Genomic DNA, 72089 nt, shown 5'->3' with positions numbered 1-72089 from the left:
CTAAATCAATACTACAATTCCTTCTTGCCCGATAATATTCTCCTCTTGGAATGTTGTTAATTGTGCTTCGTTGGTGGCTACTGGTGTTAAGTAATACAGAATTTACCTCCGTTGGTTTGCGAAAAGTGGTTGTATGTATTGAACCGTCTTTGAAGAAAATATGTAAGTCCGAAAAATCAATCTCCAAAGGACTTGCATGGCCTGGTAAGGTAATGCAATATGCATTAGTATTGACACGTTGTATGAAAGTGTCAGATGAATCGAGTGTGCCTTTCCATATGATTATAATGTCTTCAATATATCTTTTCCATTGTGTTAAGTTGTTCTGGAACCGTACTTGTTGGTAAATGTGTTTGTCCTCATATAGTGACATAAACAGATTGGCTATGGGTGGAGCAAATTTAGCCCCCATAGCTACACCTCTTGCTTGTAAGAAATACTGCTCATTGAAAAGACATACATTGTTTTATAGAGTAAAAACCAAAAATTCCTTTTGATTTTCACGTCATCAAAATGATGCGGAATGTGGTGAGAGCGAAACTAAAGTTAGCGTATGCTGAAAAAGAGGTTGATTTATGTTTAGCACGCATTACAGAATTGTAAGTGTAGGATCACCATTGGAATTATTTCTTCTGAGAAAAGAAAAATGTTATTCTTGCTGGCAACCTACCGTAATTCCGCATTGACATGAGTATATGTTATGGGCGTCATTGCACGATGATGTTACGCGCAAAAAAATGCGCATGACATCCTGAAGTAAACACAAATAATTCACGCAATGACAACATTGTGTGGTGCAGCGAATGCAAAACTTTGGTTATTATGTAAACGTGTACAGATATGAAGGTTAATTTATTTAGTATACACTTTATGTAATTGGAAATACTGAAATACTATTGAGTTGTTTCACTTTGTAAAAGGGGGAAGAAGCAGGATCTATTTTTAGCTTGCTGGCGTCCGACCATAATTCTGCATTAGCATCAATATATGTCAAAAGCAATGGTGTGTTGGTAATTATTAAGTAGTATAATGGAATGTATTTCGAATACCTGGTAATTAAGTGCTGTCACTTAAAACACATAATTACTTGAGGAAAAATCCGGGTTGGATGAGAATTACGTTCCCACCAGGTGTGTGAAGGTTAAGTATTAAAAAGTATAATGTATATGATATATTTATGCCTTATAGTTCTGCTCATTATCACTCCTGGAAATCCAGTACTCTCCTTGAGATACATAATTTGATTGAATGAAAGACAGGGTTGAAACAGAATTGCGTTCCCCCTGGAGGCAGAATTGACAACTACTGTCATGTGAACCATAGCACATATCTTGTTCAGACATGATTTTATATATAATTATATTTACAAAAACACGTACATTTCATGATCTGTATTGAGGCCAAATCCTGTGGCCCATAAAAAACAAATGAGTTTAGATTCCTTTTGGCATAATTTCAGCTGTGCATTGCCTCCCCTTTTGCTATTTTTCACTTTCATCAGACCCACAAAACGCAGATCATCATAGTTGTTCATCTAATGGACTAATTGCCAATGTTTGGCTAGTGGTAACTTCGGATCACAGTTTTTCAAACTGGCTATATGTTCACAACTGCGTATCCTTAGTTGCCTGATAGTACTGCCAATGTAAGTTTTCCCACAAACACATATAATCGCATATATTACAAAACTTGATTTGCAATTGATGAATTTTGATTTGTTTACCAATGAAATCTGTAAAAATCCTGCAATTGTCAAGCGCGTATTTGCATCGGTTGCAGTTGCCACATTTGTGGAAACCACTGCTTGTCTGTAGCCATTTTGTGCCCATATTCAGTGCTGGTAATTTCAAGAAGGAAGGACATAATTTCTGTTTAATTGTTGGAGCTCTAGTAAAAGTGAGTTTCAGTTTTTGACAAGGCGGTGGAAAGGAAGGAAGATCAGAGCCAGGACAAGACCTCTAGCAAGAAGCCAATCAGACCTTGGGGGATGAGGTCATAATGGCGAGAGACTACAACCTGGGAGACCTTGGGGGATGAGGTCATAATAGAGGGAGGCTACAACCTGGGAGAGACAGACAATTGGACCAATGGATAATGCTCTAGAACAAGAAAGATTCCAAGGATGTCATACTGATACAGGTCTCTGGTTTTGTCTTTTGAGTTAGAGAGAAGAGTTGGAGGAGGGCCCGGGGCCTGAGGAGCAGGTGGCCTATGAGTGGGCCTATTGACGTCCGACCATAAGGAAACAGTAGTCCAAGTTGCACCTGTTGTGCCCTATCCTGTTATAACCCGTTAATAGAGACTTACTAAGACATTTATTCCCAAAGAAGAAGTTAGCCGTGAGAGAGTTGCTGCTGACGGCCCTAACGGCACTTGAGACCCAGCTGGAGGCCTCTGTCATCCGGAAACAAAGGTGAGTGTCGAGTGAATGAGAGGAAGACTGAATGAACAGAGAGGCAGAGGACCATGCTAACAGTTGTCCAGGAAGCCTTCCCAACAAGGGGATGGGCTGGGCCAAGGAGGCTGGGGTACAACCAACACCAGTGAGGGTGTGAGCTGGAGACCTCATCTCTGGAGAACTATAGAGAAATGAATAGGGAGGCTTGAGAGACAATACAAGACTTTAAGGAATTGATGATGAATGATCCCTAGGAAAACAGTGTCCAGAGAATAAAAGGCAATAGAGTCTCATCCCCTGGAGAAGACTCCCGAAGACTGTTAGCCTCAACAGAATGATTTATGAACAGTTTCTTCACCTTTTTGAGAAAGAAAAGCAAACGGCATGCTGTCCCCCATTTTCCCCAGAATTAAAGAAGCTTGTTGTTTCTGCAAATAAAAGTCAGTAGGTCTAAAGTGTTGAAGGCAGGTCTTCTCATTTCCAAGTACCTACATTTGGTGGCAGCGGTGGGATCAAGAAACACGATGGAAGAGCTGATAAAGTCACTAACCGAGGGACAACAACTGCTGCAACAAGCCCTTCAGATACAGAGCCAGCAAGCCCAGGCTGACCGGCAAGCTTTCCAGCAAGCTATTCAAATGCAACAGGCTCTGCTGCTAGAAGCTACCGCAGTTAGAACCCAGCCACAAGTACCTGCATCAGTGTTGCAGAAATACTCCCCAGGGGAATATCCTGCCCATTTTTTTGTTAACTTTGAAAGGGTAGCCCGAATTGTTCAATGGCCAGTCGAGAGGTGGACGCACTATATTGCTCCCCTTATGATGGGGGAAATACCAGAGCGCATACCAGGCCGCTAACACCATAGGAGACACTACATATCCTGAGATGAAATGGGCCGTCCTAGAGAGAATGGGCCACGATGAAGAAGCCTACAGGATCAAGTTCAGAGATACAAAGCTGTTGCCAGAGGAAACCCCCCGACAGTTGTTTTACAGAATCAAGGAACTTGGGGACAAGTGGTTGCAAACCACTTCTGCTACTGTGCATGAGATGGCAGAGAAGGTGGTCCTCGAGCAATTTGTGGAGGCCCTATCTCCTCCAATGCAGAGATGGGTGCGACAACACCATAAACCCATCCTACTCGAAGCAGTGGACATAGCTTCCACCTACCAGAAAGCGGGACAGGGGAGATTGGCCTCCTATCCTCCTCAAGTTAGGGCTGTCGGAGTCCCTAATAACATAGGCTCTAGACAGGCCAACAATCCACGCTGGCCAAATTTGATGTTCCGCAGAACAGACTGGGACCCGTCAAGACCCCGACCTAACCATGAAACTCCTGGATCAACCTTCCCTTCCCGAACCCCAAGCGCCCCGCTGCGGGGCCCCCAGTGTTTTGAATGTGGAGAATGGGGGCACTTGGCGAGGTTATGTCCAAAGAAAATCAAGTCAGAGCCAATGGACATCGGACGTTTTGAAAGAGCTGGGGGAAAGGAGGTAGATCCATGCAGTTCAACCCCAAGTCACAAGATCACCTATCCATTTGATTGTGAGGCTGAAGTGGAAGGTCGGCCAACCACAGCCTTGTTGGACTCTGGAAGTCTACAGACAGCAGTCCAACCGGAACTGGTAAGAGAGGTGAGAAGTTCAAATGATGGGGGAAATACCAGAGCGCATACCAGGCCGCTAACCCCATAGGAGACACTACATATCCTGAGATGAAATGGGCCGTCCTAGAGAGAATGGGCCACGATGAAGAAGCCTACAGGATCAAGTTCAGAGATACCAAGCTGTTGCCCAAGGAAACCCGCGACAGTTGTTTTACAGAATCAAGGAACTTGGGGACAAGTGGTTGCAAACCACTTCTGCTATTGTGCATGAGATGGCAGAGAAGGTGGTCCTCGAGCAATTCGTGGAGGCCCTTCCTCCTCCAATGCAGAGATGGGTGCGACAACACCATAAACCCATCCTACTGCGGCCTGGTATGCGCTCTGGTATTTCCCCCATCATAAGGGGAGCAATATAGTGCGTCCACCTCTCGACTGGCCATTGAGCATTTCGGGCTACCCTTTCAAAGTTAACAAAAAAATGGGCAGGATCTTCCCCTGGGGAGTATGTCTGCAACACTGATGCAGGTACTTGTGGCTGGGTTCTAACTGCAGTAGCTTCTAGCAGCAGAGCCTGTTGCATTTTATCACGGGGATGTTAAAATATACCCACTTAAGAAAATCAAGATACAGTTAGCAGGTGAGCAAATGGCTGTAAAAGCTGCTGTGATGCCAACGTTGCCTGAATCGCTTTTGATTGGCTCCGATGTCCCAGATCTTCCCCGCCTTATCCACAAATTGGAAAACCACTGGCTGAAAGAAGCCCCCTTTTATGACCAAGACATAAACGCCAGAAAGCCTAAGTTGAAGAAGAGTAAGTCTACCAAGAGGCTAGAAAAATGGGGCTGGATAGAGAAAAATATGTGTCCAGTGGCGATAGATTGGAGGATTGATGAACAGGGGGACAGCTTTCGCATGGCACAAGAGCTAGACCCAATCCCGAAACACGCAAGAGCCTCAGTGGTCGACAAACCGGATGGAAGAATGCCATGCTTTGTGAAAGAGAACGGCTTATATTATCGCCTTACAGAATCTACAGAAAATGCAACCACACGACAACTTCTGGTCCCTAGCAAATACTATCAGACTGTATTAGAAGTGGCTCATCTTCAAGTGGGAGAGGGACACCCTGGGGCGGAGAAGAGCACTCAGAAGATCTTGGCGAGATTCTACTGGCCAGGGATTTATGGTCAGGTGGTACGCTTTTGCCAGCGTTGTCCTGAGTGCCAAAAGAAGAACAATCCCAAAATGTTAAAGGCACCCCTCCAAACAATGCTGTTGATATTGGAACCCTTTCAATGTATCGGGATGGACATAGTCGGACCTCTGGACCCTTCAAGTCGGGACCACAAATACTTATTAGTAATAGTAGATTATGCCACCAGGTACCCAGAGGCCTTTCCCTTGCGTTCTGCGAATACTCAACAAATATGCAACGTCTTGGTTCCTTTCATGGCCAGAGTGGGGATCCCCGAAGAAATAATCACGGATCGAGGCACTAACTTTATGTCCAGTATATTAAAGCAAGTATGCAACACCCTATGTATCAAGCAAATCAGGACGGCAGTATATCATCCCGAGACGGATGGACTCGTCGAAAGATACAACCAGACGATAAAGCAAATGCTGCGGAAAACCATCCTGCCAGAAGAGAGGAATTGGGACCGACTAATACCATGGATCTTGATGAGGCTGAGAAATACCCCCCAATCATCTATGGGCTTCGCTCCTTTCGAGTTGCTATTTGGCATACCAGTAAGGACTCTCCTGGATATCCTAAAGGGGAGTTGGGAGGAGCAGCCAAGTACAGAAGTGTCGTTGACCGAATATGCAGCTCAGCTGAAGTCCAGAGTGGAGAAATTGCAGGAGGTGGCACCGTCACATCTACAACAGGCTCAGGTCAAACAAGAGCATTATTACAACCAAAGAACGAAGTTACGTACCTTCCAGGTGGGGGACCAAGTCCTCGTGCTACTCAATACTACAGAAAATAAGATGCTAGCATCTTGGGAGGGTCCATACCAGATAAAAAGAAGTTTTGGGCCCTGTTACTTACTGAGTCCATCAACCTGGGAATAGAATTTCCTTTCAAACATACCACATTAATCTTTTAAAGGAATGGAAGGAGCCGGTAGCCACAATAAGGGGCGTTCAAGACCGAAGAGATCCCATCAAGGCAGCTACTAAAGCTAGGGGGTCACGCCGTTAAGGAAACCTCGGATATTAATACTGAGTATGACCAAATAGCTCCAGAATATCTACCTTCAGCGGAAGACCACATAGGAAAAGAAGCCCTGAATGTCAACCCAGACCTTGGCCCACGTCAAAAGAAAGAACTGTGTGACCTAATCAATCGTTACACAGGGATTTTTCTTCAGTCCCAGTTAGAACATCATTGACATGTCACCACATACAAACATCCCCAGGTACAAAGATGAGGCTGAGACCATATAGGATCCCAGAAGCCAGGCTACAAGTGGTTAATAAAGAAATAGAAGAGATGCTACGCCTGAAGGTAATAGAACCATCTCACAGTGAGTGGTGTTCACCATTAGTAATGGTCCCTAAACCAGATGGGAGCACTCGCTTCTGTATGGATTTTAGAAGGTTAAATGAAGTTTCGAAATTCGATGCATTGCCTATGCCCAGAATTGACGATCTGTTAGAAAAGCTGGGCAAAGCGGAGTACCTGTCGACAATTGACCTAACAAAGGGGTATTCGCACATACCACAGTTCCATGCTGACCGCGAGAAAACAGCTTTCGCATCCCCGGCCGGATTGTTCCAGTTTACTGTGTTACCCTTCGGGCTACATGGTGCCCCAGCCACATTCCAGAGGCTAATGAACTATTTGATAAAGGGCCATGAAGAATACATCGGAGCATATCTAGACGACATAGTGGTATACGGTCAAAGTTGGCCGGATCACTTAAAACATTTAAAGGCGATATTCCAAACCTTAAAGGAAGCCAGCTTACATGTCAATCCCAAAAAGACCCATTTGGCTAACACATATACCAAATACCTTGGTTACTATGTCGGTCGAGGAGAAATCCATCCTCAACAAGAGAAAGTAGAGGCCATCAGTAAGCTACAGTTCCCTGTAACAACTGGACAGGTCAGAGCCTTTCTGGGCTTTGTAGGATACTACAGGCGATTCATCCCACACTTCTCGACAATCGCTGCCCCCCTGACAAACCTTCTGAAAGCCAATGCACCACGTAAGAGAGAATGGAGGAATACAGAAACCGAAGAGGCGTTTGTGGCCCTTAAGAGTGCCCTATTGGATAAGGCCATTCTAAGGTGTTCGGATTTTGGGAAACCTTTTTACCTACATACAGATGCCTCTGGTTCAGGATTAGGCGCTGTACTCTTCCAGAGTAAGGGAGAAGAAGAAAGGCCTGTCTTGTTCATCAGCAGAAAGCTCTTACCTCATGAAATTAATTATGCAACCATCGAAAAAGACAGTGAAATGGGTCGTAGAAACTCTAAAGTACTATCTATTTGGAAGAACATTTACTCTGGTTACGGATCACGCTCCCTTGGTCTGGCTGTCCAGGAATAAGGATACAAATCCCGTTTCTTAAGATGGTTTCTCTCGCTACAACCAATCTCTTTCCACACCATCCATCAGCCGGGCAGGAAAATGGCTCAAGCTGATTACTTATCCAGATTGCATGCACTTCCCGATCGTAAAGGCTTAAGGGGAAGGATTTGTGACAAGGCGGTGGAAAGGAAGGAAGATCAGAGCCAGGACAAGACCTCTAGCAAGAACCCAATCAGACCTTGGGGGATGAGGTCATAATGGAGGGAGGCTAGAACCTGGGAGATCTCGGGGGATGAGGTCATAATGGAGGGAGGCTAGAACCTGGGAGAGACAGACAATTGGACCAATTGTAATGCTCTAGAACAAGAAAGATTCCAAGGATGTCATACTGATACAGGTCTCTGGTTTTGTCTTTTGAGTTAGAGAGAAGAGTTGGAGGAGGGCCTGGGGCCTGAGGAGGAGGTGGCCTATGAGTCGGCCTATTGATGTCCGACCATAAGGAAACAGTAGTCCAAGTTGCACCCGTTGTGCCCTATCCTGTTATAACCCGTTTATAGAGACTTACTAAGATATTTATCCCCGAAAAAGAAGTTAGCAGTGAGAGAGTTGCTGCTGACAGTCCTAACGGCACTTGGGACCCAGCTGGAGGCCTCTGTCATCCGGAAAACAAAGGTGAGCGTCGAGTGAATGAGAGGAAGACTGAATGAACAGAGAGGCAGAGGACTGTGCTAACAGTTGTCCAGGAAGCCTTCCTAACAAGGGGAGGGGCTGGGCCAAGGAGGCTGGAGTACAACCACCACCAGTGAGGGTGTGAGCTGGAGACCTCATCTCTGGAGAACTATAGAGAAATGAATAGGGAGGCTTGAGAGACAATACAAGACTTTAAGGAATTGATGATGAATGATCCCTAAGAAAACAGTTTCCAGAGAATAAAAGGCAATAGAGTCTCATCTCCTGGAGAAGACTCCCGAACACTGTTATCTTCAACAGAATGATTTGTGAACAGTATCTTCACCTTTTTGAGAAAGAAAAGCAAACGGCATGTTGTCCCCCATTTTCCCCAGAATTAAAGAAGCTTGTTGTTTCTGCAAATAAAAGTCAGTAGGTATAAAGTGTTGAAGGCTGGTCTTCTCATTTCCAAGTACCTACATTGATGGTCAGTCAAAAAAGGTATCAAATCTTTATCTAATTTGAGAATGTGCCAATGTCTAGCTACGAGTTTGTAAAGTAAGCTTGAGTCAGAAGAATACCGAGTGATAATAGCTAATGGTTGTGGCTTTGGTATGGCCTTCTGTTTGTCCAATAATAGCTCAGATTGTTTGACATGTACGAATTTGTCAGATCCTTTTTTGATGGTTTTCATGTGATAGCCCCTATTCAAAAACCGCTCGGTCAATAGTTTACACTCATTTACAAAGCCCAAATCCATACTACAATTCCTTCTAGCCCGATAATATTCTCCCCTTGGAATGTTGTTAATTGTGCTTCGTTGGTGGCTACTGGTGGCATGTAATGCAGAGTTTACCTCTGTCGGTTTGCGAAAAGTGGTTGTATGCATTGAACCGTCTTTGATGAAAATATGTAAGTCCAAAAAATCAATCTCTAAAGAACTTGCATGGCCCATTAAGGTAATGCCATATGCATTAGTATTCACATGTTGTTTGAAAGTGTCAAATGATTCGAGTGTGCCTTTTGATATGATTATTATGTCTTCAATATATCTTTTCCATTGTATTAAGTGTTGTGACATAAACAGATTTGTTATGGATGGAGCAAATTTAGCCCCCATAGCTACACCTCTTGCTTGTAAGAAATAATGCTCATTGAAAAGACATACATTGTTTTGTAGAGTAAAAACCAAAAATTCCTTTAACATTTCCACATGCTTCCAATATGAGGCTGATACATTTCGAAAAGTATATTCTAAAGCACTAACTGCAAGATCATAGTCAATACTTGAATATAATCCCATAACAGCTAAAGTTGCAAGTAGGACATCTGGTTACCATATCACAGACTTGAGGAATTGTAGTATTTGAGTGCTATCCCTGGTGTATGATTTCATAGTCACCACATATGGTTGGAGTGCTTCATAAAGGTACTGCGAAAGGCCCTCTGTTGCCCATCCAATTCCACTCATTATGGGCCTAACTTCAGGCAAATGTTGGTACGCTATGTGAATTTTTGGCAGGAAATATACTGTAGGCATGGTAGGTTCAGTTGTTAGTAAGAATATCTTTCCCTTATCTGTTAGATAACCTAAATTACAACATTTAACTATAAGATCTTGCAATTCTGACACTATCGTCTTCGTGGGATTGCCTTTCAGAAGTTTGTAACAAAGAGGGGTGTTAAGATGATTCCTGCCCATTAGTATGTAATCTGAAGTGTTTAATACCACAACATTCCCACCCTTGTCTGCCTCCTTTATAGTTATCAATGGGTCTTGTGATACATTTTGCAAAGCACAGTGTTCCTCATGACTGAGATTGGATCTGACATTGAACATTCTACTCAATTTATCTAAATGTGCATGAATATCTTTGATCATGGCTTTATGGAATATTTCTATCACACTGCCTGATGCCGTCTGCCGTGTGAACTTTGAATGTGGTTTAAATTCCTTAATAATCAACTGTCTCGGATTGATGTCCAAATCCACACAAATATTGTCTTTCTCTGTATTTGTGTCTTGGTATAGTCATGTGAGAGTCTCAATATTGTGCAAATCTGCTAAGTGAAAGAGCTTGGAGGATTTAATACCGGTTGCGGAACAAAAGAACGTACTTCGGTTGCAAAAAACATTTTCAATTTCAGTTTGCGAGCAAATTTGAATAAGTCAATTTGAAAATCTACAACATTAGTTCCAACATTTGGTGCAAAGGAAATACCCTTATTAATTACTGATATCTCAGAAATGGTTAGGTTCAGATCAGACAAATTGACAACTAGATTTGTTGGTATTGTGCTAGGCGTTTCTTTGTATTGGATCTGGTCAGTATCGCTGGACAAACAGTATCCTCGTCTGAACTGCAACTTCCGCTTCCGTTGCCCCCCTCACCTGCCCCTTGTGTGGTAGTTGCTGTTGGTATAAGGACAGTGGGTGTGTTTTGGAATCTGACTTGTTTGAGATTGTATGTTCTCTGATCTCTCTTCCTGCGTCTGCGAATTTCTTCTAAAAAACAAATTCCTCTGCTATTTTCAGTCTCGATGTTGTCCTCATTTGTAATATTATTTTCATTAGGTTCTTCTGATTCCAGATTTGAACTTGCTGGAGTAGTATGTGAAGAGCTGGGTTTGGATCTGGGGCCTACATTGTCGTATTTGGATTGAAAAGTATATATTCTGTCTAGCCTGTAATCCTTGTCATCACAAAAATATTTTCTAAATTTCCTCATTTTGATCTCATCTTGATATTCTTTAAAGATGTCATTCATTTTCTCAAAATGTTTCTGTTGGTAGTTTCTGCATTAGTCATCATTTTGATTTCCTCTTTCACAATTTATGTTTGTTATATTACTCTCTTATGTTCTCTTGTCGCATGCAAAATTAACAGTTCTAACATATTCGAGGAACTAGAACTTAGGTTGTATTCCCATTTCTCAGCCAAATCAGCATCTTTGTCTTTATCAAAATTAGGGAACATTAGAATTCTTAATCCTCGGGGAATGATGTCATTCTCCAAGTAATTGGTCAAGGAGGCTTGCTCCCAATACTTGATTATTTCTCATTTGGAGAACCTCTCTAATTTGATAAACTTCTGTCTCAGAGTTTCTACAGAAGTGTAATTACTTTTGAAAGGGTTTGCTGTACTGCCTCTAGGGGCAAATAAGGCAGCCCTGTCCTCATCCGGTTACACATATAGTCTGACATTTCAAGAAATGGAATTCAGCAGGCACAATAAGTAAAAAATAACGAACAAAAGTAATCTAAGGAACATGGGTTAGATACTATAGTACTGTGCGCTATTCTCCATTGTCCAAAGTGATTGAAACTCGGCAGCAAAAAATCTCAAAACAAGGAACCTACCCAAAGGCTCATATGATATAAATGTAGCAGAATGAGCATTAAGAGATAATATTCGCACTCAGAAGACTTGATTCATTCAAAAAAATATAATAATTTTTTGTGTACATTCATGAAATGCAAATAAATCAAATATTATCACATATGATTTCTTGGCCTTCAAAGTCAAAGTCTTGTTTATTCTGCATTGTTTCAAGCAACAAAAAACAGCCGACACGTGTTTCGACCAATTTGGTCGTTCTCAAGGCTGATTAATTAGTAGGAAGTCAACAATTTTACAGAAAAATAGATTTAACAAAACAAAAGCAAATTGTTGACATAAAAAGCACAAATAAATAAGAATAAATCAAAGGAACATTTGAGAATAAAATATGATTTTTTTCACATACCACATAAGATGTCATATGCGGAGGGGACCCACATTGTGGAAAAAGAAGAACTCAAAATGGTTGAAAGAGAATTACATGCATTTAGAATACTGTGCTTATATTTTGTCAAATAGCAAAGATAACAGTTTACTTTTGCAATCATGCCTCAAAGATATCTCACATTGGATGCTATTATGTGTTAGTTACACCAGTATTAGTTTATTGGTTTCTACACACCAGTGGTTCATGGAAATCAGTCCAACCCTGTATTTGGTTAGGTGCCATGGAGAAATATATTTTTTGACCCACAGTCAAATAGTGCCTAACGTGAGTTGACCATGCAGTAGGATTAGTACTATGGATGGGTGTTGTCTGAAGTAGTGAAAAAGCCCACCAAAGTTGACTCAAACGCTTACCCCAAAATTCAGATAACTTTTTGTAAAGTCTGTAAATCAAATAAATAGGATTATGTTGGTTCTTCTGTTACTTTTTTGGTTGATTAATAGACTCATAGATAAACATGCCGCCAAAATATACCTTACAGCGGATCTTCATTAATTCCCGCTGGGTTTAGAATCATTTCCTGCACAATTTTAAAGGATCTGTCTTCCGAAATAATCTGGCGTCCTGTAAATGTAATTCGAAGAACATACTAAGTAGTATTCTCCGTGTATGCATCTCACCTAATATGGTTGACCCGAACCTGAGTATATCGACTTGTCAACTTACAAAAGAGTACGTGTAGCTTGTCTTGTCTGGCAATCCTTTCTTCCTGGGTTAAATCCCACCAACGGGTTCTGCCTTCAATGGCGCGCTAGATTAGAGAACGCTCCAGTTACTATATAAACCGTATCCTATAGTGTGCCCAAAGCGTCGTTACGCGATGGCGTCACATGCAAGGAAAATGCATGACGTAATTGTGTAAATAAAAACAATTCATGTCATAAATATGTTGCGGAATGTGCCGAGAGCGAAACTAAAGTTAGCGTATACTGAAAAAGAGGTTGATTTATGTTTAGCACGCATTACAGAATTGCAAGTGTAGGATCACTATTGGAATTATTTATTCTGAGAAAAGAAAATGTTATTCTTGCTGGCGCCCTACCCTAATTCCGCATTGACATGAGTATATATTATGGGCGTCATTGTGCGAGGATGTCATGCACAAAAAAATGCAAATGACGTCATTAAGATAACACAAATAATTCTCGTAATTACAACATTGCGGGGGACAGCAAATGCAAAACTTTGGTTATTATGTAAAAGTATACAGTTATGAAGGTTGCTTTATTTAGCATTCACTTTATGTAATTGGAAATACTGAAATACTATTGAGATGTTTCACTCTGAAAAAGAGGGAAGAAGCAGGATATATATTTAGCTCGCTGGCATCCTACCATAGTTCTGCATTAACATCAATATATGTCAAAAGCAACGGTGTGTTGGTAATTATTAAGTATTATAACGGTATGTATTTCGAATACCTGGTAATTAAGTACTGTCACTTAAAATACATAATTATTTGGTGAAAAATCCAGGTTGGATCAGCATTACGTTCCCACCAGTTGTGTGAAGGTTAAATATTAAAAATTATAAGGAATATGATATATTTATGCCATATAGTTCTGCTCATTAGCACTCCTGGAAATCCAGTACTCTCCTTGAGATACATAATTTGATTGAATGAAAGACATGGTTGAAACAGAATTGCCTTCCCACTGAGGTAGAATTGACAATTACTGTCATGTAAACCATAGTACATATCTTGTTCAGACATGATTTTGTATATAATTATATTTACAAAAACACGTACATTTCATGATCTGTATTGAGGCCAAATTCTGTGGCCCGTAACAAGCAAATGAGTTTAGATTCCATTTGGCGTAATTTCAGCTGTGTATTGGCTCGCCTTTTTCACTTTCATCAGACCCACAAAACGCAGATCGTCATGGTTGTTCTTCTGATGGACTAATTGCTAATGTATGGCTAGTGGTAACTTCGGATCAGAGTTTTTCAAACTGGCTATATGTTCACAAATGCGTATCCTTAGTTGCCTGATAGTACTGCCAATGTAAGTTTCCCACAAACACATATAATAGCATATATTACAAAACTTGATTTGCAATTGATGAATTCTGTAATTTGATTTGTTTACCAGTGTAATCGGTAAAAATCCTGCAATTGTCAAGTGCGTATCTGGATTGGTTGCAGTTGCCACATTTCGGGAAACCACTGCTTGTCTGTAGCCATTTTGTGCCCATATTCTGGGCTGGTAAATTCAAGAAGGAAGGACATAATTTCTTTTTAATTGTTGGAGCTCTAGTGAAAGTGAGTGTCGGATGGTCTGTCAAAAAAGGTGCCAAATCTTTATCTAATTTGAGAATGTGCCAATGTCTAGCTACGAGATTGTAAAGTAAGCTTGAGTCAGAAGAATACCGAGTGATAATAGCTAATGGTTGTGGCTTTGTTATGGCCTTCTGTTTGTCCAATAATAGCTCTGTTTGTTTGACATGTAAGAATTTGTCAGATCCTTTGTTGATGATTTTCATGTGATAGCCCCTATTCAAAAACCGTTCGGTCAATAGTTTACACTCATTTACAAAGTCCAAATCCATACTACAATTCCTTCAAGCCTGATAATATTCTCCCCTTGCAATATTGTTAATTGTGCTTCGTTGGTGGCTACTGGTGGCATGTAATACAGAATTTACCTCCGTCGGTTTGCGAAAAGTGGTTGTATGTATTGAACCGTCTTTGATGAAAATATGTAAATCCAAAAAATCAATCTCCAAAGGACTTGCATGGCCCGTTAAGGTAATGCCATATGCATTAGTATTGACATGTTGTATGAAAGAGTCAAATGATTTGAGTGTGCCTTTCCATATGATTATGATGTCATCAATATATCTTTCACATTGTATTAAGTTGTTCTGGAACCGTACTTGTTGGTAAATGTGTTTGTCCTCATATAGTGACATAAACAGATTGGCTATGGGTGGAGCAGATTTAGCCCCCATTGCTACACCTCTTGCTTGGAAGAAATACTGCTCACTGAAAAAAAGACAAACATTGTTTTGTAGAGTAAAAACCAAAAAATCCTTTAACATGTCCTCATCCTTCCAATATGTGGCTGATACATTTCGAAAAGTATATTCTAAAGCACTAACTGCAAGATCATGGTCAAAACTTGTATATAATGCTGTAACATCTAAAGTTGCAAGTAGGACATCTGGTTACCATATCACAGACTTGAGGAATTGTAGTATTTGAGTGCTATCCCTGGTGTATGATTTCATAGTCACCACATATGGTTGGAGTGCTTCATAAAGGTACTGCGAAAGGCCCTCTGTTGCCCATCCAATTCCACTCATTATGGGCCTAACTTCAGGCAAATGTTGGTACGCTATGTGAATTTTTGGCAGGAAATATACTGTAGGCATGGTAGGTTCAGTTGTTAGTAAGAATATCTTTCCCTTATCTGTTAGATAACCTAAATTACAACATTTAACTATAAGATCTTGCAATTCTGACACTATCGTCTTCGTGGGATTGCCTTTCAGAAGTTTGTAACAAAGAGGGGTGGTAAGATGATTCCTGCCCATTAGTATGTAATCTGAAGTGTTTAATACCACAACATTCCCACCCTTGTCTGCCTCCTTTATAGTTATCAATGGGTCTTGTGATACATTTTGCAAAGCACAGTGTTCCTCATGACTGAGATTGGATCTGACATTGAACATTCTACTCAATTTATCTAAATGTGCATGAATATCTTTGATCATGGCTTTATGGAATATTTCTATCACACTGCCTGATGCCGTCTGCCGTGTGAACTTTGAATGTGGTTTAAATTCCTTAATAATCAACTGTCTCGGATTGATGTCCAAATCCACACAAATATTGTCTTTCTCTGTATTTGTGTCTTGGTATAGTCATGTGAGAGTCTCAATATTGTGCAAATCTGCTAAGTGAAAGAGCTTGGAGGATTTAATACCGGTTGCGGAACAAAAGAACGTACTTCGGTTGCAAAAAACATTTTCAATTTCAGTTTGCGAGCAAATTTGAATAAGTCAATTTGAAAGTCTACAACATTAGTTCCAACATTTGGTGCAAAGGAAATACCCTTATTAATTACTGATATCTCAGAAATGGTTAGGTTCAGATCAGACAAATTGACAACTAGATTTGTTGGTATTGTGCTAGGCGTTTCTTTGTATTGGATCTGGTCAGTATCGCTGGACAAACAGTATCCTCGTCTGAACTGCAACTTCCGCTTCCGTTGCCCCCCTCACCTGCCCCTTGTGTGGTAGTTGCTGTTGGTATAAGGACAGTGGGTGTGTTTTGGAATCTGACTTGTTTGAGATTGTATGTTCTCTGATCTCTCTTCCTGCGTCTGCGAATTTCTTCTAAAAAACAAATTCCTCTGCTATTTTCAGTCTCGATGTTGTCCTCATTTGTAATATTATTTTCATTAGGTTCTTCTGATTCCGGATTTGAACTTGCTGGAGTAGTATGTGAAGAGCTGGGTTTGGATCTGGGGCCTACATTGTCGTATTTGGATTGAAAAGTATATATTCTGTCTAGCCTGTAATCCTTGTCATCACAAAAATATTTTCTAAATTTCCTCATTTTGATCTCATCTTGATATTCTTTAAAGATGTCATTCATTTTCTCAAAATGTTTCTGTTGGTAGTTTCTGCATTAGTCATCATTTTGATTTCCTCTTTCACAATTTATGTTTGTTATATTACTCTCTTATGTTCTCTTGTCGCATGCAAAATTAACAGTTCTAACATATTCGAGGAACTAGAACCTAGGTTGTATTCCCATTTCTCAGCCAAATCAGCATCTTTGTCTTTATCAAAATTAGGGAACATTAGAATTCTTAATCCTCGGGGAATGATGTCATTCTCCAAGTAATTGGTCAAGGAGGCTTGCTCCCAATACTTGATTATTTCTCATTTGGAGAACCTCTCTAATTTGATAAACTTCTGTCTCAGAGTTTCTACAGAAGTGTAATTACTTTTGAAAGGGTTTGCTGTACTGCCTCTAGGGGCAAATAAGGCAGCCCTGTCCTCATCCGGTTACACATATAGTCTGACATTTCAAGAAATGGAATTCAGCAGGCACAATAAGTAAAAAATAACGAACAAAAGTAATCTAAGGAACATGGGTTAGATACTATAGTACTGTGCGCTATTCTCCATTGTCCAAAGTGATTGAAACTCGGCAGCAAAAAATCTCAAAACAAGGAACCTACCCAAAGGCTCATATGATATAAATGTAGCAGAATGAGCATTAAGAGATAATATTCGCACTCAGAAGACTTGATTCATTCAAAAAAATATAATAATTTTTTGTGTACATTCATGAAATGCAAATAAATCAAATATTATCACATATGATTTCTTGGCCTTCAAAGTCAAAGTCTTGTTTATTCTGCATTGTTTCAAGCAACAAAAAACAGCCGACACGTGTTTCGACCAATTTGGTCGTTCTCAAGGCTGATTAATTAGTAGGAAGTCAACAATTTTACAGAAAAATAGATTTAACAAAACAAAAGCAAATTGTTGACATAAAAAGCACAAATAAATAAGAATAAATCAAAGGAACATTTGAGAATAAAATATGATTTTTTTCACATACCACATAAGATGTCATATGCGGAGGGGACCCACATTGTGGAAAAAAAAGAACTCAAAATGGTTGAAAGAGAATTACATGCATTTAGAATACTGTGCTTATATTTTGTCAAATAGCAAAGATAACAGTTTACTTTTGCAATCATGCCTCAAAGATATCTCACATTGGATGCTATTATGTGTTAGTTACACCAGTATTAGTTTATTGGTTTCTACACACCAGTGGTTCATGGAAATCAGTCCAACCCAGTATTTGGTTAGGTGCCATGGAGAAATATATTTTTTGACCCACAGTCAAATAGTGCCTAACGTGAGTTGACCATGCAGTAGGATTAGTACTATGGATGGGTGTTGTCTGAAGTAGTGAAAAAGCCCACCAAAGTTGACTCAAACGCTTACCCCAAAATTCAGATAACTTTTTGTAAAGTCTGTAAATCAAATAAATAGGATTATGTTGGTTCTTCTGTTACTTTTTTGGTTGATTAATAGACTCATAGATAAGCATGCCGCCAAAATATACCTTACAGCGGATCTTCATTAATTCCCGCTGGGTTTAGAATCATTTCCTGCACAATTTTAAAGGATCTGTCTTCCGAAATAATCTGGCGTCCTGTAAATGTAATTCGAAGAACATACTAAGTAGTATTCTCCGTGTATGCATCTCACCTAATATGGTTGACCCGAACCTGAGTATATCGACTTGTCAACTTACAAAAGAGTATGTGTAGCTTGTCTTGTCTGGCAATCCTTTCTTCCTGGGTTAAATCCCACCAACGGGTTCTGCCTTCAATGGCGCGCTAGATTAGAGAACGCTCCAGTTACTATATAAACGGTATCCTATAGTGTGCCCAAAGCGTCGTTACGCGATGGCGTCACATGCAAGGAAAATGCATGACGTAATTGTGTAAATAAAAACAATTAATGTCATAAATATGTTGCGGAATGTGCCGAGAGCGAAACTAAAGTTAGCGTATACTGAAAAAGAGGTTGATTTATGTTTAGCACGCATTACAGAATTGCAAGTGTAGGATCACTATTGGAATTATTTATTCTGAGAAAAGAAAATGTTATTCTTGCTGGCGCCCTAACCTAATTCCGCATTGACATGAGTATATATTATGGGCGTCATTGTGCGAGGATGTCATGCACAAAAAAATGCAAATGACGTCATTAAGATAACACAAATAATTCTCGTAATTACAACATTGCGGGGGACAGCAAATGCAAAACTTTGGTTATTATGTAAAAGTATACAGTTATGAAGGTTGCTTTATTTAGCATTCACTTTATGTAATTGGAAATACTGAAATACTATTGAGATGTTTCACTCTGAAAAAGAGGGAAGAAGCAGGATATATATTTAGCTCGCTGGCATCCTACCATAGTTCTGCATTAACATCAATATATGTCAAAAGCAACGGTGTGTTGGTAATTATTAAGTATTATAAATATTTCGAATACCTGGTAATTAAGTACTATCACTTAAAATACATAATTACTTGGTGAAAAATCCAGGTTGGATCAGCATTACGTTCCCACCAGTTGTGTGAAGGTTAAATATTAAAAATTATAAGGAATATGATATATTTATGCCATATAGTTCTGCTCATTAGCACTCCTGGAAATCCAGTACTCTCCTTGAGATACATAATTTGATTGAATGAAAGACATGGTTGAAACAGAATTGCCTTCCCACTGGAGGTAGAATTGACAATTACTGTCATGTGAACCATAGGACATATCTTGTTCAGACATGATTTTGTATATAATTATATTTACAAAAACATGTACATTTCATGATCTGTATTGAGGCCAAATTCTGTGGCCCGTAACAAGCAAATGAGTTTAGATTCCATTTGGCGTAATGTCAGCTGTGTATTGCCTCGCCTTTTGCTCTTTTTCACTTTCATCAGACCCCCAAAACGCAGATCGTCATGGTTTTTCTTCTGATGGACTAATTGCCAATGTATGGCTAGTGGTAACTTCGGATCAGAGTTTTTCAAACTGGCTATATGTTCACAAATGCGTATCCTTAGTTGCCTGATAGTACTGCCAATGTAAGTTTCCCACAAACACATATAATAGCATATATTACAAAACTTGATTTGCAATTGATGAATTCTGTAATTTGATTTGTTTACCAGTGTAATCGGTAAAAATCCTGCAATTGTCAAGTGCGTATCTGCATTGGTTGCAGTTGCCACATTTGTGGAAACCACTGCTTGTCTGTAGCCATTTTGTGCCCATATTCTGGGCTGGTAAATTCAAGAAGGAAGGACATAATTTCTTTTTAATTGTTGGAGCTCTAGTGAAAGTGAGTGTCGGATGGTCTGTCAAAAAAGGTGCCAAATCTTTATCTAATTTGAGAATGTGCCAATGTCTAGCTACGAGTTTGTAAAGTAAGCTTGAGTCAGAAGAATACCGAGTGATAATAGCTAATGGTTGTGGCTTTGTTATGGCCTTCTGTTTGTCCAATAATAGCTCTGTTTGTTTGACATGTAAGAATTTGTCAGATCCTTTGTTGATGATTTTCATGTGATAGCCCCTATTCAAAAACCGTTCGAGCAATAGTTTACACTCATTTACAAAGTCCAAATCCATACTACAATTTGTTCAAGCCTGATAATATTCTCCCCTTGCAATATTGTTAATTGTGCTTCGTTGGTGGCTACTGGTGGCATGTAATACAGAATTTACCTCCGTCGGTTTGCGAAAAGTGGTTGTATGTATTGAACCGTCTTTGATGAAAATATGTAAATCCAAAAAATCAATCTCCAAAGGACTTGCATGGCCCGTTAAGGTAATGCCATATGCATTAGTATTGACATGTTGTATGAAAGGGTCAAATGATTTGAGTGTGCCTTTCCATATGATTATGATGTCATCAATATATCTTTCACATTGTATTAAGTTGTTCTGGAACCGTACTTGTTGGTAAATGTGTTTGTCCTCATATAGTGATATAAACAGATTGGCTATGGGTGGAGCAAATTTAGCCCCCATTGCTACACCTCTTGCTTGGAAGAAATACTGCTCATTAAAAAAAGACAAACATTGTTTTGTAGAGTAAAAACCAAAAAATCCTTTAACATGTCCTCATCCTTCCAATATGTGGCTGATACATTTCGAAAAGTATATTCTAAAGCACTAACTGCAAGATCATGGTGAAAACTTGTATATAATGCTGTAACATCAAAAATTGCAAGTAGGACATCTGGTTACCATATCACAGACTTGAGGAATTGTAGTATTTGAGTGCTATCCCTGGTGTATGATTTCATAGTCACCACATATGGTTGGAGTGCTTCATAAAGGTATTGCGAAAGGCCCTCTGTTGCCCATCCAATTCCACTCATTATGGGCCTAACTTCAGGCAAATGTTGGTACGCTATGTGAATTTTTGGCAGGAAATATACTGTAGGCATGGTAGGTTCAGTTGTTAGTAAGAATCTCTTTCCCTTATCTGTTAAATAACCTAAATTACAACATTTAACTATAAGATCTTGCAATTCTGACACTATCGTCTTCGTGGGATTGCCTTTCAGAAGTTTGTAACAAAGAGGGGTGGTAAGATGATTCCTGCCCATTAGTATGTAATCTGAAGTGTTTAATACCACAACATTCCCACCCTTGTCTGCCTCCTTTATAGTTATCAATGGGTCTTGTGATACATTTTGCAAAGCACAGTGTTCCTCATGACTGAGATTGGATCTGACATTGAACATTCTACTCAATTTATCTAAATGTGCATGAATATCTTTGATCATGGCTTTATGGAATATTTCTATCACACTGCCTGATGCCGTCTGCCGTGTGAACTTTGAATGTGGTTTAAATTCCTTAATAATCAACTGTCTCGGATTGATGTCCAAATCCACACAAATATTGTCTTTCTCTGTATTTGTGTCTTGGTATAGTCATGTGAGAGTCTCAATATTGTGCAAATCTGCTAAGTGAAAGAGCTTGGAGGATTTAATACCGGTTGCGGAACAAAAGAACGTACTTCGGTTGCAAAAAACATTTTCAATTTCAGTTTGCGAGCAAATTTGAATAAGTCAATTTGAAAGTCTACAACATTAGTTCCAATATTTGGTGCAAAGGAAATACCCTTATTAATTACTGATATCTCAGAAATGGTTAGGTTCAGATCAGACAAATTGACAACTAGATTTGTTGGTATTGTGCTAGGCGTTTCTTTGTATTGGATCTGGTCAGTATCGCTGGACAAACAGTATCCTCGTCTGAACTGCAACTTCCGCTTGCGTTGCCCCCCTCACCTGCCCCTTGTGTGGTAGTTGCTGTTGGTATAAGGACAGTAGGTGTGTTTTGGAATCTGACTTGTTTGAGATTGTATGTTCTCTGATCTCCCTTCTTGCGTCTGCGAATTTCTTCTAAAAAACAAATTCCTCTGCTATTTTCAGTCTCGATGTTGTCCTCATTTGTAATATTATTTTCATTAGGTTCTTCTGATTCCGGATTTGAACTTGCTGGAGTAGTATGTGAAGAGCTGGGTTTGGATCTGGGGCCTACATTGTCGTATTTGGATTGAAAAGTATATATTCTGTCTAGCCTGTAATCCTTGTCATCACAAAAATATTTTCTAAATTTCCTCATTTTGATCTCATCTTGATATTCTTTAAAGATGTCATTCATTTTCTCAAAATGTTTCTGTTGGTAGTTTCTGCATTAGTCATCATTTTGATTTCCTCTTTCACAATTTATGTTTGTTATATTACTCTCTTATGTTCTCTTGTCGCATGCAAAATTAACAGTTCTAACATATTCGAGGAACTAGAACTTAGGTTGTATTCCCATTTCTCAGCCAAATCAGCATCTTTTTCTTTATCAAAATTAGGGAACATTAGAATTCTTAATCCTCGGGGAATGATGTCATTCTTCAAGTAATTGGTCAAGGAGGCTTGCTCCCAATACTTGTTTATTTCTCATTTGGAGAGCCTCTCTAATTTGATAAACTTCTGTCTCAGAGTTTCTACAGAAGTGAAATTACTTTTGAAAGGGTTTGCTGTATTGCCTCTAGGGGCAAATAAGGCAGCCCTGTCCTCATCCGGTTACACATATAGTCTGACATTTCAAGAAATGGAATTCAGCAGGCACAATAAGTAAAAAATAACGAACAAAAGTAATCTAAGGATCATGGGTTAGATACTATAGTACTGTGCGCTATTCTCCATTGTCCAAAGGGATTGAAACTCGGCAGCAAAAAATCTCAAAACAAGGAACCTACCCAAAGGCTCATATGATATAAATATAGCAGAATGAGCATTAAGAGATAATATTCGCACTCAGAAGACTTGATTCATTCAAAAAAATATAATAATTTTTTGTGTACATTCGTCAAATGCAAATAAATCAAATATTATCACATATGATTTCTTGGCCTTCAAAGTCAAAGTCTTGTTTATTCTGCATTGTTTCAAGCAACAAAAAACAGCCGACACGTGTTTCGACCAATTTGGTGGTTCTCAAGGCTGATTAATTAGTAGGAAGTCAACAATTTTACAGAAAAATAGATTTAACAAAACAAAAGCAAATTGTTGACATAAAAAGCACAAATAAATAAGAATAAATCAAAGGAACATTTGAGAATAAAATATGATTTTTTTCACATACCACATAAGATGTCATATGCGGAGGGGACCCACATTGTGGAAAAAAAAGAACTCAAAATGGTTGAAAGAGAACTACATGCATTTAGAATACTGTGCTTATATTTTGTCAAATAGCAAAGATAACAGTTTACTTTTGCAATCATGCCCCAAAGATATCTCACATTGGATGCTATTATGTGTTAGTTACACCAGTATTAGTTTATTGGTTTCTACACACCAGTGGTTCATGGAAATCAGTCCAACCCTGTATTTGGTTAGATGCCATGGTGAAATATATTTTTTGACCCACAGTCAAATAGTGCCTAACGTGAGTTGACCATGCAGTAGGATTAGTACTATGGATGGGTGTTGTCTGAAGTAGTGAAAAAGCCCACCAAAGTTGACTCAAACGCTTACCCCAAAATTCAGATAACTTTTTGTAAAGTCTGTAAATCAAATAAATAGGTTTATGTTGGTTCTTCTGTTACTTTTTTGGTTGATTAATAGACTCATAGATAAGCATGCCGCCAAAATATACCTTACAGCGGATCTTCATTAATTCCCGCTGGGTTTAGAATCATTTCCTGCACAATTTTAAAGGATCTGTCTCCCGAAATAATCTGGCGTCCTGTAAATGTAATTCGAAGAACATACTAAGTAGTATTCTCCGTGTATGCATCTCACCTAATATGGTTGACCCGAACCTGAGTATATCAACTTGTCAACTTACAAAAGAGTACGTGTAGCTTGTCTTGTCTGGCAATCCTTTCTTCCTGGGTTAAATCCCACCAACGGGTTCTGCCTTCAATGGCGCGCTAGATTAGAGAACGCTCCAGTTACTATATAAACCGTATCCTATAGTGTGCCCAAAGCATCGTTACGCGATGGCGTCACATGCAAGGAAAATGCATGACGTAATTGTGTAAATAAAAACAATTCATGTCATAAATATGTTGCGGAATGTGCCGAGAGCGAAACTAAAGTTAGCGTATACTGAAAAAGAGGTTGATTTATGTTTAGCACGCATTACAGAATTGTAAGTGTAGGATCACTATTGGAATTATTTATTCTGAGAAAAGAAAATGTTATTCTTGCCGGCGCCCTACCCTAATTCCGCATTGACATGAGTATATATTATGGGCGTCATTGTGCGAGGATGTCATGCACAAAAAAATGCAAATGACGTCATTAAGATAACACAAATAATTCTCGTAATTACAACATTGAAGGGGACAGCAAATGCAAAACTTTGGTTATTATGTAAAAGTATACAGTTATGAAGGTTGCTTTATTTAGCATTCACTTTATGTAATTGGAAATACTGAAATACTATTGAGATGTTTCACTCTGAAAAAGAGGGAAGAAGCAGGATATATATTTAGCTCGCTGGCATCCTACCATAGTTCTGCATTAACATCAATATATGTCAAAAGCAACGGTGTGTTGGTAATTATTAAGTATTATAACGGTATGTATTTCGAATACCTGGTAATTAAGTACTATCACTTAAAATACATAATTACTTGGTGAAAAATCCAGGTTGGATCAGCATTACGTTCCCACCAGTTGTGTGAAGGTTAAATATTAAAAATTATAAGGAATATGATATATTTATGCCATATAGTTCTGCTCATTAGCACTCCTGGAAATCCAGTACTCTCCTTGAGATACATAATTTGATTGAATGAAAGACATGGTTGAAACAGAATTGCCTTCCCACTGGAGGTAGAATTGACAATTACTGTCATGTGAACCATAGGACATATCTTGTTCAGACATGATTTTGTATATAATTATATTTACAAAAACACGTACATTTCATGATCTGTATTGAGACCAAATTCTGTGGCCCGTAACAAGCAAATGTTTAGATTCCATTTGGCGTAATTTCAGCTGTGTATTGCCTCGCCTTTTGCTCTTTTTCACTTTCATCAGACCCACAAAACGCAGATCGTCATGGTTGTTCTTCTGATGGACTAATTGTCAATGTATGGCTAGTGGTAACTTCGGATCAGAGTTTTTCAAACTGGCTATATGTTCACAAATGCGTATCCTTAGTTGCCTGATAGTACTGCCAATGTAAGTTTCCCACAAACACATATAATAGCATATATTACAAAACTTGATTTGCAATTGATGAATTCTGTAATTTGATTTGTTTACCAGTGTAATCGGTAAAAATCCTGCAATTGTCAAGCGCGTATCTGCATTGGTTGCAGTTGCCACATTTGTGGAAACCACTGCTTTTCTGTAGCCATTTTGTGCCCATATTCTGGGCTGGTAAATTCAAGAAGGAAGGACATAATTTCTGTTTAATTGTTGGAGCTCTAGTGAAAGTGAGTGTCGGATGGTCTGTCAAAAAAGGTGCCAAATCTTTATCTAATTTGAGAATGTGCCAATGTCTAGCTACGAGTTTGTAAAGTAAGCTTGAGTCAGAAGAATACCGAGTGATAATAGCTAATGGTTGTGGCTTTGTTATGGCCTTCTGTTTGTCCAATAATAGCTCTGTTTGTTTGACATGTAAGAATTTGTCAGATCCTTTGTTGATGATTTTCATGTGATAGCCCCTATTCAAAAACCGTTCGGTCAATAGTTTACACTCATTTACAAAGTCCAAATCCATACTACAATTCGTTCAAGCCTGATAATATTCTCCCCTTGCAATATTGTTAATTGTGCTTCGTTGGTGGCTACTGGTGGCATGTAATACAGAATTTACCTCCGTCGGTTTGCGAAAAGTGGTTGTATGTATTGAACCGTCTTTGATGAAAATATGTAAATCCAAAAAATCAATCTCCAAAGGACTTGCATGGCCCGTTAAGGTAATGCCATATGCATTAGTATTGACATGTTGTATGAAAGGGTCAAATGATTTGAGTGTGCCTTTCCATATGATTATGATGTCATCAATATATCTTTCACATTGTATTAAGTTGTTCTGGAACCGTACTTGTTGGTCAATGTGTTTGTCCTCATATAGTGACATAAACAGATTGGCTATGGGTGGAGCAAATTTAGCCCCCATTGCTACACCTCTTGCTTGGAAGAAATACTGCTCATTGAAAAAAAGACAAACATTGTTTTGTAGAGTAAAAACCAAAAAATCCTTTAACATGTCCTCATCCTTTCAATATGTGGCTGATACATTTCAAAAAGTATATTCTAAAGCACTAACTGCAAGATCATGGTCAAAACGTGTATATAATGCTGTAACAACTAAAGTTGCAAGTAGGACATCTGGTTACCATATCACAGACTTGAGGAATTGTAGTATTTGAGTGCTATCCCTGATGTATGATTTCATAATCACCACATATGGTTGGAGTGCTTCATAAAGGTATTGCGAAAGGCCCTCTGTTGCCCATCCAATTCCACTCATTATGGGCCTAACTTCAGGCAAATGTTGGTACGCTATGTGAATTTTTGGCAGGAAATATACTGTAGGCATTTTAGGTTCAGTTGTTAGTAAGAATCTCTTTCCCTTATCTGTTAGATAACCTAAATTACAACATTTAACTATAAGATCTTGCAATTCTGACACTATCGTCTTCGTGGGATTGCCTTTCAGAAGTTTGTAACAAAGAGGGGTGGTAAGATGATTCCTGCCCATTAGTATGTAATCTGAAGTGTTTAATACCACAACATTCCCACCCTTGTCTGCCTCCTTTATAGTTATCAATGGGTCTTGTGATACATTTTGCAAAGCACAGTGTTCCTCATGACTGAGATTGGATCTGACATTGAACATTCTACTCAATTTATCTAAATGTGCATGAATATCTTTGATCATGGCTTTATGGAATATTTCTATCACACTGTCTGATGCCGTCTGCCGTATGAACTTTGAATGTGGTTTAAATTCCTTAATAATCAAGTGTCTCGGATTGATGTCCAAATCCACACAAATATTGTCTTTCTCTGTATTTGTGTCTTGGTATAGTCATGTGAGAGTCTCAATATTGTGCAAATCTGATAAGTGAAAGAGCTTGGAGGATTTAATACCGGTTGCGGTACAAAAGAACGTACTTCGGTTGCAAAAAACATTTTCAATTTCAGTTTGCGAGCAAATTTGAATAAGTCAATTTGAAAGTCTACAACATTAGTTCCAATATTTGTTGCAAAGGAAATACCCTTATTAATTACTGATATCTCAGAAATGGTTAGGTTCCGATCAGCAAATTGACAACTAGATTTGTTGGTATTGTGCTAGGCGTTTCTTTGTATTGGATCTGGTCAGTATCGCTGGACAAACAGTATCCTCGCCTGAACTGCAACTTCCGCTTGCGTTGCCCCCCCAACCTGCGCCTTGTGTGGTAGTTGCTGTTGGTATAAGGACAGTGGGTGTGTTTTGGAATCTGACTTGTTTGAGATTGTATGTTCTCTGATCTCCCTTCCTGCATCTGCGAATTTCTTCTAAAAAACTAATTCCTCTGCTATTTTCAGTCTCGATGTTGTCCTCATTTGTAATATTATTTTCAATAGGTTCTTCTTCTGATTCTGGATTTGAACTTGCTGGAGTAGTATGTGAAGAGCTGGGTTTGGATCTGGGGCCTACATTGTCGTATTTGGATTGAAAAGTATACATTCTGTCTAGCCTGTAATCCTTGTTATCACAAAAATATTTTCTAAATTTCCTCATTTTGATCTCATCTTGATATTCTTTAAAGATGTCATTCATTTTCTCAAAATGTTTCTGTTGGTAGTTTCTGCATTAGTCATCATTTTGATTTCCTCTTTCACAATTTATGTTTGTTATATTACTCTCTTATGTTCTCTTGTCGCATGCAAAATTAACAGTTCTAACATATTCGAGGAACTAGAACTTAGGGTGTATTCCCATTTCTCTGCCAAATCAACATCTTTGTCTATATCAAAATTAGGGAACATTAGAATTCTTAATCCTCAGGGAATGATGTCATTCTCCAAGTAATTGGTCAAGGAGGCTTGCTCCCAATACTTGTTTATTTCTCATTTGGAGAGCCTCTCTAATTTGATAAACTTCTGTCTCAGAGTTTCTACAGAAGTGAAATTACTTTTGAAAGGGTTTGTTGTACTGCCTCTAGGGGCAAATAAGGCAACCCTGTCCTCATCCGGTTACACATATAGTCTGACATTTCAAGAAATGGAATTCAGCAGGCACAATAAGTAAAAAATAACGAACAAAAGTAATCTAAGGAACATGGGTTAGATACTATAGTACTGTGCGCTATTCTCCATTGTCCAAAGTGATTGAAACTCGGCAGCAAAAAATCTCAAAACAAGGAACCTACCCAAAGGCTCATATGATATAAATGTAGCAGAATGAGCATTAAGAGATAATATTCGCACTCAGAAGACTCGATTCATTCAAAAAAAATAATAATTTTTTGTGTACATTCGTCAAATGCAAATAAATCAAATATTATCACATATAATTTCTTGGCCTTCAAAGTCAAAGTCTTGTTTATTCTGCATTGTTTCAAGCAACAAAAAACAGCCGACACGTGTTTTGACCAATTTGGTCGTTCTCAAGGCTGATTAATTAGTAGGAAGTCAACAATTTTACAGAAAAATAGATTTAACAAAACAAAAGCAAATTGTTGACATAAAAAGCACAAATAAATAAGAATAAATCAAAGGAACATTTGAGAATAAAATATGATATTTTTCACATACCACATAAGATGTCATATGCGGAGGGGACCCACATTGTGGAAAAAAAAGAACTCAAAATGGTTGAAAGAGAATTACATGCATTTAGAATACTGTGCTTATATTTTGTCAAATAGCAAAGATAACAGTTTACTTTTGCAATCATGCCTCAAAGATATCTCACATTGGATGCTATTGTGTGTTAGTTACACCAGTATTAGTTTATTGGTTTCTACACACCAGTGGTTCATGGAAATCAGTCCAAACATGTATTTGGTTAGGTGCCATGGAGAAATATATTTTTTGACCCACAGTCAAATAGTGCTTAACGTGAGTTGACCATGCAGTAGGATTAGTACTATGGATGGGTGTCTGAAGTAGTGAAAAAGCCCACCAAAGTTGACTCAAACGCTTACCCCAAAATTCAGATAACTTTTTGTAAAGTCTGTAAATCAAATAAATAGGATTATGTTGGTTCTTCTGTTACTTTTTTGGTTGATTAATAGACTCATAGATAAGCATGCCGCCAAAATATACCTTACAGCGGATCTTCATTAATTCCCGCTGGGTTTAGAATCATTTCCTGCACAATTTTAAAGGATCTGTCTTCCGAAATAATCTAGCGTCCTGTAAATGTAATTCAAAGAACATACTAAGTAGTATTCTCTGTGTATGCAGCATCTCACCTAATATGGTTGACCCGAACCTGAGTATATCGACTTGTCAACTTACAAAAGATTATGTGTAGCTTGTCTTGTCTGTCGATCCTTTCTTCCTGGGTTAAATCCCACCAACGGGTTCTGCCTTCAATGGCGCGCTAGATTAGAGAACGCTCCAGTTACTATAAAACCGTATCCTATAGTGTGCCCAAAGCGTCGTTACGCGATGGCGTCACATGCAAGGAAAATGCATGACGTAATTGTGTAAATAAAAACAATTCACGTCATAAATATGTTGCGGAATGTGGCGAGAGCGAAACTAAAGTTAGCGTATACTGAAAAAGAGGTTGATTTATGTTTAGCACGCATTACAGAATTGTAAGTGTAGGATCACTATTGGAATTATTTATTCTGAGAAAAGAAAATGTTATTCTTGCTGGCGCCCTACCCTAATTCCGCATTGACATGAGTATATATTATGGGCGTCATTGTGCGATGATGTCATGCACAAAAAAATGCACATGACGTCATTAAGATAACACAAATAATTCTCGTAATGACAACATTGCGGGGTGCAGCAAATGCAAAGCTTTGGTTATTATGTAAACGTATACAGATATGAAGGTTGCTTTATTTAGCATTCACTTTATGTAATTGGAAATACTGAAATACTATTGAGATGTTTCACTCTAAAAAAGGGGAAAGAAGCAGGATATATATTTAGCTCCCTGGCATCCTACCATAGTTCTGCATTAACATCAATATATGTCAAAAGCAACGGTGTGTTGGTAATATTAAGTATTATAACGGTATGTATTTTCGAATACCTGGTATTTAAGTACTGTCACTTAAAATACCTAATTACTTGCTGAAAAATTCAGGTTGGATCAGCATTACGTTCCCACCATTTGTGTGAAGGTTAAATATTAAAAATTATAAGGAATATGATATATTTATGCCATATAGTTCTGCTCATTAGCACTCCTGGAAATCCAGTACTCTCCTTGAGATACATAATTTGATTGAATGAAAGACATGGTTGAAACAGAATTGCCTTCCCACTGGAGGTAGAATTGACAATTACTGTCATGTGAACCATAGTACATTTCTTGTTAAGACATGATTTTGTATATAATTATATTTACAAAAACACGTACATTTCATGATCTGTATTGAGGCCAAATTCTGTGGCCCGTAACAAGCAAATGAGTTTAGATTCCATTTGGCGTAATTTCAGCTGTGTATTGTCTCGCCTTTTGCTCTTTTTCACTTTCATCAGACCCACAAAACGCAGATCGTCATGGTTGTTCTTCTGATGGACTAATTGCCAATGTATGGCTAGTGGTAACTTCGGATCAGCGTTTTTCAAACTGGCTACATGTTCACAAATGCGTATCCTTAGTTGCCTGATAGTACTGCCAATGTAAGTTTCCCACAAACACATAAAATAGCATATATTACAAAACTTGATTTACAATTGATGAATTCTGTAATTTGATTTGTTTACCAGTGTAATCGGTAAAAATCCTGCAATTGTCAAGTGCGTATCTGCATTGGTTGCAGTTGCCACATTTGTGGAAACCACTGCTTGTCTGTAGCCATTTTGTGCCCATATTCTGGGCTGGTAAATTCAAGAAGGAAGGACATAATTTCTTTTTAATTGTTGGAGCTCTAGTGAAAGTGAGTGTCGGATGGTCTGTCAAAAAAGGTGCCAAATCTTTATCTAATTTGAGAATGTGCCAATGTCTAGCTACGAGTTTGTAAAGTAAGCTTGAGTCAGAAGAATACCGAGTGATAATAGCTAATGGTTTTGGCTTTGTTATGGCCTTCTGTTTGTCCAATAATAGCTCTGTTTGTTTGACATGTAAGAAGTTGTCAGATCCTTTGTTGATGATTTCCATGTGATAGCCCCTATTCAAAAACCGTTCGGTCAATAGTTTACACTCATTTACAAAGTCCAAATCCATACTACAATTCCTTCAAGCCTGATAATATTCTCCCCTTGCAATATTGTTAATTGTGCTTCGTTGGTGGCTACTGGTGGCATGTAATACAGAATTTACCTCCGTCGGTTTGCGAAAAGTGGTTGTATGTATTAAACCGTCTTTGATGAAAATATGCAAGTCCAAAAAATCAATCTCCAAAGGACTTGCATGGCCCGTTGGGGTAATGCCATATGCATTAGTATTGACATGTTGTATGAAAGAGTCAAATGATTTGAGTGTGCCTTTCCATATGATTATGATGTCATCAATATATCTTTCACATTGTATTAAGTTGTTCTGGAACCGTACTTGTTGGTAAATGTGATTGTCCTCATATAGTGACATAAACAGATTGGCTATGGGTGGAGCAAATTTAGCCCCCATTGCTACACCTCTTGCTTGGAAGAAATACTGCTCATTGAAAAAAAGACAAACATTGTTTTGTAAAGTAAAAACCAAAAAATCCTTTAACATGTCCTCATCCTTCCAATATGTGGCTGATACATTTTCGAAAAGTATATTCTAAAGCACTAACTGCAAGATCATGGTCAAAACTTGTATATAATGCTGTAACATCTAAAGTTGCAAGTAGGACATCTGGTTACCATATCACAGACTTGAGGAATTGTAGTATTTGAGTGCTATCCCTGATGTATGATTTCATAGTCACCACATATGGTTGGAGTGCTTCATAAAGGTATTGCGAAAGGCCCTCTGTTGCCCATCCAATTCCACTCATTATGGGCCTAACTTCAGGCAAATGTTGGTACGCTATGTGAATTTTTGGCAGGAAATATACTGTAGGCATGGTAGGTTCAGTTGTTAGTAAGAATCTCTTTCCCTTATCTGTTAGATAACCTAAATTACAACATTTAACTATAAGATCTTGCAATTCTGACACTATCGTCTTCGTGGGATTGCCTTTCAGACGTTTGTAACAAAGAGGGGTGGTAAGATGATTCCTGCCCATTAGTATGTAATCTGAAGTGTTTAATACCACAACATTCCCACCCTTGTCTGCCTCCTTTATAGTTATCAATGGGTCTTGTGGTACATTTTGCAAAGCACAGTGTTCCTCATGAATGAGATTGGATCTGACATTGAACATTCTACTCAATTTATCTAAATGTGCATGAATATCTTTGATCATGGCTTTATGGAATATTTCTATCACACTGTCTGATGCCGTCTGCGGTGTGAACTTTGAATGTGGTTCAAATTCCTTAATAATCAAGTGTCTCGGATTGATGTACAAATCCACACAAATATTGTCTTTCTCTGTATTTGTGTCTTGGTATAGTCATGTGAGAGTCTCAATATTGTGCAAATCTGCTAAAGTGAATGAGCTTGGAGGATTTAATACCGGTTGCGGTACAAAAGAACGTACTTCGGTTGCAAAAATATTTTCAATTTCAGTTTGCGAGCCAATTTGAATAAGTCAATTTGAAAGTCTACAACATTAGTTCCAATATTTGGTGCAAAGGAAAGACCCTTATTAATTACTGATATCTCAGAAATGGTTAGGTTCCGATCAGACAAATTGACAACTAGATTTGTTGGCATTGTGCTTGGCGTTTCTTTGTATTGGATCTGGTCAGTATCGCTGGACAAACAGTATCCTCGTCTGAACTGCAACCTCTGCTTGCATTGCCCCCCTCACCTGCCCCTAGTGTGGTAGTTGCTGTTGGTATAAGGACAGTGGGTGTGTTTTGGAATCTGACTTGTTTGAGATTGTATGTCCTCTGATCTCCCTTCCTGCGTCTGCAAATTTCTTCTAAAAAACGGATTCATCCGCTATTTTCAGTCTCGATGTTGTCCTCGTTTGTAATAATATTTTCATTAGGTTCTTCTTCTGATTCCGGATCTGAACTTGCTGTAGTAGTATGTGAAGAGCTGGGTTTGGATCTGAGGCCTACATTGTCGTATTTGGATTGAAAAGTATATATTCTGTCTAGCCTGTAATCCTTGTCATCACAAAAATATTTTCTAAATTTCCTCATTTTGATCTCATCTTGATATTCTCTCAAGATGTCATTTATTTTCTCATAATTTTTCTGTTTGGTAGTTTCTGCATTAGTCATCTCTTTGATTTCTTCTTTCACAATTTCTGTTTTTCTATTACTCTCTTATGTTCTCTTGTCGCATGCAAAATTAACAGTTCTAGCATATTCTAGGAACGAGAACTCAGGTTGTATTCCCATTTCTCAGCCAAATCAGCATCTTTGTCTTTATCAAAATTAGGGAATATTAGAATTCGTATTCCCCGGGGAATGATGTAATTCTCCACATAATTGGTCAAGGAGGCTTGCTCCCAATATTTGTTTATTTCCCATTTGGAGAGCCTCTCTAATTTGATAAACTTCTGTCTCAGAGTTTCTACAGAAGTGAAATTACTTTTGAAAGGGTTTGCGGTACTGCCTCTAAGGGCAAATAAGGCAGCCCTGTCCTCATCCCTGTTACACATATAGTCTGACTTTCAAGAAATGGAATTCAGCAGGCACAATAAGTATCGAATAACGAACAAAAGCAATCTGAGGAGCATGGGTTAGATATTATAGTACTGTGCGCTATTCTCCATTGTCCAAAGTGAATGAAACTCGGCAGCGAAAAATCTCAAAACAATGAACCCACCCAAGGCTCATATGATATAAATGCAGCAGAATGAGCATTAAGAGATAATATTCATGCTCAGAAGACTGGATTCATTAGAAAAAATATAATAATTTTTGTGTACATTCGTCAAATGAATATAAATCAAATATGATCACATATGAATTCTTGGCCTTCAAAGACAAAGTCTTGTGTATTCTGCATTGTTTCAAGCAACAAAAAACAGCCAACATGTGTTTCTCAAGGCATTTGGTCATTCTCAAGGCTGATGAACTAGTAGGAAGTCAACAATTATACAGAAAAATAGATTTCACAAAACAAAAGCAAATTGTTAACATAAAAAGCACAAATAAATAAGAATAAATCAAAGGAACATTTGAGAATAAAATATGAATTTTTTCACATAACACATAAGATGTCACATGCGGAGGGGACCCACATCGTGGAACAAAAAGAACTCAAAATGGTTGAAAGAGAATTACATGTATTTAGAATACAGTGCTTATATTTTGTCAAATAGCAAAGATAACAGTATACTTTTGCAATCATGCCTCAAAGATATCTCACATTGGATGCTATTGTGTGTTAGTTACATCAGTATTAGTTTATTGGTTTCTACACACTAGTGGTTCACGGAAATCAGTCCAACCCTGTATTTGGTTAAGTGCCATAGAGAAATATATTTTTGACCCACAGTCAAATAGTGCCTAAGGTGAGTTCACCATGTAGTATGCATTAGTATTGACATGTTGTATGAAAGTGTCAAATGATTTGAGTGTGCCTTTCCATATGATTATTATGTCATCAATATATCTTTTACATTGTATTAAGTTGTTCTGGAACCGTACTTGTTGATAAATGTGTTTGTCCTTGTATAGTGACATAAACAGATTGGCTATGGATGGAGCAAATTTAGCCCCCATACCTACAACTCTTGCTTGTAGGAAATACTGCTCATTGAAAAGACATACATTGTTTTGTAGAGTAAAAACCAAAAATTCCTTTAACATTTCCACATCCTTCCAATATGTGGCTAATACATTTCCAAAAGTATATTCTAAAGCACTAACTGCAAGATCATGGTCAATACTTGTATATAAGGCCGTAACATCTAAATTTGCAAGTAGGACATCTGGTTACGATATCACAGACTTGAGGAATTGTAGTATTTGAGTGCTATCCCTGATGTATGATTTCATAGTCGCCACATATGGTTTGAGTGCTTCATAAAGGTTTTGCGAAAGGCCCTCTGTTGCCCATCCAATTCCACTCATTATGGGCCTAACTTCAGGCAAATGTTGGTACGGTTTGTGAATTTTTGGCAGGAAATATACTGTAGTCATCATAGGTTCAGTCGTTAGTAAGAATTTCTTTCCCTTATCTATTAGATAACCTAAATGATACCATTTAACTATAAGATCTTGCAATTCTGACACTATCGTCTTCGTAGGATTGCCTTTCAGAAGTTTGTAACAAAGAGGGGTGGTAAAATGATTCCTCCCCATTAGTATGTAATCTGAAGTGTTTAATACCACAACATTCCCACCCTTGTCTGCCTCCTTTATAGTTATCAATGGGTCTTGTGATACATTTTTTAAAGCACAGTGTTCCTCATGACTGAGATTGGATCTGAAATTGTACTTTCTACTCGATTTATCTAAATGTGCATGAATATCTTTGATCATGGCTTTAGGAATATTTCTATCACACTGTCTGATGTCGTCTGCGGTGTGAACTTTGAATGTGGTTTAAATTCCTTAATAATCAAGTGTCTCAGATTGATGTCCAAATCCACGCAAATGTTGTCTTTGTCTGTATTTGTGTCTTGGTATAGTCATGTGGGAGTCTCAATATTGTGCAAATCTACTAAAGTGAAAGAGCTTGGAGGATTTAATACCGGTTGCGGTACAAAAGAACGTACTTCTGTTGCAAAAAACATTTTCAATTTCAGTTTGCGAGCAAATTTGAATAAGTCAATTAGAAAGTCTACAACATTAGTTCCAATATTTGGTGCAAAGGAAAGCCCCTTATTAATTACTGACATCTCAGAAATGGTTAGGTTCCAATCAGACAAATTGACAACTAGATTTGTTGGTATTGTGCTAGGGGTTTCTTTGTTTTGGATCTGGTCAGTATCCCTGGACGAATAGTATCCTCGTCTGAACTGCCACTTCCGCTTCCGCTTGCGTTGCCACCCCCGCCTATCCCTTGTGTGGCAGTTGCTGTTGGTGTAAGAACAGTGGGTGTGTTTTGGAATCTGACTTGTTTGAGATTGTATGTTCTCTGATCTCCCTTCCTGCGTCTGCGAATTTCTTCTAAAAAACGGATTCCTCCGCTATTTTCAGTCTCGATGTTGTCCTCGTTTGTAATAATATTTTCATTAGGTTCTTCTTCTGATTCCGGATCTGGACTTGCTGTAGTAGTATGTGAAGAGCTGGGTTTGGATCTGGGGCCTACATTGTTGTATTTGGATTGAAAAGTATATATTCTGTCTAGCCTGTAATCCTTGTCATCACGAAAATATTTACTAAATTTCCTCATTTTGATCTCATCTTGATATTCTCTCAAAATGTCGTTTGGTAGTTTCTGCATTAGTCATCTGTTTGATTTCCTCTTTCACAATTTCTGTTTTTCTATTACTCTCTTATGTTCTCTTGTCGCATGCAAAATTAACAGTTCTAACATATTCTTGGAACTAGAACTTAGGTTGTATTCCCATTTCCCAGCCAAATCACCACCTTCGTCTTTATCAAAATTAGGGAATATTAGAATTCTTAATCCTCGGGCAATGATGTCATTCTCCACGTAATTGGTCAAGAAGGCTTGCTCCCAATATTTGTTTATTTCCCATTTGAAGAGCCTCTCTAATTTGATAAGCTTCTATCTCAGAGTTTCTACAGAAGTGAAATTACTTTTGAAAACGTTTGCTGTACTACCTCTAGGGGCAAATAAGACTGCCCTGTCCTCATCCCGGTTACACATATAGTCTGACTTTCAAGAAATGGAATTCAGCAGGCACAATAAGTATCAAATAACGAACAAAAGTAATCTGAGGAACATGGCTTAGATACTATAATACTGTTGGCTAGTCTCCATTATCCAAAGGGATTGAAACTCGGCAGCAAAAAATCTCAAAACAATGAACCCATTCAAAGGCTCATATGATATAAATGCAGCAGAATGAGCATTAAGAAATAATATTCGCGCTCAGAAGACTCGATTCATTAGAAAAAATATAATAATTTTTTTTGTGTACATTCGTCAAATGCATATAAATCAAGTATGATCACATATGATTTCTTGGCCTTCAAAGTCAAAGTCTTGTTTATTCTGCATTGTTTCAAGCAACAAAAAACAGCCGACACGTGTTTCGACCAATTTGGTCGTTCACAAGGCTGATGAATTAGTAGGAAGTCAACAATTTTACAGAAAAATTGATTTAACAAAACAAAAGCAAATTGTTAACATAAAAAGCACAAATAAATAAGAATAAATCAAAGGAACATTTGAGAATAAAATATGCATTTTTTCACATACCACATAAAATGTCACATGCGGAGGTGACCCACATCATGGAACAAAAAGAACTCAAAATGGTTGAAAGAGAATTACAGGTATTTAAAATACTGTGCTTATATTTTGTCAAATAGTAAAGATAACAGTATACTTTTGCATTCATGCCTCAAAGATATCTCACATTGGATGCTATTGTGTGTTAGTTACACCACTATTAGTTTATTGGTTTCTACACACCAGTGGTTCACGGAAATCAGTCCAACCCTGTATTTGGTTAAGTGCCATAGAGAAATATATTTTTGACCCAGAGTCAAATAGTGCCTACGGTGAGTTGACCATGTAGTAAGATTAGTACTATTGATGGGTGTTGTCTGAGGTAGTGAAAAAGCCCACCAAAGTTGACTCAAACGCTTACCCCAAAATTCAGATAACTTTTGTAAAGTCTGTAAATCAAATAAAAAAGATTATGTTGGTTCTTCTGTAACTTTTTTGGTAGCTTAATAGACTCATAGATAAGCATGCCGCTAAAATATACCTTATAGCGGATCTTCATTAATTCCCGCTCAGTTTAGAATCATTTCCCGCACAATTTTAAAGGATATGTCTTCCGAAATAACATGGCGTTCTGTAAATGTAATTCGAAGAACATAATATGTAGCATTCTCTGTGTATGCAGCATCTGACCTAATATGGTTGACCCGAACCTGAGTCTATCATCTTGTCAAATTACAAAGATTACGTGTAGCTTGTGTATGGGAGCGAGGGGTCAGCAGGCCCCCTCGCGTCGTACGCTCCTCAGTACAAAGCTTGGACCACGTGCCTCCGGTAGTGGAATTGCCCCTTGCCCTTATGTAAAGCTAACTACGGTTGACTACTGCATAGATGGGACTACTGAGCAGGACACGGGGCCTCCATCTTTTGTGCCCCTTTTCGACTCCATCTTGAATAGACAGGCCTCACTGCAATAGTACAGCAATGCTCAGCTCCCCTTTCCACCGCAGCAGCCAAGGACAGAGACACAAACACAAGGCGCGCAGGCAGCTGGCTGGCCCCCACCCTTGCACTCCCCCTGCGAAGGAAAGCTCTGCGCTTCCATTCTCACGCTGAAGCTGGAGCAAGTTGCAACAATTAATATGCTACAGTTTTCTTCCTCTGAGATCACTGTTCGCCTGAGAACCGGCATGTGAACCAAGATGAGCTAAGCACTTTCTGCTCGATTCGTCCTCATAAACGTGCAAGCCACCCACCCCCATTAGAACAATTTATTGCCATCCTGACCCTGCACCCCCTGTAAGATATTTCTTTCAAGTGCCAGACCCTCGCCTGTGCTGCGAAACCCAGCCAACGCACCCAATACTAACCTTAAGCATTTTTATTATTATATATGCTTTTACTTGCACTAATGAATTTGAAACCTAGAAAGAGATGCGAAACAAAGCCTGATTCTTTTACATGCACAATAAAGGTCAAGGCCTTCAATTAAAGCCATGAATGACCCAATTGTACTCACAATAATCATTGTGTGTAACTCATGTAGAAATGTTACAAGTAGCATAAAATGTTTTAAATAATTTGACATTTAGTATGAAACAATACTAGCTTAGGTAGTGACCACAGTGACCGGACCCTGACCTGCATGGAGCACAAGATGTTTGACATCCGTCAGCACCTCAGCCAACCAGGAGGAAGAGATGCTACCCACACCTACAGCACCACACCGTCTGGCCAATCGGGTCCATTTAGTATTTTTGTTAGAGTTACTTTAACTAATATTTATTTATTTATTTTTTTTATTTGTTTTTTAATCTAAAAGATTTTTTAACAAACGGCAGCAAGAACTGCCCGTCAAATTTGGCGGTCAGATTGGTGGAGCGTTTCCTGAAGCCTGTCGTGGGAGCAGCACGTTGAAGATGTGGGTCATGATGTTTATTGTTGCGAGCTGCCATGACTGTTTATCGCCGTCTATCAGTTTGTTCCAGCACGATTCTTCGTCTTGTAGGGTAAAGTTTGTGAAAATGTCTTTCAAATAGGTGCGTCGAATGTCTGTCGTTGACGGACAGGTCAGAAGAAGATGACGTATGGATTCCTTTGCCGAAGTTGATTTGCAAAGCCGGCAACTGCTGGTAGTAGATAAGTGTCTGATCGATAGAATTTCGTTAGTTTCCAGAAGATTTAGTCTTATTCTTAGGTAGTGGTTTCGCGCCAATCTGTTCGGAAATAGTTTCAAGTATGGTTGGACACTATCAAGTTTCTTGCAAAAGACTGGTAGATGGTTGGTGAGTTTGTATCGCATAGCCGTATCGGTGGTGAGAATCCAATCCAGTTCTTTGATTTTTTTGGTGACTCTGACTGGATTGTTGATAAGGTCCTCCGTGCTACAAGCCACTGAGTCTAGGATGGATAAGATTTTTGTTTCCCAGTGAGTGAGCATTCGACAAGTTCCAAGACGAAGTTCTTCACTCATCAACTTGTAGGCGTATGGGGCGTCGTTCTGGATGCACTTCCGATAGAGCAGGACGCTATTACAGTCGATGGTTGCTTTCAATGATGAAAGCGTGAGTTCACGTCTAATCAGTGTTATTGGCGTGGATTTAGGGAGACCTAAGACTGTTCTCCAGACGGATGCCTCCAAATTCTGCCACAGGTCTTGGGGGATGGTCGGCATAGCGTCCACACCGTATGTCAAGGATGGTATGACTTTTTTTTTGTAGAAGTCTCGTACTGGTATGATTGAAAATCGGCCGAATTTAATATCAATGGCTTTTCCTTGTGTCGCTAGTTTTGTGGTTTTTCCACGAAGTGCCTCTTGCATCGCATTGTCTCTTTGAGTGCTGTCTAGAATGACTCTGAGGTATTTAAAACTATAGACTTTCTCGATAGTTGTTTCGCCTAGTCTTCGCGGTAGGGTGGATTTCTTTTTTGCAGATTTCTCAATGACCATCATTTTCGTTTTTGATTGGTTAATTTCCAGATTGTTTGTCGTCATGTATTGTTGTAGGTTTGTTAGTTGCCGTTGTAGTCCTATCGGAGTGTTGTCCAGAAGGATTAAGTCGTCTGCGTATAAGAGCCGACTGATCTGATCTCCTCCGAGTTTGGGGGGGAACGCTCGAATCTCTTTTTCTGTATCTTGGAAATCGCCTAGATAGGACCAAAACAGGGCGGGGGCCAGGGGGCAGCCCTGTTTGACTCCTCTGGCTGTTGTTATCTCTTCGGTTAACAGGCCTTGTTGGTTCAGGCGTACCCGCATAGAAGTATTGGTATATAGGGCTTTGATGGGGTTAAGTATGTCTGGGGGACATTTCCATAGAGCCAGTTTCTTCCATAGTCTTTCCCGGTCCACCTTGTCGAAAGCCTGTGTCAAGTCGACAAAGGCGATGAATAGGCGTGGACGGCCCTCCATGATTTTGCTTTTCAGGGCACTCAGTATTAATATGTTTGCATTTGTCCCCAGATTTTTTTTGAAGCCAGTTTGTAGTTTGTCGTGGCAGGGAGCTTCATTGGCCCAGGCAGTGAAATGGTTTAGCAAGAGTGACCCAAACAACTTTCCTATTGGGTCAAGGAGAGCGATCGGACGATAGCTAGTAGGGTCTGACCTATTGCCCTTCTTAAAGATAGGTACCACGTTAGCACATTTCCACGTTGGTGGAATGGTTTTTGTGGCGGAACATCGTCTGAAGATTTGACTCAACAAGGGCGCCCAGGTTTCCGGGTGTGCTTTTAAATCAAAGTTCGTGATGCCGTCAGGGCCGGGAGCACGAGATGGTTTCAGTTTTTTGATTAACGTTATGATGTCTTCGATGTTATCTAAGCACCTCCAAGGGGTGTCGTTATTTATCGTCCTAGAGGTTACTGTCGAGGTACGCTTAAACAGGGTGCTGAAGTACTTTTCCCAGGCCAACTGGCCAATACCGTTCAACTGACTTGGGCGCGCCCCTGGCGTTGTTGAATGTAAGAGGGACCAGAAGTCTCTTGCGTGGTTTCCTGTTATAGCTTTCAGGATGTCTTCTGCGTCTTGTTGGTAGAGCTTGTGCCGGTGGCCCTTTAACCAAGTTTTGTATTTTGTAGCTGCTTCTTTCATGATGGTCGTGGCCTGTGGGGGGGCAAGTTTTCGTGCTAGTCTTTTAGTCTTCCTTAGCTCTCTTTTTCGTTCGGCGACCAATTTGTCATACATATGTTTTTGGTCGACTGCCATTGGCCTTTTGGTCTTAAATGGGACTCTACAGACGGTCATCAAAGGTGTGTAGTCAACCGCCAACGTGTGTAGATGTTTGGCTCGGTCGTTATAGAGCTTTGAAATGGTTGTTATTGCCTTTTCCGTGATCCTGAGTCTTGTCCCTTGAGCGTTAAGATCGAGTTCTGCACACATTGTGTGGTTTGTCGGCGGATTAGTTAACCAGGTAGTCTCCAGCAGATTGTGGTCACTTTCCCTTGTTTTAATCACTTTGAAGGAATTGATGTGTAGTAATAGAGGACGTGATACCAGAATGTAGTCGATTGTGGAGTTTGAATGCGCTCCTTCCCATGTAGGGAGTCTGTTTGGGTCAGCAAAGACTTGATCCAGGTTGTCGAAAGATCTCGATTTCATAAGGTTTTGCCATTTGATGGATCTCTGGTCAGTTGGACGTTTTTTACATTTGGAAGCCTTTGACTTTTCGCTCTGGTGGCTATGGATGTTTAGATCTCCGCATAGGACTACGTAGTCTGGGTGGTGTGTGACTTGCGCCCAGTCCAGTTCTTGTTCTATTGTTTTGATAAATTTCCCGCACTCGACAGTTGCCGGGTTCCAATAGATGGTGACAATTATGATTTTCTTCGTTGTTAGTTTATTTGATTTTTCATCTGTTGTTTTCCAGTTTAGTTTGACCATCATCATGAAGTGATTTTCTTTTATTTTATATGAGTCCGTTAGGCCTCGACCGCCGCGGATTGCGATGAGCAGCCCCGCTGTAGGGCGGCCTAAGAGGCCCTTCTTGGCCACCACTGTGTGGATCTCGTAGCCGTCGAGAATTGGGGGTAGAAGAAGCCATGTCTCCTGAAGACAGATAATGTCGTAGACTGTTAAGTTCGTGGATCCTGGGGTTGTTAGGTGGAGAAAACCTCGGGTGTTCCACGAACACATTTTTATTTGGTCTTGGGCTTTGGGGATCTGATGGGTGTAGGTGTTGCTGAGAGATCTTCTCTTGGGTGGCTATTTTTGTAAGTTTTGTTTGAGGGCTTTCGGCAGCCAGGACCAAAATGAATGGGGAGGTGAGGGTTGAGATGTGCTTACAGCCCCCTGGTATGTCTCATTTTGGACTGTCCTTTGGAGCTTTGGAAGTTCTTTTGAGTATTTGGTTATTGCATTTATCGTAGGTTTTTCAATTTTCTTGAGCGCTGGAGTCGAGTTTTCCAAGCTTTTAGCGGGTTTAGTGTGATTTTGCTTTTGGTTCGCTTTGTTCATAGCTGGTTTTTGGACCCGCACGGGGGTGTTTGCTGGTTTTTTTCTGGACGGAAGCCGGGCTTGGTATGACGATTGATAGTATTCAGTTTTTCTTTTGGGCTCTTGAGCGTGTTTGTTTTCTCGACAATCACGTGGATTAATTTCTCTTGATGATCTCGTAAGGTCATATCCCATAATTAAGAGTTCTTCAAGGGCAGACTTGAAAGCGTTGTTTATTGTTTGTGACGCTATGTATAAATGAGAAATGGCTTTGGGACCCTTGTGACTAGGGTCGACAATCTGGAGGTCGGCTGATTTGACTGAACTGAGTGTCGGGATATAACTAAACAGGTCCATCACTCCTCTTCTGTTTAGTATCACTTTGTCAGTGTTGCCCGGTATCTGCTCAAGTTTCCATATCCATCTTGTTTGAGTTTTTGAATGATATTTATCAGTTTTTGATTTGTAGGTCGTCCTCGTAGGTTCCTTTACATGGTTTCTGGTTTGTGATTTCTGCGACTGAGCTTTGAGTCTGCAAGAAGGGGGGCTACTGCTCGATCTTCGGGTAAACCTTGTTGGTTGCCGACAGGGTTGTGCTTCGCGTTTATCGCTTTCTGGGTTGTAGGGTTTGGAGTTCAGTTCGGCCCTCGTCTTTCCCAGTAAGCGGTCTTTTGAGATGCGATTTGTCATGGTCGACCGCTGTTTTCGTTCTTTGTCGGTGAAAAAAGGTCGTTCCATGGTCGCTCGTTTTGTATCGAGGTTTTCATCCGGGGTTGTACTTGTTGTTTGTAGGGCTGTTGTTCCTTGCACCTCTTGGGGTTGGGTTATGGATTGGTCTGAAAAATGTTGAGTGATGTTCAGGAGGTCTTCGTCGTTCAGAGAAGTTTCAACTTCTTTTTCGTGGTTGATCTTGTTTGCTTTACGGTGTAGTTTGGCTGTTCCTTTCTCTTTTGACTGGGTTGTTGCACGTATATGGGTAGCTAACACTGCTGAATTAGCAGGGACCTGTTGTTGGAAGATTGGTTCGAGTGCCATGGTTCCGTTTCTTTTAGGGTTTACTTCTTTCCCTCCTTTTGGTGACGTGGAGTTCTCTTTCGTGGTGATTGGAGGTACAGTTAAATCTATGAATGAATGGGTTTGCGTGCCTTTGGAGGTTTTTTGTGACATTTCTTGTGAGGAGGGGCACTTGTTTTGAGGCTGTTTTTGGAGTGAGAGTATGGAAGGTTCTTGAATTTGTTTTTTCTCTGACGACTGGATCTTTGCTTCTAAGGCCAAGATGTAGCCTTCCAAGAAAGTTAATTTATTTAGCATTGTCGTTTGAATCGATGTGTGGTCTTTCATCGTGTCTCCGATTGTTTCATACAATTTGACGAATGGATTTAGCGCTATTGATAGAGCTGACATCAGAGTGCAAGTGTCCAGTTTTTTGGGCTGAGAGTCGTTTAAGGGTATGTGACTTTGTGAAGACGGTCTGCTTTTGGAGGGTGATGGGAGTCGTATGCCAGGTGTCGTGGCAATTGTTGATCTTCTGGATGGAAGGTCAAAAGAGTGTCTTCTTTGGTTGTTGTAATTGTCCAAGTTTGAGTAAAAAGAGTCTAACGTTTTCTCAAACTGGAGACTATTTTTTGATCTGACAAGGTGATTTCTTTCAGAGACTCTTTCCTGGGGTTGAATTGTGGGCTTGGACGCCTCTCCTAGGGGTGGCGGCACAGGCTCTGTAGGTTGTTCATTTTGGGCGTTGTTGTCGCTTTGCCGAGGACTTAGGGCCTTTTCAAGTATCAAGACTTGTGGTACTGGTGGAGAAATGCTCGTCGAAGTGAGGTCTGATGGATCCAATGGCGTCAAACTATGTCGAAGGGGTGTGGACCTCTCCTCTTCCCGTATCTCTTGATTTGGAGGGTGCGGTAGAGTCTGGGTTTCTTGGACTGTGTTAGTATGGCTATGTAGGAGAGGCTGAGTGAAAGCTGACGTTAAGGCCGTTGTGTTGCTAACTGGAGGAGCAACTAGTATAGATATGGGAATTGGTGGTGGGGATGAAGTTTGCGCGTTCGTCTCGTTCTCGTTTTCAGAGGTTATTTGTGGAATTGTTGATGTTACTTGTCCAGAAAAGTGACTCTTTATCAGGTTCCTCGCGGGTGCAGCTCTATTGTCTTTGTTTGAAGGCAGGTAGGGTAATTTTCGGTTTGCTTGGATCAGCCTGCGATGTTTTCGAGGGGGAGTAATTGCGTCTGCTGCCTCGAGGATTTCAGCATCTGTCAGTTCTTTACATTTTTGTTGAATGGCTTTAGAATGCTTGTGAAAGAAGTCTGATAAGAGCTTCAAAGGGCGTTGAGGTTTTTTGGGGCCCTTTTTTTTGGTATTTTAGGAGTCATCCGTGATGTTTTGGTGGAGCTCACTTGTTTTGATAAGGGCTCGGTTTTTTTGTTGAGGTCGTCAATCAACCGAGGTCTCTTTTTTATTGTGTTATCAGAGGGTGTAACCCTCGTTTTACTGGGTGGTAGGGGGTCTAAGACGATCCTCTCAGTTTTGTCAGCGTTAGCCTGGTCTAGTGTGGAATTTGGGGCTTCATCGTCGTGGATTGATGTGACTGACTGGGCTCCCGCCAGAGGAGGCGCTGTTGTAGATTCACTCCTGCTTGCCGGCGTCGGAAGCGCACCTTCCGCTCCTGGTCTCCTCTGGCCCGACGGCTTTTGATCCTCAGGTCGGCGCCCCCCGACAGGACGGGTGCCGCTGCCCTCGTCTTCCCAAAAGGGGGAGGGAGAGGAATCTCCTTCCGGCGAGGCGTCGTCCGGGTCAGCCGATTTCTTCTCCAGGCTCGATGTGCTCTCCGATGCAGGTCCGCTCTGCACCGGCTCCCCTCCGGGAGGCCGTGGAGCCGCGACCGCAGTCGGGGTCGGCCCATCAGGCGTCGGCGGGCTCTTCGATGGTAGGGGTCCCTGATCCGGAGCGGTCCCGTCCCCTGGCGGCTGACGGCTGTCCGGCACGACCACCCGCGGCAGGTCCAGCAACGGAGCCTGGGAAGTCGACGCGGCCGCCCCTCCGGGCTGTCGCGGAGTTCCCGTCGGTACCGAGCCAACCCGCGGCGGTGGAGTGGAGACCCCAGGCATCAGGGACGGTGGAAGTTCAGCGTCGTGTAGATCCGGTGACATAGCGTTTTCATCCGGTGAGTCCGCTTCGTTAAAGTTTTGGAGTTGTTTAGAATTGCGGGCATCAAAGGGCGGATTAGTAGGTTTATTGTCATTGCCTTGCCCCAAGGTCGTGCGTCTTTTACCCAGATGCGCTAATGTTTTAGGGCCGGGGCTGTGGGATGGTGGATGGACCTCTGATATTTCTCCCTGGATCACAGGGGAATGATTGCAGTTGGCAGGGTTAATTGCGAAAGTGTTTTTGGAAGACTGTTTGGCATTACTCCTTAGAAATCGACTTGTCGTGTCTTCAACGTCAAGTAACTGTGGTTTAGATGGTAAGGTGGCGGTCGAGCCCGACCTGCCTGACATGACTGCAGGACTGCCACTCGCCGCCACTCCGCGCCGCTCCGCGGGGTAAATGGTGTTTTATGGTGAGAGGTGTAACAGGAAACACACCCCCAGCAGTAAAACTGAGAGAAAGACTGGACGTAGAGAGTTCACTGCAGGACTGCCACTCGCCGCCACTCCGCGCCGCTCCGCGGGGTAAATGGTGTTTTATGGTGAGAGGTGTAACAGGAAACACACCCCCAGCAGTAAAACTGAGAGAAAGACTGGACGTAGAGAGTTCACTGCAGGACTGCCACTCGCCGCCACTCCGTGCCGCTCCGCGGGGTAAATGGTGTTTTATGGTGAGAGGTGTAACAGGAAACCTCTCACCCCAGCGTTTTCCGGTTCCTCAACTAATAACTAATATAAATGTTAGCACTGATGTAAATGTGTTAGAGTTTTTTGGGTTATTTCCTAGCTGGAGAAATAAACCATCCTTTGCACTCTTGCAGCCGGGTCTCAGTGCCTCTTTCCCCGACAAGGGGTTTTGTCTGCTATTTTATTTTTTCTCTCATACGTAGTAAGACTGGGAAAGGCACCTACATTTTTGGTGACCCCCGCAACGTGATTTAGGGAGGTGCCTTGAGGCCTGCGCCGCCCGGCAGCGAGATCCAGGGCGCCCCCCAGCAGAACCATTGCCTCCGCGGTTGACCAGACTGTGCACACCAAGAAGAAAGGGTCAAGGGTTCCCGGTTGACGAATACCCGATCGAAAAAGCTGCTCGTCAAGGCAGGCCACGGCTTGGTTGGGGGACGGACCTGAGCGAGGTCCGGCCGTGAGCGGCGACCCTCGGAGTACCTGACTGAACACGTGGAGTCCCGGTTGCAAAGACCCCAAAGGAAGGTAAGGGGAAATACGGAAAAAAGGGAATTAGCAACAAAGGGAAGGTAGCCAAGAATAGGGTCTGCGTGAGTGACGGTGAGGCTTTTCTGATCTATCCTTTATATGGCCATTAGGTGTTGTAATAAGTGAGAAGAAGAAGAGAAGTGGTATCCTAGCCCGTAGGGGGTAAAAGGCTGCGCTGCGTAGCATTTGTCCCGACAAGTGCAGAATAGAGATAAAGAGAAAAATAGTAGGGGTCTCGTGTAGGCTCGGAGTAGTTTTTAGAATATTCTTTTTCCGTGAAAGTAAGAAATCTTGAGGCATAATAGAGGTGAAAGAGGTGGGGAGTGAATGCGAAATAGTAGGTAGTATAGGGAAGAAGAAAAAACAGGGACAGTAACGGGAATAGGGAAAGAACAAACACGCTCAGGTAGTGCATGTTGCATGATTATATGTTTGTTGGTCTGCTTTTATGTATATGTCCTGTTGAACACGCTAAAGTATTTTAATACAAGTAATTTGTGATTGATATAAGGTAAAGCAGAAGAAATAAACTGTGAGAGGTGATCAGGTAACACCTCTCAGAAAGCTAATGTGACATATGGTAATTGTGAGCATTGATAAAGAACGTATTATTTCTACATATTGTAACTGATATACCAAGTTAGAGGTGGGAAGAGATTCAAAAGGTACTGGAATACACAAGAAAGGAAAAGAAACAATGCCATGGGGGGAGTAACACCACTGGCACATATTTGCCAGCACCTTCCACTTTATAGCGACAGGATACAGAAGTATCACGATCAGTGGATCACTGAGATAAAGGGAGACGGGGTTACACCAATTTGGCCAGAAGGAGGATCATTTGACAAAAGAGTGTTGGACCTAGTATCAACACATTTGCTAGCACGATACAAAGGGAAACAGTTACAGAACCGGAGAGAAGTGTTAGATTTATGGCGAATGTTTGAGGAAGTTTCCCCCACGGCAGAGGTAGGTACAAGCCGAATGACAGAAAAGCAGAAAAACCCTGAAGAAGTAGGCGGGACACCAAAAGGGGGATGCTCAACAACTACAACCGAAAACGAAGTACCAAATATCTATCCCTTAATGACTAGGCCAGTGGTAGGGTTTAGTGAACCCCTGTATATACCACCCACCACCACTAACCAGAGCGGGGCAACAGCCCCCGAACCTCCACCATATGACAAAGGAGGCCTGTATGGCCCCACGAGTGCGCCTCCTGTGGACATAATGCGTTTTACTGGTGATTTGAACCGTCAGCTAGCACACGCACAAATGGAAATAACACGGTTAAGAGCTTTATGTGACAAAGGGCAAATGCTGCCAGGGGGAGGGGAGGTACCCCCACTGTCACTGGCCGATCTCACACCCCCGATAGGGGCAGCAAGCAATGCAACCCCAGCCGCCTCGGTATCAGGGCAGTCTATAGTATCGCAAGGGACGTCATCGCAGCAGAGGCAAGAACAAGAGTGGCAGTCAGGACAGTTCCTGTTCCAATTGAATGACAAGCCAGTGAGAATTATACGCCCAGATACACCGGAGAGTCAACAAAGTGGAGACCAGGGTGAAAGACAAGGAAGTGAACCCAAGGAAAACTGGGAAGATAGTAACAAGCTAGATTTTATTTTTATTTTATTTATTTATTTGTAGAGCGCCGAACTGCTCGCAAGCATCGGGGCGCTTACATGAAGACGTAGACAAATAGTGAAGACAAACAATATACAGGACGATTCATTACATATAGGGGTTGTCCATCAGAGGTCGTAAAACCTTATCTCGAATTACTTAAAAAGCAAGGTTTTAAGTTTTTTACGGAAGGAAAATAGATTTGATTCCAGTCTAAGGCTAGTCGGAAGTTTGTTCCAGAATGCTGCCGCACGAGTGGGGAAAGCTCTTCCTAGACCTAGTTCTTTTTTGAATTTTGGAGTTGTTATCAGTCCCTTGGCTTCAGATCTTAATGTTCTGGTAGGTTTGTAGGGTGTAAGTTTGGTCTTAAGGTAGGCAGGTGCTTTTCCATAAAGGCATTTATGGGTTAGGCACAAGGACTTGAATTGTACGCGGTCTTCCATTTTCAACCAATGTAGGTCGTGTCTGGCTATGCTGATGTGATCTCTCCTTGATTTTAGTTTGATGACTCTTATCGCCTGATTTTGAATCAGTTGGTACTTGTGTAAGCTTTGCTTGCTGGCACCAGCAAGGAGAGCGTTGCCATAGTTCAAACGTGATAGAATGGTGGCTCTGGCAATAGTGGCGCAATTTTTTTCATTGAGAGGGGGTCTCATTGCTTTGAGGAGACGAATGCAGTAGTTGCAGTTTTTGCTGACATACATGGCTTGACCATCTGCATTGAGTGTAGCTTCCAGCGTCATGCCAAGTGTTTTCACTTTACCAACTACTTCAATGCAAGATTCCTTGATTTGAAATGCCTTGTAGTCGGATGTCAGTTTAGCGCGAGCCTGAGTAGATCCAAATACCATTAACTCGGTCTTGTTGCTATTGAGGCACATCCAGTTATTGTTCATCCACTCTTCGATATTCTTGTAGAGGGTGTTCAATTTAATACTGTCTTTAACATAGTCACCCCTCAATTCCATGACTAGCTGAGTATCGTCAGCGTAGTTAGTGAAAAATACTTGAAGTTGTTCTAGTAATTCACACAGGAGGCGTATGTATATATTAAAGAGCAAAGGTGACTAGCTGGCTCCCTGGGGAACTCCACACGAGATGTTATGTTTGATTGAGAATTTGTCTCCCCAATGAATGCGTGAAATTCTATTCTCCAGGAAGGAGGTGAGCCAGTTTATTGCTTCTTTAGAGCAGTTTGCAGTTTTGGCTAGTGCTTGTTGTAAGAGCTGGTGGTCTAACAGATCAAATGCCGCACTTAGGTCTAAAAGTACTAGTAATCCTGTTTTGCCCTTATCCATAATTTCCAGCATTTTTGTTTGTAGATCTAACATTGCTGTCTCTGTGCTCTGCACTGCTCTAAAACCGGATTGTTGTGGATGTAGTAGCTCATTTTTATCTACATATTCCTGTAGTTGAGCTGTAGCGATTTTGTCCATGACCTTAAGGGTGAAGTTGCAGTTGGTAATGGGCCTCCAATTGCTGGGGTCACGTAGGTCTCAGTTGGGTTTCTTTACCAGTGGAGTAATGGTGACTTTTTTAACATTGACTGGCACTGTTTTGTCTCGGAAGGATGAATTTACAATTTTTGTAAATAAAGGGGCGAATATGTCAGGGTGTTCAAGAATAATTTTGGGTGGAAACTTGTTTTCCGCGCAGGATGGCGGTTTCATAGATACCAGTGTTTTCTTCATGGTGTTAAAAGAGATTTGTTGAAATTGGAATTTCTCAATCCCCATGTCCGTCCGTGATTCGACTAAGGGGTTAGGTTGTGGCATAGTCTGAAGGGCAGATGCAATTCGTTCTCTTGCTTTAGTGATTTTATTAGCAAAAGCTGTCTGAGTGTTATCACATTCTGATTGTGAGGGATTAAAATTTGGAATCAGGGCCTGGGGTTTGTCAATAGATTTCAGTATATCGAAGAGTTTACTTGCTGAATTCGCTTATGTTTCGATTTGACTGTTGAAATAGTTCCTTTTGGCTTCAATAATACAGTTCTTATATGATTTTTCTAGTGACTTCCAACTGATCTTATTGTCGTCAGTAGGGTTTTTTTGCAATTGTGCTTCTCTAAGGTTTTTTTCCTTTTTTAGATTGGTCAGTTCTGGTGTATACCATTTTTGGTGGTTAGAGTTGGGCCTGACTGTCTTTTCGCGATTGGGTGCTTTTTGGTTTATCAAACTTAGCATATGATGGTCATATTTGCTAATGATAGTGTCACAGGAGTCTGTTTCCATAATATCGGCCAGGATTCTGTTAACGCAGGATTGTAAATCAGTGCTTTCAATATTTTTAAAGTTTCTTGAGTGAACTTTCTTAGCATCGTTTGCAGGTTTTTTTGCTAACTGAGGGATCAGTAGATTGAAAACTACTTTGTAGTGGTCAGACGATATACATGGAGTAGTGATAACATTGTTTGTTTCGATGTTGTTGGAAATAACCCAGTCTAATTTGTCAATTGGCTAGAGTCAGAAATAGAAGAAATATGGGACGATTTAGATGAATACGAAGAGGCAGCTGCCGCGGAGGGTTCCCCACAGCCAAACCGCCATTACCCAGACACACTATCGCCACCATTATGGCGAGGTAGATTAAGACAACGAACAGGGAGGATAGGAAACATATTGGTAAGTAAAACGAAAAAAGGGAAGACAAGCAGAACGGGAAAAAAACAAAAACTACAAATGCCACTGATACATAAAGGAGCAGGTAGGCCAAACTACATTCCGTGGGCCCAAATGGACAAAACCAACTTGTTAAAACTCCTTCCCCCGCTGACGGGAGGGGCAGGTAAGTGGATACATATATTTGAGAAAAACACAGCAGGTGTGCCGTTAGCTATAGGTGATGTAAAAAGTCTGTTAGTTTCAGCAATCGGGGACCAAGCAGACACAATCTGGGAAAGGGCAGGGTTCCCGGGAGTAACGATGAGCTGTGACCGACACGATGGATCACCATTTAACAATGTTCGAGCACAAGTATGGGATGCATTGCGGCATGCATTTCCAGACGTTCCAGATTTACATGCAGTGATGCATTGTACAATGTAGGAGAACGAGGATCCTGCGCAATTCATTTTGCGAGTGCAAGATTTATGGAGAAGTGAAACTGGTACGGCATGGAATCAATCAACAGCTTTATTCTATTTTATCATTAAAAAGGGGTTGCCGAAAGAGGTGCAGAAGGCCTTGGACAAAATAGCCGGGATCGAAGCCAAAGGGTAGCCTGAAATTCAGACCATAATTGTACACCACTGGAGGAGGGTCAAAGAGAAGGAAAAGGAGGTCACACAAAAGAGGCTGGCTGACGAAGCAAAATTGGTACAGATGAAATTAGTGAAGGTTGCCGCCATTACTGCCAGTGCTACAGCAGACAGAGGAAACGAAGGAGAGGAAAACGCGGGAGGAAGGCCCGTTGGGATAGCAGCGCAGTGGGTTGGAGAAGATCAGGGAAAGTGGAACGGGGAGGAACAGCCATGCCAAGGATCGCAGTGGCAGAACAGGCCGGCCCAAGGAAGAGGTGGGTACCGCGGGCAAAGGAGAGGATACGGAGGAATGGGAAACAGAAGATATGGTGGGCAAGGACCAAGGGGAGGACAACATGGGTCATGTTGGAATTGTGGAAGATGGGGACATTATTCACGAGATTGTAGAATGCGACCATCAGGGTATTTTCAACAGCAGCAACAACAGCCCATGAACAATGAACAGGGGTGGGGTTGCCCACACCCAGGTAGCCCTTATGGAGCTCCAATGTGGTGGGGGGGACAACAGAATCAATACTGCTATGACTCCCAAACGCAACAGAGACAGCAAGCCCCACAACAGCAGCAACAGCAGCAGCAGCCACAACAGCCAAATGCACTACAGCCCATGGAGAGACAAAACCCAGCAGCGAACATAAGCAATAACCCTTTTGCAGCGGCCGCAAACGGTGCCCCTGCACCATACCGCGGCGTAACGGTCGTGGGCGACAACGTTTTTTCAATGCCAGGTCAGCAAAGATACCAAGACTAGGAAAGCCCACAGGGAGCACTTGCGTGTCCAGTCCTATCTACCACACAAAGTGCAAATGAGGAACCACTAGTGGCGGCAGAGATAGGAAACAAGCAGTTTATCTTTATGGTAGACCCTGGAGCAGAAAAATCATGCCTCACAGAAGGGCGGTTTCAGCTCTCGGGAAGAAATTTAGAGACGCAGGGGTTCTCTGGGGCTATTTTAAAAGTTCCTTATACAAAAGATCGTGATGTAACAGTGGGGGGAAAAACAGTGCGTGCACCCTTATTGTATTATGAAGACGTGCCAATCAATTTGATGGGACGAGACCTACTCAGTAAGTTAAACAGGACCATAGCTTTTACTGAAAGATGAATAGTGTGCTCGACGCCAGGGGTCTGCCCCGTACGAGCACTCTTGCTAATAAGTACGATTACAAAGGAAGTTGCAGTAAGAGGGATTCCCATTGACATGGACATGTTCGTCTATGGAATACAGGTATTAGCCCGAGTAGTGCCTGAAATAACACAAAAAGAGTGGAGAATACCATCCGACTTCATATTCCGCCCAATCACACCAACAGATGTAGTGCCAGGCACAATTATGTCTATAGACATTGAGGCAGTTCAAGTTTCCAACAAACGCATTGTGGTCATAGGCCTGGACACGCAAGGATGAGAGTGGAGAAGTGTGCTATGTATAGAGCCAAACATAATGCTAAAAGATATTACTGATGAAGAATTGTTTACTGATTACGAAGGGGATGGAGAAATAATAATGGAAATAAGCATACCATGTGACATTATGATTCAATACAGAGAAATACACAACCCCCTCATGGCTAACATAAAGGCCCCACTGACAATATTTGAAGAAGACATGGCCAGGGTAGCACCTGAAATTTGGACTACAGGACCACACGATCTAGGATTGTTACACGAGGTAACTCCCATAAAAATTAAACTGAAACCAGGTGCCCTCCCACCCAGAGTGAAACAATACCCAATATCCAAAGAAGCAGAGGAAGGTATTAGAGAAACAGTGAATGCACTCCTAAGCGAAGGTATCTTAGTGTCATCAACTTCCCCATGCAACACAGCGATTTTTCCGATTAAGAAAGCAAAAGCAGGGGCGTGGAGAATGGTCCAGGACCTCCGCCCACTCAATGACGTCATCCAAAAAGAGTTCCCTTTAGTGCCTAACCCGTCATCAATATTGTGCAGTATACCAAAAGAGCCAACTTGCTTCACTGTCATTGATCTGAAAAATGCCTTTTTCTCTGTGCCACTCGCACCAGAGTCGCAGTACCTTACAGCTTTTACATTAGGAAACAGCAGATATGAACATCGCAGACTCCCACAGGGGTATTGCGAGAGCCCAAGCATTTTTAACAGAGTACTACGAGAAGACATTGGCAACATAGATGTAGGGTGCACCATTATACATTACGTTGACGATTTACTCGTCTGCAGTAAAACAGAAGAAGAGTGTAGAGAAGACTCGATAACACTGCTTAACCTATTGGCTGCCAAAGGATACAAGGTGGACAAACGAAAGTTACAATACTGCCTTGCTGACGTTGTGTATCTTGGCCAGCAAATATCTAAAGATGGAAAAAGAATATTACCAGACAGAGCAGCAGCCATTCGACACATTATCATACCAAAAACAGTGAAGGACATGCAGAAACTTCTTGGCATATGTAACTATTGCCGAGCGTGGATCCTCGATTACGCAGCATACACACGGCCAATGCTACAAGCACTAAAAGAAGCACAAAAGAACAGAGCCCCAATAAAATGGACACAGGAGAAAATTGCTCAATTCTCTCGATTAAAAGACATTATTTCAGACGCACCAGTCCTTGCAAATCCAGATTATGAAAGGGAATTTTTCCTGTTTTCACACAGCAATGGAACATTAATGACAGCAGTATTGACACAAAAGACATCGCTAGGCCACAAACCATTAGCGTACTACAGTGGAATATTAGACCCAGTAATGCAGGGACATTTCGCTTGCAAACAGGCCCTCGCTGCAGCGGCCTTCGCCATTGAGAAAAGTGCCACGATCGTAATGGGATGTTCAGTGACGCTATATGCGGAACACTCACTATTTGCTATCTTAGAAAGATCAAAATCTACCCTCACAACACAGAGAGCCTCTGCTTATGAAATAATAATATCAAGTCCAAATGTACATGTGGTCAGATGCGAGACAGTGAACCCAGCTACCTTCATTACAGAGCCATGCACAACTGAGGATTTACAGGAACACGATTGTAGCACATACGAGGGAGAGGGCGATGACATTCCCAAAGCAAGCGAAAACGCCCTTACAGAAGGAGAAATGTATTTCATAGACGGGTCAGCATCCATAAATTCAGAGACAGGAGAGAAACATGTGGGAATGGTGGTAGTGCGCATGGAAGAAGACACATACGAAGTGATTGTACAAAAACGCCTCCCCTCACACTACTCTGCACAAGCAGCCGACTGACTGCGCTAATCAGCGCGTTACACACAACCTAAGATTGCGCCGTGACCATATATTCAGATTCAGCTTATGTTACCACCACAGTTCACACAGGGCTATCACGTTGGCGAAGGAGAGGTTTCAGAAGAGCAGACGGGTCCCCTGTACAACATGTCAATTTGCTAAATTAACTAATAGAAGCTTTAGCATAGCCATCGGTAGTAGCGGTGGTTAAATGGCAAGCCCATACCCACAACACAGATGCCGTCTTATTGGGGAACGCGGCAGCCGACACAGCAGCGAAAGAAGCCTCGTACTTCAATAAGACACCAACATCAGAGTACATTGTAAAAACAACCACAGCAGAACAACCAGCAGATGCATAAAATAACACGCCCATAGCGCTTTTGATAGAACTCCAGAGAAGGGCCCCACCGGAAGAGCAGGAGTTGTGGGGCAAACAAGGGTTTAAGCAATCAGCCACAGATCTCATTTGGAGACAGGAAACGACAGGCAAGGTAGTGATGCCGGTAGAATTATTAGAAGTAGCATTCCAACAACTGCATTTTCCAGCTCACGTTGCAAAACAACACATTGCCTCAGATATTCAAGAGGATTGGTTTGTTCCTAATCTACACGAATACTTGACTAAATTTGAGATTGAATGTACTACATGCCAAACTTACAATTCAGGAATGACATTGCGAACTCTGCGTGGCACTTTGCCACGGCCTACAGGTCCATTTAGAGAACTACATATCGATTACGTCGATATGGGAGAAAGATGTAACGGAGCAAGATACTTGATTGTGGTGGTATGCCCTTTTTCACGGTGGGTGGAAGCGGGCCCCTGTCCCCATGCTGATGCAAAATGTGCTACCAAGTTCCTTGTGCGAGAAGTATTCTCACGGTGGGGAATCTGTGACGTGATCCGTTCAGACAACGGCACGCACTTTGTAAATGACCTCTTCAAAGAAGTGACCTCCCTTCTGGGGGTGCAACACAAACTATGTTCGATTTATCATCCAATGGCCAATGGAGTTGTGGAGAGGATCAACGGGCTGCTCAAAAGCAATTTATCGAAATTATGCAGCACGTTTAAAAAAATTGGGTACATTGTCTGCCCCTAGCACTGTTCCAACTCAGAAACCAACCATACAAGGATCACCATTTAAGACCGCACGAAATCGTGACGGGAAGAAGAATGCACACGCCGCTCTCCCCTGTTAGGAGGGCGTCTGATGCGCACAGGGCTGCCACAGTGCTGGGAGAAGAGTTTAAGGAATACCTAACACAACTAACGCGCACAGCATAGATGTCATGATCTCTGCTTCCAAAAGATCAGGACTTGCCCGACTCCCTTGGAAGCAGACCCATAACCCCGGTTCCGAGTGCCAGCCAGTCCCAATTGGGACCTTTTGGACCCTGTCCTGGCGCCAGTGGCACCAGGCTCATAAAGATGCCCAGTCCCAGCGCTGGAAGCGCCGGGCTCATAATGCTTGGGTGGACTTACCTGCAGCAGACCATGCTGCTTACTTACCTGCCAGTTGAACCCCTGATCCTCTTCTGTTTGGGACTACTTTTCCTGTTGGGTGGGGCAGGAGCCACTCCCTAGGTTCAGACCACTGGAACTCTTCTGGAAAGCAGGAACTCTTTTCTTACCTAGGCGTGGCTGTGGAAGGAGACACCTAAGCACTACAGGAGGCTATTTAAACCACACCCGATGGATGAATCTTGCTTTGCGTTATTCTGCATTCTCTGCAGCAGAACGCTCATCGTGTCTTCTGCTTCTGATCCTGGGCCTAAGGGAACAAAGGCTTACCATCCTGGAATCCAGTCTTCAGCAGCACCTGTAAAGACAAAGAAAGAACAGGTTAGCACTACGGTCTTCAGTGGCAGCGCATCTCTTACCTGGTCCATCGGCTGTCACCAACGCCTCGCGCTGCATTCCGGCATCTGAAAGACAAAGGCTTACCTACTCTTCGCATGCTCCGGAGGTCTTCGCACTGCATTCCGGCATCTGAAAGACAAAAGCTTACCAGCTCTTCGCACGCTCCGGAGGCCTTCGGCGCTCCATCCCGCATCTGAAAGACAAAAGAAGGTGCGTTTAAAGACATTGGGCAACTTTATTACTCACGTGCCATTACTCCTTCCCACGCCGAATCCAGTGGGTATTCCAGCACCCTTCAGCTTCTCTAAAGCTCCGAACTTGTACCTGCAAGATAAAAGGGACAGTTAGTGCGCATCGTGAAGCAGGCTACAAGCGCTTACTTACGTGCTTCCAGGCGCTTCTATTCCTCACGCGGGTTCGATCCTCAACTCTCATCAGCCCGCCATCCGCCATCCGCCATCCGCCATCGCCGGAACCCTGCAAAACAAGAGATATCATTACAAAAGACTTTTAAGACATTTGAAGTGCCCAGAACTTACCGTTCGTGCAGTTAACGACGGACAGCAGTCCTCTGAGGTCAAGAGGCCTGCACCCTTATCCAGTGAAGAAACTGGTTACGGCACCCTGCCCTGAGGCAGATGGAGAGCTCGGAGTTCACTTACCTAAGGTGAGGGCGTTAACCTTTGGGGTTCTACAGGAGAAGAGAAAGGGAAGAGGAGAGAGGCACCCAATAACCCCAGTTCATTAATCCCATATTTTCTATCTGCAGACATCTTACTCTTCGAGTCAGACATACAGTGCACAGAGGTCCAGCCCAAAGAGCCAACCGTGTGTTACACATCACCTTTGAAGATACGGCATTCACCCAGTCAAGACCGGCGCCTCTACGGGAATCAGGTGAGCGTTACAGAACGCAAAGCCTACCGCAAAACTCCCACCCAGGCGCTATGGAAACCTCGGATACCGACCAGCTAGCCCAGTTACTTGGGGAACTAAGAGCAGAAGTGCATGCAGCCCGTCAGGAAACGAATGCTCTAAGAAGGGAACTGATTATTTCCAAGGAGCGAACAGACGATCTCGCTAGACAATTGCTACAGTCACAAGCCGGACAAACTCCGTTACCCGCATCAGGGGCAAATCTTCCTTCAACATCCTCTACGAACCCAGTGCAGATCAACCTACCTGGGAATGTACCTCTGGCTCCGCCCGAACGATTTTCTGGTGACCCAAAGAGGTTTGCAGTATTTATTAATCAGTGCCGGTTGCACTTCTTATGCCGGCCAGCAGCCTTTCCAACTGATCAAGCTAAGGTAGCTTTCGTGCTTTCGTACCTTAGTGGCAATGCGGCAGACTGGTCGATCCCTCTAGTTAATCAAGATGATCCGGTTCTCCATGATTTTCAAGCTTTTCAGCTCAGTATGGAAAAACTGTTTGCAAGACATTCACAGGGGCAGGCCTTGGACAATGAGCTCCTTTCATTGCGACAGGGTAATCAAGACCTTTTGGCTTATATTGCGTCTTTCAACAGACTGATAGTGGAAACTTGATGGCCTGAGGACAAAAGGATTACACTGTTTTATAGAGGTCTACGTGGAGAGCTCAAAGATGTGTTAGCCCAAGTAGTGAATCCCCCGCAAGACTGTTCGGACTATATTGACTTAGTCGTTCAAATTGACCACAGACTGCAGAACAGGAAGGCCGATCGTTCCAAGTTTGATGCTCGAGTATTTTCCAAACCACCAACTCCTACCAAAGGAGTAGACTCCGGGGAACCCATGCAAATAGGGGGCCTGAAAGGACCACTAACACAAAAGGAGCGGGAAAGGAGAAAACAGCTGCAATTATGCCTCTATTGCGGAAACTCGGGGCACTTTCTTCGAGACTCTCCGGTGAAACAAGCCAAGAAGGCAGAAGGAGCTGCAGTTACCAGGGTCACAAACTCTGAGCAGGGAAACGACCTCGCCCGACAAGAATAGAGGTCCTCTTGCCGAGCGTTAAAACCAGTTCCGTGACCTCGCATTTCGTGATACCTATGGTCCTCATTAGCCCTGAACATCCGGATCGATTACATGCGATTGAAGCTTACGTCGACAGCGGTGCCATCGGCAATTATGTGGATCATGAAATGGTTTTGAGGATGAATCTGACTCTTTGTCCAAAGGCTGTAAAGGACGTCATTACTATGGTGGATGGTACGGAGATAGCCTCCGGACCAGTAACGCATACCACCCAAGAAGTGACGCTAGTAAGTCAAGATGGACACCATGAGAAGATCGTGTTCGATGTGATCAAGGCCCCTCAGTTCCAGATTATTCTAGGAATTCCTTGGTTAGAGAAGCACAATCCTCAGATCAATTGGCGAGCAAGAACGGTTCAGTTTCCAGATTGTGTCTCTACTTGTCACCCTCGACCTGGTGTTGCACTGGCAGCAATTTCCTCAGAGGCTCCCCAGTCACCTCCTGAATACCTAGAATTCCAAGATGTTTTCCGGAAGGATCAGGCTAACTCTCTACCTCCTCATAGGTCTTATGACTGCCAGATAGACCTGATACCTGGATCTACTCCTCCTTGTAGTAGAATGTATGCCCTCACCGAGCCTGAGAATCTTCACCTCCGACAATACCTGGATCAATACCTAGCGAATGGGTTTATTCGTTCTTCCAAGTCCCCTGCTTCCTCAGCTTTGTTCTTCGTTCCAAAAAAAGAAGGGGACCTTAGAACTTGTATAGATTATCGCGCCCTGAACCAGATCACCGTTAAGAATAGATATCCGTTACCTTTGATCCCTGAACTCCTGGACCAAGTCAGAAAAGCATGCATATATACAAAGCTGGATCTTAGAGGAGCCTACCACTTGGTACGAGTAAAAGAGGGCGATGAATGGAAGACGGCCTTCCGCACCAAGTATGGGCTATTTGAATATCAGGTCATGCCCTTCGGACTTTGCAATGCCCCGGCCGCCTTTCAATATTTTATGAACGATGTCCTCAGAGAGCTCATAGATGTGTGTGTTGTTGTTTACATTGACGACATCCTCGTTTATTCTTCATCGGAAACTGAACATCGGAAACACATGAAAATGGTCCTCGAGAGATTGCGTCAACACAAACTTTTCGCTAAGTTGGAAAAATGTGTTTTCAACGTGACTGAAGTTGAATTCTTGGGATTCATATTATCACCTAGCGGAGTGCGTATGGATTCAAAGAAGGTCGATGCAATTCTCAAATGGCCATCGCCTGTAACGCTCACCTGGTTCCCACGGAGGCGCGGCGTCGAAGGCGCAGGACTCTGAAGATGGACAGGAAGGGCCCCTCTATTCTGGCTTCCCTGGCTCGTTGGATACCCTCCTGTGCGTGAAAAGGGAGTATTACCAACTGTGGAACAATGCTCAAGCCCCCCACTCCCTTCCAACCCTCCACAATACCTCCTCCACGATTCCCCGTGAAGCCTCACCTTAGGGTTTGGAAGGATGAGCTCTCATCCTGCTTCTGATCCAGGGGCGCGTTGAAACCCAGTTACTTCACTGGATTGAGGATTGATGGGAGTTCAGGTAAGCTCGACTGTTCAGGTAAGGCGCTGTAAAAGTTCTGTTCAAAAGTTCAAGCTTAATAATAATGTTCGTTGTCTAATTGCAGCAAGCGCTAATGCTTATGTCTTTTTCCCCTTAGGGGCCGGGGTTCGGAGTGCCGGAGATATGCCGCCGACCCGAAATGAAACAGTTCTGGATGAGCGCTCAGGTAATGTCTTTGCATTCGCTCATTCAATGTCTTTGTCTTTTTTCCCCATAGGGGCCGGGGTCCGGAGATGCTAGGAAGCGGCAGGACCCGAAATGCAGTGGGAATAATCCAACAGGTAAGACTTAAAAGGAAACTGAGCTTTCCTTATTCCTTTTCTCCCTCTCACCTTTGCTCTTGTCTTTTTTCCTCTAGGCGCCGGGGCGTAGCTGAATCCGGAAGATCGCTGCTGAAGATGGAAGCGCCTTGCAAAGGTGAGTAAAATGCAGCGCTGCAGCGATCGAAACGAAATGCCTTTAAAATGATGTCTTCCTTTTCAGGGTCGTTGGAGAAATGACTCCGGGATGCAGATTTAGCAGGTAAGGGCTTTTCTTCTCCTATTCTCTTCCTTTCTCCCCTTGCAGGTGTTCCTGGGTGCTGGCAGGCGTGACTGAAGTCAGGATGCAGGAGCTGACACGGTGAGCGTCCAGCTGCTAGGTGCAGAACAACGCGAAGCATGTGTGACTGTTCGGGTGGGGTTTAAATAGCCTTGGAAGAAGTTCCTGGTATGTATCCTTCCACCAATCAGGTATGTATCCTTCCCCGACCACACCCGGGTGGTGAAGTAGTCCTACAGGTTAAGTAGTCCCATTCAGGCCTCAAGAGGGCCTGGATGAAGCAGCAAGGTCTGCATCAGGTAAGTGTGCACCCAAGCACTTAAACACATATCCTCTTCTATGAGCCTGGCGCCTAAGGCGCCAGGACTGGGGTCCGCTATGAGCCTGGCGCCTAAGGCGCCAGGGCTGAGTCCAAAGGGCCCCGACTTGGGCCCGCTGAGACTTCCCTGGGGAAAATGATGTCTGCCTCTGGGGTTGCTGGGCCCGGCCTGGCTCCTTAGAGGTAGGCATCATGACAGTACCCCCCCTCAAGGCCCCTCCCAAGGTCTTTTCCTCCGGGGGTTTTGGTTTGTGCGGGAATCTTCGATGGAATCTTTGAATTAATCGTGGTGCGTGAACATAGTTACTGGGTTCCCAAGATCTTTCCTGAGGTCCATATCCTTTCCAATCAACAAGATAGAAGAGTTTCTACTTAACTATCTTGGAATCTAAAATGTCTTTCACTTCGAATTCTAATTCTCCATCAATTTGGACAGGGCCTGGGGGCTCAGACAGTCTGGTTCCAGGTTGTACTGGTTTTAGAAGAGATGCGTGAAAAACGGGATGAATCCGCATGTTGGATGGTAAATCGAGTTTAAAGGCCACTGGGTTGATAATAGCTTTGATGGGGTAAGGCCCAATGAATCTGGGATTAAAAGTTCGCTGACCCTTGAGGGGTAGATGTTTAGTTGCTAGCCATACCTGATCTCCTACTTGGTAAGGAGGAGTTTTACTTCGGTGCAAATCAGCGTTTTCTTTATACTTTTTCTTGGCTTGCTGTAAGTGGGTTGTAGCTTCTTTGAAGGCTTGGGTTATTGTGGAATGTAGGTGATTTACTGCAGGCATCTCCAGGGTCAGAGGTGGATCTAGGTCAGAGGTCCGAGGATGGTGACCATACAGGGTATAAAAAGGAGTCTGTCCGGTTCCAGAATGCACTGAATTGTTGTATGCATATTCTGCAATCCAAAGGATGTCCTTCCAATTCAACTCGGATTGGTGTAACATGCACCGCAGATATTGCTCGAGAGTCTGATTCGTTCTCTCGGTTTGTCCGTCGGTCTGGGGGTGGTGGCTGGTGGATAACCGCACGTCTATTTGTGCTAGTTGGCAACATTTCTTCCAAAAGTGGGAGATAAATTGACTTCCACGGTCTGAGACTAATATGGAAGGGAAACCATGTAACCGCACTATATTTTCCATAAATTCCTTGGCCAAGGTGGAAGCTGACGGCAATCCTTTTAAAGGGATAAAATGGGCCATTTTGGAGAATAGATCCACTATTACGAGAATCGTGTTGTAACCACCACAAGGAGGCAGGTCAGTTATAAAGTCCATTGACAAGGTGTGCCAAGGTGCTGGTGGAATGTCCAAAGGTTGAAGTAGGCCGGCTGGCCTTTTCTTTTGACTCTTATTTTGGGCACAGATTCCGCAAGACAACACAAATGACTTCATGTCTTTTCTCCAAGAAGGCCACCAGAAGTGGCGTTTGATCTTTTCTTCTGTTTTCGCGATACCGGGGTGTCCTTCCATTAATGATTCATGATGACGGGTAATGACAAGTTCCTGCAATTCTTTACTTGGCAGAAATAACCGCTCTTGGAAGTAGGGTAAATCATCCTTAACGGTGTAGTGAGGACCCTTTTGACTCCATTCCAGTAAGGCAGAAGAGTCAAAAAGCTGTTTTACTTGAGCTTGGATGTCCTCAATGGTTTGCAATGAAGTCAAGCCCAGAATTCTTTGTTCCGGTATGATTGGCACAGGTTCTAAACTCGAATTGGGTTCTTCCATGCCTATCTGGGATAAGGCATCTGCCTTACCATTCTTGCAGCCAGGGCGATAGGTAATTACAAAATCAAATTCCGCAAAGAATAAAGCCCATCGGAGTTGTCGCGAAGATTGAGCTTTGGCCGTCTTTAAATACTGCAAATTTCTGTGGTCCGTAATTACGGTGATGGTGTGTCTTGCACCGAGAAGATAGTGACGCCAAGCCTTGAAAGCTGATTTAATAGCCAGTAGTTCTTTGTCGGTAATTGCGCAATTGAGTTCAGGTGGAGAGAATTTTCTGGACCAAAAGGCTACAGGGTGTAGTTGGTTAGTTTCTGGGTCTCTTTGCGACAGGACAGCTCCCATGGCCGAACTGGATGCATCGGTTTCCACGATGTAAGGGAGATCTGGGCGCGGGTGCTTCAATACAGGTGCAGAGGTGAATTTGGTTTTCAGGTCCTGAAAGGCTTGTTCAGCCTCAAGAGTCCATTCAAAGCGTTTATTTTTCTTTAGGAGAGCTGTGATGGGTTGAACAGTTCGAGAAAATTCCGGGATGAACCTTCGATAGAAATTGGCAAAGCCAAGCATGCTTTGCACTCCCTTCACAGAGCTAGGAGATGGCCATTTGAGAATGGCGTCCACTTTCCGCGAGTCCATTCGGATTCCTTGAGGTGTCAGGATGAATCTGAGAAACTCCACTTCTGTGGTATGAAAAACGCATTATTCGAGCTTGGCAAATAATTTGTGCTGGCGCAATTTCTCAAGAACTGCCCTAACATGGTTTCTGTGATCAGATTCTGAGGAGGAATACACCAGGATGTCGTCAATATAAACGATGACACAAACATCGATAAGTTCCCGAAGAACATCATTCATGAAGTACTGAAAGGCGGCAGGTGCGTTGCACAAACCGAAGGGCATTACTTGATATTCGAAGAGCCCAAATTTGGTGCGGAATGCAGTCTTCCACTCGTCGCCCTGTTTTATATGTACCAGGTGGTAAGCTCCTCGGAGATCTAGCTTGGTGTACACACGAGCATCTTTTACTTGGTCGATAAGCTCAGGTATCAGGGGCAAAGGGTAATGATTCTTAATCGTTATCTGATTTAGGGCGCGGTAGTCAATACAGGCCCTAAGGTCTCCTTCCTTTTTAGGTACGAAGAACAAAGCGGAAGAGACTGGTGACTTTGATGGGCGAATGAAACCATTGGCCAGGTATTGATCCAAATACTGGCGCAAATGCAGGTTCTCAGGTTCAGTAAGAGCATAAATCCTACTACAAGGTAGTTGTGCATTGGGTACCAAGTCGATTTGGCAATCGTAAGATCGATGGGGAGGTAAGGTGTTAGCCTGCTCTTTCTGAAAAACGTCTTGGAATTCTTGGTATTCAGATGGTAGCTGTACAGGGGTGGAAGTTACAGAGGCTAGACCCATAGCTGGATTCCTTGGGTAACAGGTTGGTTCACAATCAGGAAAAGTTATCTTCTTTGCTCGCCAGTCTATTCTCGGATTATGTGTTTCTAACCAAGGGATTCCAAGAAGTACTTGAAATTGTGGGGCCTTGATCACATCAAACACGATTGCTTCCCGATGTCCGTCCTGACCCACCAGAGTGATTTCAACTGTGGAATGCATTACAGGCCCTGAGGCTATTTCGGTTCCATCAACAGTAGTAATTACATCTTGGGTTACTTTCGGGCGGAGAGGAAGCTTAATCCTGGAAGCCAATTCACGGTCTATGTAATTTCCAATAGCTCCACTGTCTATGTATGCTTTTATAGCATGCAACTGCTGAGGCTGTTTTGGGTTCACAAGCACCATTGGCATGACAAAATGCGAGGTCAAAGAGTTTGTTTTCAAGCTCGGCAAGCGGACCCCTACGCTTGTCGGGCTAGGTCGTTTCCCGAACCAGGTGTCAATAACTCGTTATCAGTGGCTCCAACCACCTTCTTGGGTGGTTTAACTGGACAACTTTGAAGAAAGGGACCGGACCGGAAGTTCCGCAATACAGACAAAGTTGCATTTGTCGCCTTCTCTCTCGTTCCTTCTGCGTTAATGGTCCTTTAACACTGCCAATTTGCATAGGTTCGGAAACGTCAGTACTCTTGGAGTTAACATGGGTCTTGATAGGTACTCTGCTTTCTTACTTGAGCCGATCTGCTTTTCTATTTTGAAGTCTGTGATCAAGTTGAACCACTAAGTCTATGTAGTCTGCGCAGGCCTGGGGTGGATCTACTATCTGAGCTATAACATCTTTAAGCTCTCCGCGCAGGCCTCGATGAAACAATGTGATCCTTTTATTTTCAGTCCATCCGGTTTCCACAACTAGTCTATTAAAGGTGGCGATATAGGACAAAAGATCCTGATTACCTTGTCGTAAGGATAGCAGTTCGTTGTCAAGGGCCTGTCCCTGCGAGTGTCGAGCGAACAATCTTTCCATGCTGGCCTGGAAGCCCTGGAAATCCCGGAGAATGGGATCATCCTGATTTACCAATGGAATAGACCAATCGGCAGCACAGCCACTGAGGTAAGATAGTACAAAGGCTACTTTGGTCTGGTCGTTGGGGAAGGCCCCGGGCCTGCATAAAAAGTGTAAACGGCATTGGTTCATAAAAACGGCATATTTCTTGGGATCCCCCGCAAAACGTTCCGGCGGGGCCAAAGGCATGTGTCCAGGTAGATTGATTTGTACCGGGTTATTCAAACCCATTGTTGTAGAAATATCTCCGGAAACAGGTAAAGGAGTGTGCTCTGCCTGGCCCTGCAATAACCTTTTGGCCAGATCATCAGTTCTTTCCTTGGATAGGATTAGTTCCCTTCTGAGAGCATTAGTCTCCTGGCGGGCTGAGTGCACTTCTGCCCGTAATTCCCCTAAAAGATGGGCCAGCTAATCTGTCTCGGAAGTCTCCATAGCGCCCAGGTGGGAAATTGTGGTAAGGCTTCACGTTCTGTAACGCTCACCTGGTTCCCACGGAGGCGCGGCGTCGAAGGCGCAGAACTCTGAAGATGGACAGGAAGGGCCCCTCTATTCTGGCTTCCCTGGCTCGTTGGATACCCTCCTGTGCGTGAAAAGGGAGTATTACCAACTGTGGAACAATGCTCAAGCCTCCCACTCCCTTCCAACCCTCCACGATACCTCCTCCATGATTCCCCGTGAAGCCTCACCTTAGGGTTTGGAAGGATGAGCTCTCCATCCTGCTTCTGATCCAGGGGCGCGTTGAAACCCAGTTACTTCACTGGATTGAGGATTGATGGGAGTTCAGGTAAGCTTGACTGTTCAGGTAAGGCGCTGTAAAAGTTCTGTTCAAAAGTTCAAGCTTAATAATAATGTTCGTTGTCTAATTGCAGCAAGCGCTAATGCTTATGTCTTTTTCCCCTTAGGGGCCGGGGTTCGGAGTGCCGGAGATATGGCGCCGACCCGAAGTGAAACAGTTCTGGATGAGCGCTCAGGTAATGTCTTTGCATTCGCTCATTCAATGTCTTTGTCTTTTTTCCCCATAGGGGCCGGGGTCCGGAGATGCCAGGAAGCGGCAGGACCCGAAATGCAGTGGGAATAATCCAACAGGTAAGACTTAAAAGGAAACTGAGCTTTCCTTATTCCTTTTCTCCCTCTCACCTTTGTTCTTGTCTTTTTTCCTCTAGGCGCCGGGGCGTAGCTGAATCCGGAAGATCGCTGCTGAAGATGGAAGCGCCTTGAAAAGGTGAGTAAAATGCAGCGCTGCAGGGATCGAAACGAAATGCCTTTAAAATGATGTCTTCCTTTTCAGGGCCGTTGGAGAAATGACTCCGGGATGCAGATTTAGCAGGTAAGGGCTTTTCTTCTCCTATTCTCTTCCTTTCTCCCCTTGCAGGTGTTCCTGGGTGCTGGCAGGCGTGGCTGAAGTCAGGATGCAGGAGCTGACACAGTGAGCGTCCAGCTGCTAGGTGCAGAACAACGCGAAGCATGTGTGACTGTTCGGGTGGGGTTTAAATAGCCTTGGAAGAAGTTCCTGGTATGTATCCTTCCACCAATCAGGTATGTATCCTTCCCCGACCACACCCGGGTGGTGAAGTAGTCCTACAGGTTAAGTAGTCCCATTCAGGCCTCGAGAGGGCCTGGATGAAGCAGCAAGGTCTGCATCAGGTAAGTGTGCATCCAAGCACTTAAACACATATCCTCTTCTATGAGCCTGGCGCCTAAGGTGCCAGGACTGGGGTCCGCTATGAGCCTGGCGCCTAAGGCGCCAGGACTGAGTCCAAAGGGCCCCGACTTGGGCCCGCTGAGACTTCCCTGGGGAAAATGATGTCTGCCTCTGGGGTTGCTGGGCCCGGCCTGGCTCCTTAGAGGTAGGCATCATGACATCGCCATCCTCCGTAAAAGGTGTTCAAAGCATGTTAGGCTTCGCTAACTTTTACCGCAGGTTTATCCCCGAATTCTCTCGAATAGTCTAGCCCATCACCGCCTTGTTAAAGAAAAACAAACGTTTTGAATGGTCTTCCGAGGCGGAACAAGCTTTCCAGAATTTGAAGACTAGATTTATCTCTGCACCGATCTTAAAACATCCTCGCCCAGAACTCCCCTACATCGTTGAAACTGATGCTTCGAGCCTTGCCATGGGGGCAGTTCTATCACAAAAGGACCCAGTAACCAATCAGTTGCATCCCGTGGCATTTTGGTCCCGCAAATTCTCGCCTCCTGAAATCAATTACACTATTACTGATAAGGAACTTCTAGCTATCAAGTCCGCCTTTAAGGCTTGGCGGCATTATCTTCTGGGGGCCCGACACACCGTTTCTGTGATTACAGATCACCGAAACCTGCAATATTTGAAAACCGCAAAAGCTCAATCCTCTAGGCAACTCCGTTGGGCACTATTCTTTGCCGAGTTTGACTTCATAATTACCTATCGACCTGGTACAAAAAACGGTAAAGCTGATGCCCTTTCTCGGATGGGAGTGGAAGAACATTTGATCAATCCTAAACCTGTACCTATCATTCCCGAACAAAGAATTCTAGGTGTAATCGCCACACAATCCATAGAGGAAGTTAAGGAGAAAGCCAGGCTACTGGTAACTCCAGCAGACATACAGAATTGGCATCTGCAGGGAAAGGACTTTACGGTGAAGGACAACCTATTATATTTCCAAGAACGGTTATACCTGCCCAGCACAGATTTACAGAAAAAGGTAATCTCTTGTTATCAAGATTAAAGATTCTTTAATGGAAGGACATCCCGGTATGACCAAGACCTCGGAAAAGATCAAGCGCTACTTCTGGTGGCCGTCTTGGAAAAAAGATATCAGAGACTTTATAATGTCCTGTGGAGTATGCGCCCAAAACAAGAGTCAAAAGGAAAAACCAGCCGGCCTCTTATGCCCTATTGACATCCCGCCTCGCCCTTGGCATACGCTTTCTATGGACTTCATCACCGATCTACCTCCATGCTCCGGATACAATACGATCCTAGTAATCGTGGACCTATTCTCCAAGATGGCGCATTTCATTCCACTCAAAGGCTTACCAACAGCAGCAACTCTGGCCCGAGAATTTCTCGAAAACATCGTCCGACTGCACGGTTTTCCTTCAGTTCTAATTTCGGATCGAGGTAGTCAATTTATTTCTCATTTTTGGCGAAGTTGCTGTCGGTCGGCTCAAATTGATGTGAGACTTTCGACCAGCCACCACCCTCAAACCGACGGACAAACCGAGAGGACCAATCAAACTCTGGAACAGTATTTGCGCTGCATGCTACAACAAACTGAAAAAACTTGGAAAGATATCCTTTGGATAGCCGAATATGCCTACAATAACTCTGTCCACTCGGGAACTAGGAAGACCCCGTTTTTTCTTTTATACGGTAGTCACCCTCGAACCTCGGAGTTGGATCCACTCCAAGATCTTGGAACACCAGCAGTAGACCACCTGCATTCTACAATCACCCAAGCCTTTAAGGAAGCCGTTTCTCACCTTCAAAGGGCTAAAGAACAATACAAGAAAGGAGCAGACCAACATCGGAAGGAAGCCCCCCAATATCAAGTAGGAGATCAAGTCTGGTTATCCACCAAATATCTACCTCTAAAAGGACCACGCACATTCAACCCAAGATACCTTGGTCCCTATTCCATCACTACCATAGTAAATCCAGTAGCGGTCAAGTTGGACTTGCCCCCTCACATGAAGATACATCCGGTCTTCCACGTCTCTCTATTAAACCCGTGCAACCTCAAACCCGACTAACTACATCTCCAAAACCTATTCTAGTTGATGGAGAACTCGAGTTTGAAGTCAAAAGCATCCTGGATTCCAAGATCTCCAAATCTAAACTATTTTACCTGATTGACTGGAAAGGCTACGGTCCCCAAGAAAGATCCTGGGAACCTGCAGAATATGTCCACGCGCCTCGTCTAATCAAAAGATTTCATCGAACATTTCCTAACAAGCCCAAACCCCCGGAGAAGCCCGGTTTGGGAGGGGCCGTGAGGGGGGGGTGCTGTCATGATCTCTGCTTCCAAAAGATCAGGACTTGCCCGACTCCCTTGGAAGCAGACCCATAACCCCGGTTCCGAGTGCCAGCCAGTCCCAATTGGGACCTTTTGGACCCTGTCCTGGCGCCAGTGGCACCAGGCTCATAAAGATGCCCAGTCCCAGCGCTGGAAGCGCCGGGCTCATAATGCTTGGGTGGACTTACCTGCAGCAGACCATGCTGCTTACTTACCTGCCAGTTGAACCCCTGATCCTCTTCTGTTTGGGACTACTTTTCCTGTTGGGTGGGGCAGGAGCCACTCCCTAGGTTCAGAACACTGGAACTCTTCTGGAAAGCAGGAACTCTTTTCTTACCTAGGCGTGGCTGTGGAAGGAGACACCTAAGCACTACAGGAGGCTATTTAAACCACACCCGATGGATGAATCTTGCTTTGCGTTATTCTGCATTCTCTGCAGCAGAACGCTCATCGTGTCTTCTGCTTCTGATCCTGGGCCTAAGGGAACAAAGGCTTACCATCCTGGAATCCAGTCTTCAGCAGCACCTGTAAAGACAAAGAAAGAACAGGTTAGCACTACGGTCTTCAGTGGCAGCGCATCTCTTACCTGGTCCATCGGCTGTCACCAACGCATTCCGGCATCTGAAAGACAAAGGCTTACCTACTCTTCGCATGCTCCGGAGGTCTTCGCACTGCATTCCGGCATCTGAAAGACAAAAGCTTACCAGCTCTTTGCACGCTCCGGAGGCCTTCGGCGCTGCATCCCGCATCTGAAAGACAAAAGAAGGTGCGTTTAAAGACATTGGGCAACTTTATTACTCACGTGCCATTACTCCTTCCCACGCCGAATCCAGTGGGTATTCCAGCACCCTTCAGCTTCTCTAAAGCTCCGAACTTGTACCTGCAAGATAAAAGGGACAGTTAGTGCGCATCGTGAAGCAGGCTACAAGCGCTTACTTACGTGCTTCCAGGCGCTTCTATTCCTCACGCGGGTTCGATCCTCAACTCTCATCAGCCCGCCATCCGCCATCGCCGGAACCCTGCAAAACAAGAGATATCATTACAAAAGACTTTTAAGACATTTGAAGTGCCCAGAACTTACCGTTCGTGCAGTTAACGACGGACAGCAGTCCTCTGAGGTCAAGAGGCCTGCACCCTTATCCAGTGAAGAAACTGGTTACGGCACCCTGCCCCGAGGCAGATGGAGAGCTCGGTGTTCACTTACCTAAGGGGAGGGCGTTAACCTTTGGGGTTCTACAGGAGAAGAGAAAGGGAAGAGGAGAGAGGCACCCAATAACCCCAGTTCATTAATCCCATATTTTCTATCTGCAGACATCTTACTCTTCGAGTCAGACATACAGTGCACAGAGGTCCAGCCCAAAGAGCCAACCGTGTGTTACACATCACCTTTGAAGATACGGCATTCACCCAGTCAAGACCGGCGCCTCTGCGGGAATCAGGTGAGCGTTACAATAGCAAAAGAAATTGTTTCACCATTTACTGAAGATGTAGCAACAGACACGTCCATGCCGACAGCAGACAACCCGGAGGGGCCTTTAATGCCAGGGGAGCAAATTCTTGTCAGAAACTTTGTAAGAAGGTCAAATTCACCAAGATTTCATGGTCCATACACAGTAGTGTACAGCACCCCAACTGCAGTTAAGGTTACAGGGTTAAAATACTGGGTGCACCTCTCAGACGTAAGAAGGGTACACAGTGTTACACCTCCCCAAAATGAAACCGACTGTATGGATGCCATCACTGGCACATGTTGACATGCTGAAAATTGCAACTTAGACAGTGAAAGTATAGGGGTAAAGCAAAGATTTTACATATTTTGTTTCTCTCTCTCTCTCTCTCTCTCTCTCTCTCTATCTCTCTCTCTCTCTCTCTCTCTCTCTCTCTCTTTCTTTTCTTCTCATATAAATCGGATTGTTTTTTCTATTGTTTCCTCATTTATTCCCTGATGAAATGAAAAGGAATTGTTAAATGCCTAACTGAGTAAAGAAATGAAAAAGAGTGAATAATTGCAATTATGTTTCTTTTCATATGACTTAACGAATTTGTCTCGCCCACATAGTTTCAACATGAGCAAATGCGACGAAATGGCTGAGCAAGCTGAAATGTTAGATAGAAAT

Source organism: Ambystoma mexicanum, chromosome 7q (genome assembly GCF_040938575.1).
Source record: "Ambystoma mexicanum isolate Mex_15411 chromosome 7q, UKY_AmexF1_1, whole genome shotgun sequence".
NCBI lineage: Eukaryota > Metazoa > Chordata > Amphibia > Caudata > Ambystomatidae > Ambystoma > Ambystoma mexicanum.
This window is presented reverse-complemented; position numbering follows the sequence as displayed.